Below are 61,397 nucleotides of genomic sequence, written 5' to 3' on the forward strand. Positions count from 1 at the left end.
GGTGGGAAGAAACCCAAAGTCATTGATAGGAGGACAGGTAACTAAATTGTGTCATAAGTCTGAATACTCAATCCTGAACCAGTCTGCATACACCAATATGGACAAAGCCCCAATATAAAGTGCTGAGTAGAAATATAAGTCGATGAATGCATTATACCATATGCCATTTTTATACATTTTAAAAGCCTGCATAAATGCCATTTATTGTCTGCAAACACCATGGAGGAAGAGAGTAAAACTAGGTTGGGAATTGTCTTAAGAGCCCACGGAGGCCAAAGAAAGAGGCTAAGAAATCCAGTTTCTCAGAAAGAAATATTTCATAGGGACTTACAACCAGAAGTGATGTCTCAGGTGCTTGAGGGATGGTAGATCCCCACTTTTGCCTTCCAGAAAGTATCCTTTATACATATATATATAGCAAGATTTTAGGGTAAAAGCAGCTGGTCGTGTCTTAGACATTCTTTTGCAACTTGTGACCACCGAAGAGCTTAGACAAGCATCTGTCTGAGGGGTTATCTGGGCTGCAGGCATCGCCTCAGGGCTTTGCTGCAGGAGCTAAAACCTTGGTCATCTTGGTGGTTTTGCTTCAAGATGGCACCACTCTTGCTATGCGACAGGCTGTTCTGCAGAAATTGTCCTCTCCAGGTCAGAATGATGATAAATTGTGGAGACACACGGGATGGAAAGAAAAGGAGCCTTAATTGCTTCTGTAATTGTATTTCTTATTTTGATTGTTATTCTTATTTGCTCTAAAATCTACCACTGTAACTATTTCTTGTTTTTATAAAAAAATTTTGGACACACTTTTGGATAATATATTATTTCTATAGCATTCTCTATGTTTGAAAAGTTACAAACATTTATAAAAGTCTGGGATGCCATGACATGCGTAGGGGTACCATGGTCATTTTTAATAAGGAAGTCAAGCCAACGAGACACAGATTTGATATTTTAAGGCTGTAGGATGAAATAATAGGTTTTCTGCTATGATCCCCTGCCCCCTGCCCCGCCATCCCGCTCAGGCACATGTACAGGGACAGGAGGACAAATATCAGTATCCATATGAGATCCAGGATTTTTTTGGACATTATTCCCAAGGGAACAACTCTTTAGGAAGGTCTGCCATCTTCTCCCGGAATAGTTTATCAAAGGCTTCAGCTTGGGCCACCGTGAAGTAATTTTTCCAGTCTCCAGTTTTGCCTGGAAAACATGAAACAGAGACTGAGGTCAGATGGAGGGGTGAGTCTTAGGACCCCAATACATCTCCTCCTTGGTCTGTTCCTACCGTCCACCCGTCATGGACATTGTAGCTAATACAGCAGAATGACCAACGGTTCCTGGGTGAGCCCTGATACTGCCTGGCAACGTGCCATTTACACTTGTATCTGCCTGGAAATGATTTCCTACCTTCTCTCTCCCAGCCCATTTCTTTCTTTTTTTTTTGAGACAGAGTCTCGCTTTGTCACCCCGGCTAGGGTGTCGTGGCATCATGATAGCTCACAGCAACCTCAAACTCCTGGGCTCAAGTGATCCTCCTGCCTCAGCCTCCCGAGTAGCTGGGACTACAGGGGTGTACCACCACGCCTGGTTAAATTTTTCTATTTTTAGTAGAGACAGGGTCTCGCTCTTGCTCAGGCTGGTCTCCAACTTTTGAGCTCAAGTGATCCTCCCGCCTTGGCCTCCCAAAGTGCTAGGGGTGAGCCACCGTGCCTGGCCCAAATTTCCTTTTCTTTTAAGGTTTCCAGTCATATTGGGGTAGGGCCCAACCTATAAGCCTCATTTTAACTTAATTACTTCTATTCAGAGACATTACACCCAAATGTGATTACATGCAGAGGCTCTGAAGGTTAGGACTTCAACATATGAATTTTGGGGGAACATCATTCAGCCCATAACACTCTGCCTTCTGTGCCCCCACTTCCATGTCCTTCTCACATGCAAACTACATGCACCCCATCCCAACAGCCCAAAACTTTTAACCCATTCCAGCATCAACTCTAAGTTCAAAATCTCATCTAAGTATCACCTAACTCTCACCAAGGCATGAATGAGACTTGAGGTCTGATTCATTCTGAGCCCAAAGTCCCCTCCAGCTGCTGACCTATGAAACCAGACATGTTACCTGCTTTCAAAATACAATGGTGGGACATGCGTAGGACAGATATTCTCATTCCAAAAGAGAGAAATTTGAAAGAAGAAAGAGGTCATGGGTCCCCAGCAACCCAAAACCTAGCAGGGCAAATTCCATTAGATTTTAAGGCTCAAGACTAATCTTCCTGGTCTCTGTCCTCCTGGCTAACTGAGGCGACAGTGGCCCTGTCCTACTCAGGGTGTTTTTTTTTCTTGCATGGATCACCATCCCAGATATATTTGAACTGTAGGATTTTGGAAAAATGGATTCTTTAACTTCATGCAATAGACATTTTCATTCATCTTGAGCCCAAGGGTAGGCATGTGATTAAGCTTTTATCACAAGGGGCCTTATGATATCTGATAGCAAAGTCTCTCTTCTCCCCTTTTTCCAGCTGAGTCGTTTCTGCACACGTGTCTTTGTTAAGGACAGTTCTCTATGCTCTCTCACCGGTGGGGTACCCTCCACATGACCACCCCCAATTCCATCCTCCTTCCCCAGGCCAATCCCAGCTTGCAAGCTTGCTGAGAGTAGCTCATTAACCTGGTCACTGCTTGTGGAAGGGATGGGTACCCTCCCATGTCAAATTCGCAGGAGAGAGAATCTAAATGATTTCACGACAGTCAGATCCCAGCACGGATCAACTGTTTCCAAGTGCGTGAGACATTCTCCGGGTCGTGAGCAATTAAAGTCAACACATTTCAACACTTCTTCATCTCAACTGTTTAGCGCCCTGTTTTAAGCACAAGAATGCCCTCCATGTATTCTGATACTTGTTGAAACCAGAGCATTTTCTTTTACCTTTTCTCATAAGTGGTGCTTTGTGAACTAGATAAGTATCATCCAGCATGGAAAAATTGGACATCTTGTTTTCTTTCATGACCTGAAAGGAGCTATACTTGACGATTAAGTTCAGTTCTTCTGGCTCCATCTTCTTACCGAGGAATTGACAGATCTTCTCTATGGTTCTTTCCGTGTCCTGAAAGAAGAAAAAACAAGGGAGAGGACATGAAAGAGAAAAGACAACAGAGAAAATAAGAGAAGTAGGAAACTGCAGAATGAGGAGGGGAAGGGGGAAGAAGAAGAGAGGAACAAGATACGGAAGTGAGAAGTGATTGAGTTGGATGCACCTAAGAGAAAGAAAGAGAAAAAGGTAAAGAAGAGAGAGCACAAAGTATGTAAAAAGTGCAAGGTTCATCATGGATTTCCCGGTGTGGCTGAGTTTCGGGTAACCTAACAGTAAGAGCCAGGGTCTAGAGTTTTTAAAGAGACGTTGAGAAAGGCTTCTAGACAATGATTAGCCTTAAGCAAGGAGAGGTTCAGGGAGAACTGGACAAAGATTTAAGGAATTGATTTCAAATCTTGTCTATGCCGTCAAACAATACACTGTTTCTCTTAACTAACATTTGAATAATACGTAGAGTTTTACACTATCTTTTTGTATATGATCTCAATAATTATAATAGTACTTGGTATGGGATCCTGGAAGATTATGATAAGAAAATAGATTTTTATACTGGAAAGCCTTTGCTTTGAATCATAGACCTTTCTTTTAGAACTATAATGCTTTCAAATTTATTTCATGAGCCTCAGTTGTTATCTAACAAGAGGACACACAACTGTGGAAAGAGCTAACATGAGAGTCGAGTGCGTGAGTTGAAGGGAAGCTTACAGGAAGGTACGGGATCGTGTACCTGAGGTAGCTTCTTGATTACGATGGCATTCATGCTGAGGCCATCGAAGATTGGACAGAGGTAGCCAGAGGAAGGTGATGGGAAGTAATGTTTCTCAGATGGAAGCAAAATCCAGTGTTTGTGTTATTTTCTCTTTTCTCCATGATACCATTAATATAGGTCAAGTTCTTTTTATTAATACAATGGTTCTAATCATCCCTACTGGTTCTAAGCATCACTTGACAGCTTTTCCTGTCCACCAGTAGCCCCTCTAGTACTTGGCATTTCAGAATATATACATAGATTGATTTCATGCCTTCATTCTTCTTCTTGTCCATCAAGCTGAGATGTCAGACAGTTGGACACATTTCTGGAACCGAACTGTTTCTACCCAGTTCTGTCTCTCTCCCCAGCACCTTCTCAACACTAGGTTGGCAGCAGCCCTGCCCACATAAACTTTTACAACCACCAGGGCCTGTGTAAGCCATAGTACTCTGCCTGAGTGCATGGAAAAAGCCCTTTTAGATGTTTTAAGAAGATAAAATAAGGAAGAACATGTGAAGAAAGAACATGAAGCTTGAGAAGGGTCAACCAGAAGTAGGGCAGTGAAGACCAGGGAGCTAGTCTCACTCTTAGTGACGCTTCATGAGGCTAAATTTTGACGAGAAGGTGGAACGGAGACACAGAAATGGAGGGAAGCTAGAGGAAGTGATGGTGAGAGGCTGGGTACCCGCTGTTACAATGATGGTTACCCATTTCAGCTCTTCGTAACTCAGCAGCAGGAAGTTTCTCCTCTCTCTCATGGACACCCAGCCGTGAACGTGGTCAAACCACGACCCATATATCACTGCATGGGGAGAGGGCAGACAGGGAGATGGGTTAATCCGATCTGTTATGTTCACTCCCGTACCAGCTTGATCAAGATATAATTGACACATTAAACTCGTATATATTTACAGTGTACAACATGATGTTTTGATAAATGTATACATCGTGAAATGATAAAATCGAGCTAATTAACATAGTCGTCACCTCAATACTTACATTTTTTGAGCGGTGAGAACATTGAAGATCTACTCGCTTAGCAATTTTCAAGTATATCTGTTATTATTAACTGCAGTCAACCTGCTGTACAGTAGATCTGGGGAGTGTAATCGTCTTGTCTAACTGAAACTGTGTACCCTTTGACCGACGTCTCGCTAATCCCACCCTCCTCCCCACCCCCGTTGACCTCCACTGGAGAGGCTGGGGACGCAGGAAACAGCGTGGCCGGTTTCCCAGGGGCGGGCAGGAGAGTAGGGGACTGGGCAGATTTGGGTTCCAGCGGTGACGGAGCCTTATACCCATAGGTTGGCGAGATGTGGAGATGCGAGGCTGGGTGTCAAGTGAGGTCTGATCGCGGTGGTCCCCAGCCTTGGTGGCACATGGACGGTTTCATGGAAGACAGTTTTCCCACGGGAAGCGGGGGGAGGGGGTGGGGGGCGGCGCAGCTCCTTGGCCCGGTCCCTAACAGGCCCCGCGCCGGAATGGGGTGGCGACTCCCAGCGCCCCCTAGCGGCCGTATTTTATTACTACAACACACTCACCATTTCCTTCCATGAACCATTCGAGATACTGTTCCATTGACTTTGGTTTCTTAGCGAGGTGCACTGAATTCCAGAAAAAATAAGCAGATACAATAATATCTTTGGGATTTCTGATGAGATAAATCACCTTAAATGGAGAAATGGGAGAATGAAAAGTCAATACATTTATTTCCCACTCCTTTTGCTCTTCATAAAAATGGAGAAAAGGCCATTTCTCAGAAGGTGCCCATTAAATGTCAACAGATTCTTTTAATAAATTACTGACTTCATTCATTCATCAAATATAAAGTGTCACTGTGCTAGGAGGATGACAATAGGAAGAGGAAGGCATGGTCCCTTCCCTCTGGGATATTATGGTCTCACACTGGGAAGCAACTGGAAGGTTTTAAAATGTGAGTGGCATTATATTTGCGTACTATAGCTTACAGATCACTAACAGAAGAATGGATTAATTATGCCACGTTCATAGATATATAGCAATATATATCCATATGGACACCCAAGGCCATGGATGAATCTCACCGACATCTAACAGTTCATATGGCATGACTCCATTTATACGAAGTTCAAGAACAGGCAAAACTAATCTATAGTTATAAGTCAGGGGAGTGTTTACCTCTGTGGGTGGGCACTGGTTGAGAAGGGGCCTGAGGGAGTGGAAATGTTCTAAATTTGGATCTAGATGGGGGTTACCCAACGTGTACATATGTAAATATTCATCAAGCTGATACTTAAGATTACTACACACACACACACACACACACACACACTCACACATACACAAGCAAGATTACTTGGCATTTGAACATCTAAATTTTACTTTGGATCCAGTACCAACTTTCTTTGTGACATTATTCTAGTTCTCGTCCCTCTCTAGGCCTCAGTTTCCCCCACACAGGGATTTACCAAACACTGATAAGACGCATGTAAATAGGTATGTTGTAACAAATTTATTGTGCTATTGCACAATGTACACTTTCTAAGAGAGGAGAATAGCATGCTTAAGTTTCTCAATTTAGTTTAAGCAAAAAACATTTAAGAAATTCACAAACCAATAAACACTTTCTAGGAAAGTTTTTTTTTTTTTTTTTTTTTTTCCCCCCAGGAAAGCATGTTTCTAAAAATGGTCTGACATATGTTAGATCCTGAATAATGATTGTCCCGTCTGGTGATCATCGGTCAGCCGCATGGGAGATCCGTGTGGCTGCTAATCTCAATAGACAGCGACACACAGGAAGACACAGTGGCTGGAAAAACCAGCCATGACACCAGAGCAGGCACCCTGGATTTAGGCATTGATCTACAAATGTCCTGCTTCCCGTGTGAACAACTCTGTTTCTCTTCAGTGGCAAGAGGCACTAATTGAATTAAGATTGGCTCACTATTTTTTTTTTTTAACGTAGAACAACAAAAAGGGGCTTATTTAGTACAAAATGCAGTTCTAAATTCTAGTTGGGCTTGAAATGTTGTTTTCTGATTCTGGCATTATCACGTCACTTTACTCTGGTTTAAATCCGGCTGGGGTAATCTGCAGAATGGTCTATACCTTCGTACTCAAGTATGGTCTGTGGAGCAGCCACACTGACATCACCTAACGCAGAATCTTGGGTCCCATTCAGACCTACTGAGTGAGAACGCATTTCAACAGGATCTCCAGGTGATTTATAGGCACATTAAAATTTGAAAAGCATTGGTCAAACATGTCTTGACCATTATGCACTGACCTTGGCCTTGGAACTGAAGATAGACTTGGGGAAGAGATGGATGGGGAGGTGGGAGTTGAGGAAGCGTGGGCCCTCCTTCTTGTTTAGTAATGTAAACCCATGCTTATTTTCTAACCAGGGTGAGCGGTCCCAGATGGGCTCGGATTGGATCCACTTGGTATCCCCATTGGATCGAATCAGGCAGAGAATCTCTGTCAACCAGTGTGTTCCTGGACAAAGAAGGAAAAATCATGGTCACTCATTTCAATCTGACTTTAAACAAATTTACAGTAAAATACACATAAAGTAAAATGTAACATTGTTGAACGTACAGTTTTGGAGTGTTAAGTATGTTCCCAGTGTTGCATAACTTTTTCATCTTGCAAAACTGACACTCTATACTTATTAAGCAACTCCTCATCCTCCCTCCCTCCACCCGCTAGCAACCACCGTTGTATTAATACGTTTTGTTTCTGTGAACTTGACTACTCTAGACACCTCACATAAGTAGAATCACTCAGTGTTCACATTTTGGTGACTGGCTTATTGCATTTAGTGTAATGACCTCAAGGTTTGTCCAGGCTATAACATGCATCACAATTGTCTTCCTTTTAAAGGATGAATAATGTTCCATTGTATCTATATGCCACATTTTGTTTACCTACTCATCCGTCAATGGGTATTTGGGTTGCTTCCACTTTTTGGCTATTTGCTGAAGTTTTTAAATAAGTTCCCATTGCTCTTGGCTTTTCAAGGCCATGCCACTCCCAGTGTCTCTGGCCTCAATCTTTGTCCAATTTACAATACTCCGACCCCCCAGCCCCACTCCCATAGAAATACGATCTACATCTTCCAGTCTTTTCCAATTCTTGACCATTGTCCATGATGATTCCTCTACGTGAAAATGTCCCCTTTCACCAAGTAATTTCACTTTTATTCTTTTCATTTCAATTTCGATTCTGTTTCTTCTATTAGGACTTCAGTGGTCATCCTTCTCCCCGCCAATACAGACACCCAAATCTGCCTTAGGATTCACTCCTATGGGTTCTCCTAATACCTTAGATGATCCCCTCGGAACACTCATCTTACTGTGTAATTTCCTGACTGAATCCTTTTCTCTGCATGTAAATGCTCTCAGGCATTGCTCCAGCCCCCACAACATTGCACATTGCCTGGCATGTGGAAAGCACTCCAATCAGGCCACAGGCGGTGGCCCATGCCTGTCATCCCAGCACTTCGGGAGGCTGGTGTGGGAGGATCACCTGGATTTGAGGCCAGGGGCTTGAGACCAGCCTGAGCAACATAGCAAGACCCCATCTCTATAAAAAATTAAAAAAATATATTAGCTTGGCTTGGTGGTGCACACCTGTAGTTCCAGCTACTTGGGAGGATCACTTAAGCCCAGGAGGTGGAGACTACAGTGAGCTATGATTGGGTCGCTGTGCTCCAGCATGGGCGACAGAGTGACAGCCTGTCCCAAAGAGGCTAAAACCCCCCCACAAAACTCCAACCCAATTGTCTACTGAATGAACGAAGAACACAGCCACAGCTTTTCTGAGTTCATGATTCCGTTTCCTTACCTGATTTGGGGAAAGTCACTGTCACTACATCTTCGTCCTTTAGCACAAACTCATCACGTGCTTTTCTTAGGATTTCAGTGTTGTAACCAACGACAGGGAAAGCTATCCCTTCAAACCATAAGTAGTCGTCTGACATGATGATTGGCTCTTTTTGCTTGGGGTTAGGGAGTCAGCCACAGCCACTGTTGGAGGCTGTGGCAGCTGGTGGCACATTGGGTTTTATGGTAAAGATAAAACAATCATTAACCTCCACCCAGTTTGTTGCGAAGTTTGCTGGCTGACACAGAGAAGTAGGTATTACGACTGATAGTCAAAAGGTTAATGACATTGAGCAACTGTGAACTCAGACAACACTTTCAAGATAATCCGAGTTTGAGTTCATAGGAGTGAACTGGAAATTCACTAACAAACACAAGGACCTAGAAATGTGTACAGATTTAAAAATATTTTTAATAAACTTTATTTTTATAAGTGTTTCAGATTTATAGAAAAATTGCAAAGAGAGTACAGAGAATTCCCATAGTCCAGACTTTATTCCGATTTCCTTCATTTTTACCTGATGTCCTTTTTCTGCTCCAAAATCCCATCCAGGACACCACAATTACATATAGTCGTTGAGTCTCCTCAGGCTTCTCTTGGCTGTGACAATTTCCAAGACCTTCTTTGTTTTTGATGACCCTGACAATTTTGAGGAGTACCGGTCAGGTATTTTGTAGAATATCCCTCCAGGGGGGTTTGTTGGATGTTTTTTCTCATAATTGGACTGGGTTCATGGGTTTTGGAGAGCAAGGTCATAGTAACAAATACCATTATCATCGCATCATACCAAGGGTACGTACTATCACCATGGCCTAGCACTCGTGATGTTGACCCTGGTCATCAGAGGTCATGTTTTTCAGGCCACTGTCACTTCCCTTTTCCCCTCCTCCCTTTCTATGTGAGCATATCTTAAACATAAATTCTAGGCTTGAGTATATTCATAAGGTCACATTATATCAACCCCGATCAAGAAAACTTCTACAAAATTATAAGCCTGTACTCTTTAGACTGTCACATTATTATGAAAACCAAAGAAAAGCTGAGTACATGCTTCAGATTGAAGGAACATGTCAACTAAGTATGACGTGAATCCTGGGCCACACATACACACACATGCTATAATTATACCATTGGGACCACTGGCCAAATTTGAATATGCAACGTGGATTTAGATAACATCATATCTCTGTTAGAGTTCCTGATTTCTATAATTTTACTGTGGATGTATAGGATATACCCTTGTTCTTGGAAAATATTTGCTGAAGTTTTGAGGGATAAAAGAATGATAGGCTGGGTGCTGTGGCTCAGGCTTGTAATCTTAGCACTCTGGGAGGCCGAGGTGGGAGGGTTGCTTGAGGCCAGGAGTTCGAGACCAGCCTGAGCAAGAGTGAGACCCTCATCCCTACTAAAAAATAGAAAAATCAGCTGGGCGTAGTGGTGCGCGCCTCTAGTCCCAGCTACTGGAGAGGCTGAGGCCAGAGGATCACCTGAGCCCATGAGTTTGGGGTTGCAGTGAGCTATGATGACACCATTGCACTCTACCCAGGGTGACAGAGCAAGGCTCTGTCTCAAAAAACAAACAAACCAAACCAAACCAAAAAAAGCTAGAAGGAAATTGAGAAACCATAAACTACAATCTCTTGAGCAAAGAACTTGCTTTCATTACACAGATATGGGGGTGGATTTATATTCAACTCTTACTGGGCTACAAGATCCAGTTTTTATTTGTCATTTAATCATTAACATACTGGGAATTTATTAAGTGCTTTCAGATTTTAGGCACCAAGTTGAGAAAATTCTTATATCTACCACATTGAAAATTCAAGCAACTACTGTTATTTCCTTGGTCCAGCACGTTTAGCTCCCAGTGGAGGACCCTGAGGGCCGATAGCTTCACATCTGCATGCAAAAAGCCAAACGGGGATGCCACCAGATGCAGGGTACACTGATTCTAGGAGTACTTGAAGAAACATCTAGAAATGGTTTCTGCCATTTCCACATGGGCTTCTTTCCATGAGCTGAAATGAAAATCACTTAATGAATGATCTAAATCCCAAATTTGAAGGGGACGGTGCTCAAATTCGAATATTTTATGATCAAGGAAACAATTACCATCTTTTTTTCCCTATTAATTCCTGGGCAGGCTCAATGGATTGAGTAGTTGTGTGTCAAACTATGTACTGATAAAACAAATGTAAATCTCAGCCTTCTCTTGGCCTTTTTGTAGTGCTGGGGGTGGGGAGAAAGACAAGAAAACAGGCCACATCTAATAGTATTAATATATCTCAAAGATGAGTGGAATTTAGTCAGGCTAAGAGCTGGAAATATACATGTGTTCTATCTAGGCAGATAGAGGAATCTATATATCAATAGCCCAGCCTGGGCAACATAGTGTGAGACCTTCTCTCTACAAAAAATAAAAAAATTAGCTGGGCATGGTGACACATGCTTGTGGTCCCAGCTACTTGGAGGCTGAGCGAGGAGGATCCCTCGAGCCCGGAAATTTGAGGTTGCCTTGAATTGTGATCACTCCACTGCAGTCCAGCCTGGGTGACAGAGTGAGACCCTATCTCTTAAAAAAAAAAAAATCAAATAGTTAAATCTTACCAAACAGTTAAGTTACTTTTGTTTCATATCTTAATATTTAGAAACAACTCTAGATAGTGATGATAATAATTATAAGGACACCGAATGGCCAATAATTAATGAGAGCTAACATGTCTTTAATATTCTGAACCCTTTACATATACTATACCATTAAATGGTTGCACTGATTATATGGATTGATTTAGAAAGATATGTACCTCACCTACTCCACACCCTGCGAAGAATAAGACACTGGATACAACTGTTAACTTTCTTGGAATGACTTTGCTAATCAGTGGTTGAGTGAGATTTACACCCAGTCCCTGTGACACTGCACTCTATGCTCTGTACGGGACTATGGTTATCCCAGGTGACATCCGAGCCCATGCTCTCTGTGCTAGACTAGTGTTGTCCCAGGTGACACCTGAACCCATGCTCTGTATGAGATTGCCGTTGTGCCACGTGTTCTGTACTGACTACAGTTATTCCTTATTGAAGGTCAAGTTTACGCTGTGTATGGGATTTTATTCATAGCTATCCTTGCTCTCCACAGGGGAAACTACTTTGGTGCCTGCATAAAGTTATACAACTAGTATTTTACTGAGTTGTGCTTGGTAATATAGTCTTTTTTTTTTTTAAAGCAGATGTATAAAAAATAAAATTTATTATAGAGAAAAGAGTAATTTTGATTTTTCTAGTTATTATGTATATTGTTTCTATTGCCAGTTCATTCTAGTGTGCTAGTGTGAAGGCTATTGTTCCTAATAATCAGTAAGGATAAAATAATTGTCATTGCATTAGAACAGAATATATATTTTTTAATTTATTATTTTTATTTCAGAATATTATGGGGGTACAAATGTTTTGGTTACATGAATTGCTTTTGTACAGTTTGAGTCAAAGTTATAAGTGTGTCCATCACCCACATACTGTGCATTGTACCCATTAGGTGTGAATTTACCCATCCCTTCGTCTCCTCTCCCACCTGCTTGATTTCTGAGTTTTATTTCCAAATGTGTTGATTGATTAGTTCCAGTTTAATGGTGAGTACATGTGGTGTTTGTTTTTCCATTCTTGTGATACTTCACTTAGAAGAATGGTCTCCAGTTCCCTCCAGGTTAATACAAGAGGTATTAGTTCACCATTTTTTATGGCTGAGTAGTACTCCATGGTATACATATACCACATTTTATTAATCCACTCATTATTGATGGGCACTTGGGTTGTTTCCACATCTTTGCAATTGTGAATTGTGCTGCTAGAAACATTTGAGCACAGGTGTCTTTTTAATAAAATGTTTTTTTTTTTCCTTTGGGTAAATACCCAGTAGTGGGATTGCTGGATCAAATGGTAGGTCTACTTTTAGGTCTTTGAGGTAGCTCCATACTACTTTCCATAGAGGTTGTACTAGTTTGCAGTCCCACCAGCAGTGTGAGAGTGTTCCTATCTCTCCACAACCATGCCAGTATTTGTTGTTTTGGGACTTTTTGATAAAAGCCATTCTCACTGGAGTTAAGTGATATCTCATTGTGTTTTTGATTTGCATTTCCCTGATGATTGGAGATGTTGAGCATTTTTTAATGTTTATTGGTCATTAGCCTGTATTCTTTTGAAATGCTTCTGTTCATGTCTTTTGCCCACTTTTTAATGGGGTTGTTTGAGGTTTTGTTGCTGATTCGCTTGAGTTCTTTGTAGATTCTGGTTATTAGCCCTTTATTGGATGTGTAGCATGCAAATATCTTCTCCCATTCTTCAGGTTGTCTATTCGCTCTATTGATTGCTTCCTTGGCTGTGCAGAGCTTTTTAAGTTAATCAGGTCCCATTTATTTTTGTTGTTGCTCTGATTACCTTTGGGGTCTTCTTCATAAATTTTTGGCATGGCATGAACCAATATAATCAAAAGGTAAGTAAGTTGTGAAAATGTTCATTATGCATATCATAACCAAAGTGCTAATTTCTCATATTTATAAAAAGTTTCTGTACAATGATAATTCAAAATATAAAAAGCTAATAAGAACATGAGTATAGGTCATAATTCATAGTTTCTAAAAAAATAAGAATGGCTCTTAAACATATGGAAAGATGAGAAAAAACTCATAATAAAAGACATGCAAATTAAATGACATGGAATTAAATGTTACTTACCAACATATAAAAATCCAAAAGGTTTGATAGCATGATTTATGGAGATGGTGTGGACCAGGCATTTTCTTTCATTTCTGGTGGAGGTGAAGATGGATACAGCCTTCAGGGTAGGCAATTTTCAACAAATATAAAGTATGATACTTTTCTCCTTGTAATTCCTCATATAAGAATTTATCCTAGAGATATACTTGTGTATGTACAAGAGACATATATACAAAGTTAATAAATGCAGCATTATTTGCAATAAAGGGTTGGAAACAGCCAAAATGGCCATTATTACTGTATAAATTATGGTCCATCTATGCACTGGAATACCCTGTAGGTGTATAAAAAGAGCAACACACCCGATGAGAAAGGGCCTCCAAGATAAATTTAAAAATGAATGTAAAAGAATCTGTATTTTGCATGACTCAAACTATACATATGATCACTTCAGCATTAAATATCTCTGGAAAGATTAAAAATAATAACTATAAAAAAAGACTTATCTAAATACTGTGGAGAAAGACATTAGGTTAGAATGGTGTCTTTGTCACCCTGCAAGTGTTTGTTTTATGGTATGTCACTCACCATGATGGACAACTTATTTTCTTCCCTGATGGGAGATGTACTCTACCCCCAAGAGCTAAATAGCATGACCACATGGGACAGGGGAAGGCCAGCAAAGTGGGCAGGCAGTACTTACAGACAGAAAAAGGAAGTGACCTTCAGGAATAGCCTGATTGGTAACATCCGGGTTTTGTCCTGTTTGGACATATCTGAGTGGTTGGCCTGGGCTTGGCGCAGAGCCCAGTTGCTATGATTGGCTGAGACTCAGATACTTTCCACAAGAATATCCTGTCAAGTGAGGTTGCAGTTTGTTGACATATTAAGTTAGGTTATTATTTGCTACATACGGAAGCAGCTTTAGGCAAAATTTAATTTAACAGATGATTTGCTCGAATTTTCAGGAAGGTGAGTGCAGAAAGGCCTCAGCAGTTGAGGTGTCAGGAGCAAAATGTCTTCGTTCAAGTAGAATAACCTGAAATTTCAGTGGATCATGTCTGAGAAATGGAGCTAAACTCACATATATAAAGTTAAGTAAGAGTGAAAAAAATGCTGGTTCTTGCTGTTTTACTTACACATGCTTTCATACATACTAAGGAACTATTATTGTATTATCTCTAGAGTTGGAAAATGGAGTTGAGTGTGGTTAAGGTTTTACTAAGTCATGCGGCTACAAAGTGGCAGAGTTGGGATTCACACCCAGGCAGTGTCATGGCGGAGTCTGTGCTTGTAGTGGCTTGGATTGTGGCCTCCGGAAAGATATGTCCATGTTGTAACCTCTGGAACCTACGAACATGAGCTTATTTGGAAAAAGGGTTTCTGCAGATAGTATGGAGTTAAGAGTCTGGAGATGGAATCATTCGTAATTACATTGTGGGCCATAAATTCAGTGACACCTGTCCTTAGGAGGGACCGAAGAGGAGAAGACAGGGACACACAGAGGAACAGGCCACATGGAGATGGAGGCAGAGAATGGAGTGTTGCAGCCACAAGCCAAAGAATGTCCACCACCGCGGGGAGCTGGAAGAGGCGGGCAGAATCCTCCCCCAGAGCCTCCAGGGAGAGCCCAGCCCCGCTGACACCTTGATTTTGGACTTCTGGCCTTCAGAACTGAGAGAATAAATTGCCTTTGTTATAAGTACGTTTTAAGTATGTGGCGATTTGTTATGGCAGCCATGGGACACTAATACAGGGCTCTTTAGCCCCACATGTCAGCGCTTCCTCCAGAACTACGTGAATCTTCCCTGTGAGTTGACATCCATCAGTTCCATGGTGCAAAGCTGAAGTTGTCTCACGCCATCTGAATCTCACACATCCCTAGGGGATATTTAGGCTGTCGAAGGTGCCAGGAGGAGAGAACAGAGAGCAGAGACAGCGAGTTCTCGATGTGAAACTCCAAACTTCTCTTCTGCATGATCTTCTAACTGCACATACGAAATTAACCCACAACATTGTTGCATCTGAAAGAAATCTGGAGACGTTTGTGCCATTTTCACACACCTCGCCCAGAAGTCTGTAGACTCTGCACATGTTCCCGCTGAAGCAGCAGTGGTGAGTTTGAACATTTCAGCAGTGGGTGGGAAGAAGGACAAGGAGGCCTGGGGCCACTCTTTGCTCCAGGTGCTCAGCGATGCGCCTTTTAATGTCCCTTGCAGATCGAGTTCCATCTCTGCTTTGGGCAGAACGTTCAGACACCCGGGAGACAGAACAAAGCGCCCATCTGTACTCCTCACCTCATTAACCTTGGCAACACTCACGCAACTCCCATCAATGCACAGAATGCTATCGACTTTTGAGATACTGGTGGATATTTTATTATTGTCTTGCCACCTTTGTAGGGACCACGTTTGCCGAACTGAGTAGGAGCTATGTGACTCCTCCAGGAGTGAAGGACCCTGCTTTCCTATAAGGAATTTCCCACAATCCCTTGCTGGCTGCTACAACCCCATCATGTGTCTCCACCCACTCCCTGGTCACTGAGGCTGAGAAATCTCATGACAGGCCGTGTGCAAACTGGAGAACCGGGGAGGCCAGTAGCGTGGCTCAGTCCGAGTCCGAAGGCCTCAGAACCAGGCAAGCTGATGGTGTAACTCTCACCTGGAGGTCAAAGGTCTGAAACTCTGGGAGCCACTGAAGCAAGTCCCAGAGTCCAAAGGCCAGAGAACATGGCATTCTGATGTCCGAGCCACTGAGAAGAAGGGTGTCCCAGCTGCAGAATACAGACCACCTTTCCCCTGCCTCTTTGCTCCATCCGGACCCTCAGCCGACTGTACTGTGCTCACCCACACTGAGTGGGGATCTTCCTCTCTCAGGCCCCTGAATCGAACGCCGGTCTCTTCTGGAATCACCCTCGCAGGTGTACCTAGAAACAATTCATGCTTCACCAGCTACCTGTGTATCCCTTTACGTAGCGTAGTTGACACTAAACCAACTGAGGGACATCAATACATTCTAGGGGTGTAAAGCCATTCTGAGGTCAAATGTTTGAGAACTGTCGTGCTAAATTTTTGCTAATTTAGCCCTCTAAAAGAAGGGCTTCTGGTGTGAGCAAATTATGAAGTGCATTTTCTTACCAGTGCAGAATACAAAGAAACTTGTTATAAAACAAAACAAAACAAAACAAAACAATTCATGGAAGGGGAATTTTTTGGTGTGTGTGTGACAGACACTAAAGATATAGAAGTCACAACCAAAGCTTGGTGAGTAACCAAAGAAGATCTGTATTTCACCCTAGTTTTCCACTTACAGTTTGGGTGGCCGTGGGAAGCCACCCTGACTTCAGTTTCCTCACTGTCATGGTCTGTTTGGCAGCTACAACAATATACCACAGACAGTGTGGCTCATAAACAACAGAAATTTATTTCTCACTGTTCCAGAGGCTGGGAAGTCCAAGGTCCAGGCAGATTTGGTTTCTAGTGTGGGCTTCTTGGCTCATAAATGGCGCCTTATAGCTGTGTCATCACCTGGTATAAGGGGTGCAGGGTGTCTCTGGGGCCTCTGTAATGAGGGCACTAATCCCATTAGTGAGAGTTCTACCCTCTTGACTTAATCACTTCCCACCTAGGCTGAGGTGGGAGGGTGTCTTGAAGTCAGGAGTTCAAGACCAGCCTGATCAGCTTAGTGAGACACTATCTCTACAACAAATAGAAAAATTAGCTGGTCACAGTGGCACGCACGTGTAGTCCCAGCTACTTGGGAGGCTGAGGCAGGAGGTCACTTGAGCCCAGGAGTTTGAGTTTGCAGTGAGCTATGATGATGCCACTGCACTCTAGCCCAGGGAATAGAGCAAGACTGTGTCTTAAGGGAAAAAAAAAAAAAAAGAAAAAATATTTGGGAACTAGACAAAGGTGACGGTAGCACAATATTGTGAATGTACTAAATTCCACTGAACTGTTCACTTTAAAATGGTCAATTGTATGCCATGTGGATTTCACCCAAAATGATTTAAAAATGTATTTTCTTTCTTTTTTTTTCTTTTTTGAGACAGAGTCTCACTCTGTTGCCCAGGCTAGAATGAGTGCCGTGGCATCAGCCTAGCTCACAGCAACCTCAAACTCCTGAGCTCGAGCGATCCTCCTGTCTCAGCCTCCCAAGTAGCTGGGACTACAGGCATGCACCACCATGCCCGGCTAGTTTTTTCTATATATATTTTTAGCTGTCCATATAATTTCTTTCTATTTTTAGTAGAGATGGGGTCTCGCTCTTGCTCAGGCTGGTCTCGAACTCCTGAGCTCAAACGATCCGCCCACCTCGGCCTCCCAGAGTGCTAGGATTACAGGCATGAGCCACCGCGCCCGGCCCTAAAAATGTATTTTCTACTTGAATCCAAAAAATTTTAAATTGTAATATCAGGGAAAGCTTGACATTCTCTGAGACTTTCTTTAACTTGCCGAGGGTTATACTGTTAGCAATTCATTAGGATCTTTTACAAAAAATGAAAACTATATGAGGTGACAGTTTTGTTAATTATACTGATTTCATCATTCCATGTTGTAAACATGTATCAAAACATCCCATTGTGCCCCATAAACATATACGATTATCGTTTGCGCAAGTTCTTCCCCGCACATGCCCTGCTGGGTCCTACTCCAACAGGGTCAGCACTGTGCTGGTCACCACCGGGTGCTGGCCGTGCCCTCTGTTCAAGGAAAGGAGTCACATGGCAAGGAGACCAAATCTTTATTGATCAGAATGTTCAGGATTGGAAAGGATAGAATTCTGTTTTGACAGGCAGACGATGAATCTGTAACTTCTATCTCTTTGGGAACACCAAGACTTATCTAAGTACTGAGGAGGAAAAAGAGAGGTTAGAATTAGTGTCATCATCTGCCACCCTGCAAGGGTCCCTGTCACAGTCTGTCAATCACCCTGATGGATAATTTATTTTCCTTTCTTTTTTTTTTTTTGAGACAGAATCTCACTCTGTTGCCCGGGCTAGAGTGAGTGCTATGGTGTCAGCCTAGCTCACAGCAACCTCAAACTCCTGGGCTCAAGCGATCCTCCTGCCTCAGCCTCCCGAGTAGCTGGGACTACAGGCATGTGCCACCATGCCTGGGTAATTTTTTTCTATATATATTTCTAGTTGGCCAAATAATTTCTTTCTATTTTTAGTAGAGATGGGGTTTTGCTCTTGCTCAGGCTGGTCTTGAACTCCTGACCTCAAGCAATCCTCCCTCCTCGGCCTCCCAGAGTGCTAAGATTACAGCTGTGAGCCACTGAGCCCAGCCAGTACCCATTTTTGTTTTGCCTGTGGCTGCTTTTGTGCCACCACAAGGACAGAATTGTGTATTTGTGGCAGAGACATATGGCTCCCTAAGCCTAAAATATTTACTAATATCAGGTCCTTCACGGGAAATGTTGGCTGACCCCTTCTCTAAGCCATTGCCAGATAATCTCGATCCCAAGCTTTCCCTTTCATTAATCCAGAGGGTTCCCACGTTAAGAGATCCATAAGAGCCCCCTTCCATCCTTCCCCAATCATCTTACTTGAGAGGAGAGCACTGCTTCCATTTCCTGTCTTTGTTGTAATCGATGGTCAATGAACACCAACTCCGGTCCAAAATATAGCCTTCCTTGGTGCATTCGAAAACGAGTTTGTCTCTGAATATGAAGGGAAAGAGACACTGGGGTGGATCTGCAGATAATGGGGTGCAGAAGGAGAAGGATGAACATGGTCTTAAGAGTAATCGTTGCTGAACCAACACAGAACATCATGCTTTTTGTAGCACACTCCATTGTTTTCACAGAAGTTCAAATTATGTAGAAAAGTCAGGATTTGAACTCAGGCCTATCTGCCACCATAAACCATGCAGCCAGCTGCTATCATCTGCTTCCCTGTCCTGAGCATCCCAGACAGCCTGCCATAGGATACTCACCGTTCGCTGTGCAGTAGCGCCACTTGCCTCGGAATGCTTCGTCAAGAGAACACCAATCAAAGTCACTGTGGATGGAGATGCAACTGTAGTAGACTACATCGTCATAGGTAAACGGAAAGACACAGGGTTGTCTAGAAATAACTGGAAAAGAGAATACGTGCCAAATGTAGGGCAAGCTGACGAAGGGAATTTGCGGGGAGTTAGCTACGCTCCCTGCAAAGAGGTTTTTTCCTCCGATCTGGTCTCTCAGGCAGGGGTCATCGCAAAGGATGAAAAATATAGTAGGAAACAGAAATAAAAATATAAAGTAATGGCAATAATAATACACAGAGCCAAAGATATAGTTTATAAAGTAAAAGTTTATGAAAATAGATAAAGGAGGGTATCCGGATGGAAATATTTTACCCGCATAAAATATCTCCCTGACTGAAACTCCACACAGGTATTATATAGGGTACATACAGGCTCCGGTTGCCAAGGGCAACGGGATTTTGATACTAACAGGCAGTTTGCTTTAGGGTCAAAGTCTCCTAAAAGGCCACTACAGATCCTTTAACTAACTCTAACTAGGGGAACAATGGGTTATAAAATCGTCTTGGGGCAAACTTCTAAGTTTTATGATAAGGCTATTACTTTAGCAACAAACAGAGACATCTTGGCTCTGGTGATTGCGTTCTTGGAGACAGAGATGATCCCAGAAGTCAACATGGGCTGTGCTTTGTGTTAATTACTTTAACCGCAGGGTTCCATCTGGGCCCGGCTTGGGCAATAGCATATCTATCTGATTAGCTCTCATCTCCGGGGGTCCACCTGTCAGCAGCACCGGCAACCTTTGGTCCTAAGGGAGGCCTGCCTTGTCTTTCAAAACAGGTGAGAACCAAAGGCCCAGTTTACAGCTGTCTCCTTGAGATGCAGCTTCTACTGACCAGCAAGACGCCCTCCTGAGATGAGGCAGCTCTTGAACTAACACATTTATCTTTTCCTTAAGGCAAAGCCTTATTTGACTTCTGAAATCAAATCTTGTCTCCAGAAATACAGCGGGCATTTCTATAATTCAGTATTCTTAGGCTTAACAGGAATTGACTTTCAAATGCCCATCCCAATGATCTGCACCCTACTCAACCTTAACCCCTACATCCATATGTAGCTGGTCCCATCAACTGCCTTTCCTGTGTGTGGCAGAAACATAAGGAGATATCGAAGGAAGCCTTATTTCAGCCCGGAGCTGGAAGCAGGCTGGAATTGCTGGCTTCCTTTTTATGGAAGTCCGCTAGCAATGGTACACCTGATTTTCCTAAGCCAAAACTCTGGAGTCTTTCTAGAGTCTTTTCTCCATCTCCTAGAAAGATACATCTCTTAGTCAGCCAAAGTTAGATCCTACATATCTCTAAAAGTTCTCTGCTTCCCTCCCACACTCAATCACCACCCATCCTCTTGCCTTGCCTTGACTATAGCAATAACTTATTTCTGCATGTTCCCAACCTATTTGTTCCACCTGCTCTTCATGCTGCAGGGAGAATCCTTCTTCCTTCTTTTTTTTTTTTTTTTTTTTTTTGAGAAAGGGTCTTGCTCTGTCATCTGGGCTGGAGTATAGTGGTGTGATCATAGGTCACTGTAGCCTTGAATTCCTGGGCTTAAATGATCCTCCTGCCTCAGCCTCCTGAGTAGCTAGGACTACAAGCATGTGCCATCACACTTGGCTAATTTTTTTTTTTTACTTTGTATAGAGACTGGTCTTGCTCTATCACTCACGTTGCAGTGCAGTGGCATAATCATAGCTCACTGCAACCTTGAACTCCTGGGTCCAACCAATCCTCCTTCCTCAGGCTCCTGAGTAGTTGGGAATACAGGTGCATACCACCACTTCTTGCTAATTAAATTTTTTTTTGTAGAGATGGGATCTCACTATATTGCCTAGACTGATCTCAAACTCTTACCTCAAGTGATTCTCCTGCCTCGGCCTCCCAAAGCACTGAGATGACAGGTAGGAGTCACAATGCCTAGCCATCTTTTTGCTTAGGATTGCTTTGACTATTTGGGCTTCTTTTTGGTTTCATGTGAATTTTAGTATTGCTTTTTCTAACTGTGAAAAATGATGTTGGTGTTTTGATGGGGATTGCATTGAATCTGTAGATTGCTTTGAACAGTATGGTCATTTTAATGATATTAATTCTTCTGATCCATGAGCATGGGATGTTTTTCCATTTGTTTATGTCATCTACAGTTGCTTTCATCAATGTTTTGCAGTTTTCCTTGTAGAGATCTTTACCTCCTTGATTAAATATATTCCTAGATATTTTATTTTATGTTTTTGTAGCTATTGTAAATGAGATTCTCTTCTTGATTTTGTTCTCAGCTTGATTGTTCCTGGTGTGTAGAAATGCCACTGATTTTTGTGTGTTGATTTTGTATCCTGAACATTTACTAAATTCATTTTTCAAATATGAGAGTTTTTTGAGGAGCCTTTAGGGTTTTCTAGGTATAAGATTATATCATAAGCGAATAGAGATAATTTGACTTCCTCTTTTCCAATTTGGATGCCTTTTATTTCTTTCTCTTGCCTGACTGCTCTGGCTAGGATGTCCAGTACTATGTTCAATAGGAGTGGTGACAGTGGGCATCCTTGTCTTGTTCCAGTTCTTAGGGGGAATGCTTTCAATTTTTCCCCATTCAGAATGATGTTGGTTATGGATTTGTCATATATGGCATTTATTATTTTGAGGTATGTTCCTTCTATGTTAGTTGATTGAGGGGCATTATAATGAAGGGAAGTTGAATTTTATCAAATGTTTTCTCACATCTATTGACATAATCATATGGTTTTGGTTTTAATTCTGTTTATGTAGTATATCACATTTATTGATTTGCATATATTGAACCATCCTTGCATCCCTGGCATAAAACCAGTGGTATATTGTGGTATTGTGGTATATTATCTTTTTGATGTGCTGATTTGGTTTGGTAATATTTTCTTGAGAATTTCTACATCTATGTTCATTAAGGATATTGGTCTATAGTTTTTTTTGTTGTTTCCCTGACATTGGTATCAGGCTAATACTGGATTTGTATGAGTTAGGGAGGATTCCCTGCTATTAAATTTTTTGAGACAATTTCAGAAGTATTAGTACCAGTTCTTTGTATGTTTGGTAGAATTTGGCTGTGAATCCATCTGATCCTGGGCTTTTTTTTTTTTTTTTTTTTTTTTTGGTTGGGAGATTTTTAAATTACAAATTCAATCTCACTACTCATTATTGGTCTGTTCAGTATTTCCCTTTCTTCTTGATTCAACCTTTGGAGGTTGTAGGTTTCCAGGAATTTGTCCATTTTTTCAAGATTTTCTTATTTGTGAGTGTATAGTTGTTCATAGTCTCTGATGAACTTCGTATTTCTGTGATATCAGTTTTATTGTATCCTTTTTATTTTCTGATTATGTTTATTTGTATTTTTTTCTCTTGGTTAGTCTAGCTAGCAATTTATCAATTTTGTTTATTTTTTCAAAGAATCTACTTTTTGTGTTATTGATTCTTTGTATTTTTTTGGTCTCAATTTCATTTAGTTGTGTTCTGATCTTTGTCATTTCTTTTCTTCTGCTAGCATTGGGTTTGTTCTTGTTTTTCTAGTTTTCTGAGGTACAACATTAGGCTGTTAATTTGTGATTTTTCTATTTTTTTTGATGTAGGCATTTAACACCATAAACTTCCCTCTTCACACTGCTTTTGTTATAATCCAGAGGTTTTCATATGTTGTGTCTCTATTTTTATTCATGTCAATAAATTTTTCAATTCCCATTTTCACTTCATTATTGACTCAACTATCATTCAGGAGCAAGTTGTTTAATTTCCATGTTTTTGTATAGTTTCAAGACTTCTTCATATTGATTTCTAGCTTTATTGTCCTGTGATCTGAGAAGATACTTCATAGATTTTGATTTTTAAAAACTTATTGAGGCTAGTTTTGTGGCTTAACATATGATCTATCTTGAAGAATGTTCTGTGTGCTGAAGAGAAGAATGTATATTCTGTGGTTGTTGGATAGAGTGTTCTGTATATGTCTGTTAGTGCTAATGTCCAATTTACATCCAGTGCTTCATTGTTGATTTTCTGTCTTGATGATTAGTCTAGTGCTGTGAGTGGGGTGTTGAAGTCCCCCACTATTACTGTATTGGTCTCTATCTCTTTCTTTAAATCTGATAATACTTGTTTTATGAATCTGGGTGCTCTGGTGTTGGGTGCATATATATTTATAATTGCTATATCCTCTTGTTGAATTGATACCTTTATTATTACATAATGACCTTCTTTTTTTTTTTTTACTGTTTTTGATTTAAAGTCTGTTTTATCTGACATAAATGTATAGCTACTCCTTCTTGCTTTTTGTTTCCTTTTTCAACCCCTTTACCTTCAGTCTGTAAGTGTTTTTATCAGTACGGCGAGTTTCTTGTAAGCAGCATATGGTTGGTTCACTTTTTTAATCCATTCCACAAATCTATATTTTTTACATGAAGCATTTAATCCATTTACATTCAAGGTCAATATTGAAACATGAGGTTTTGTTCCTGTCATAATGTTAATTGTTATCTAATTGTTTTTTTTTTGGATTCTTTCTTTATTTTCTCTGTCTTTTTGTCTTTGGGGTTTGTGGTGGTTCTATGATGTTGCTATTTAATTTCTTTCTCTTCCCCCTTTGTGTAATTGTTTTATAAGACATATGAATTTTATTCTTTCATGTGTTTTTATGATGATGAGTATTGACCTTTCATTTCCATGTTTAGAGCTCCTTTGAGCATGTCTTATGGGACCAATCTAGTGGTGATGAATTCCCTCAGCATTTGCTTGCCTGGGAAAGACTGTATTTCTCCTTCATTTATGAAGCTTATTCTGGCAGGATATAAAATTCATGGCTGACAATTTTTTTTCATTAAGCACCCAGAAGATAAGATTCTAATCTCTCCTGGCTTGTAAGGTTTCTTCTGAGAAGTTTGCTGTTAGTCTGATGAGGATTCCTTTACAGGTGACCAGATGATTTTCTCTTGCTGATTTTAGGATTTTTTTCCTTTACATTGACTTTCAACAGTCTGATGACTACAGATCATGGTGAAGTCCATCTTACAATGTATTTTTCCTATTGTTCACTGGGCTTTTTTTTTTTTTTTTTTTTTTGAGACAGAGTCTCACTCTGTTGCCCAGGCTAGAGTGAGTGCCGTGGCATCAGCCTAGCTCACAGTAACCTCAAACTCCTGAGCTCAAGCAATCCTCCTGCCTCAGCCTCCCGAGTAACTGGGACTACAGGCATGCACCACCATGCCCGGCTAATTTTTTCTATATATATTTTTAGCTGTCTATATAATTTCTTTCTATTTTTAGTAGAGATGGGGTCTTGCTCTTGCTCAGGCTGGTCTCGAACTCCTGAGCTCAAACGATCCGCCCACCTCGGCCTCCCAGAGTGCTAGGATTACAGGCGTGAGCCACCGCGCCCGGCCTCACTGGGCTTTTTGTATCTGGTTATCTAAATCTCTTGCTAGACTAGGGAAGTTTTCATCATTTACTTCCTTAAATAAGTTTTCTAAACTTTTTGCTTTTTCTTTTCCCTCAGGAATGCCAGTGATTTGTAGTTCAGTAACTTTATGTGTTCCCATACTTCTTAAAGTCTTGTTCACTCTTTTCTATTATTTTTTGCTTTATTTTTGTCTGACTGGATTAATTCAAAAGGCCTGCCTTTAAGTTCTGAGATTCGCTCTTCTCCTTGGTCTAGTCTATTGTTGAGGCTTTCAACTGTATTTTGTAATTCCTTCAATGAATTTTTCATTTCCAGCAGTGTTTTTTTTTTTTTTTAAGAAGATATCTATCTCCTTGATAAATTTCTCACACATATTCTGAATTGATTTTCTGATTTCTTTGTATTGGTTTTTTCCCAGATTTCTCTTGGATTTCATTGGGTTGCTTTAAAATCAATATTTTGAATTCTTTACCTGGCATTTCAAAAATGCCAGATGAGTGGGTGTGGGACCCACCTTCCTTTCACTCTTCTAAACCAGCAAGGTTCTCTCTCATGTCTTGATGAAGGGATCAAATTGGGGCCCTCAGTAAAGCCACACAGAATTTGGCTTTAGACTGCAAAGCCATCCTGGCTGCAAAACTGGCAAAACCATGGCTCTCCAGCCAATCTCTTTCCACTCTGGGGTCCCATGGAGGGGGAGAGCTCAATTCCAGTGCCCATGGCTGGAGGGCACTCCATACTTGCCTCTCAGTTCTGCTTATGGGGGCCTCTGCCCCACTCCAGGCCTGTTACTCCAACCCATGGCCAAGACTCATTAATACCTGTGGCAGCCACCACTGCTAGGCTGCTGAATACCCCCAAGTTTGGCATGAGCCAAGACTGAGAATCACATCCCCCTATAGTATTCTGGGTCCAGAAAAATGCCTAGTATACTCCCCAGTTTCCGCCCTTCTTAGTCTCCAGGTTGGACTAGGTGCACTCCTGTTGCCTGGGTTGTACATTTCCCCAGTGGAAAGGTTGATTGCAGTGGGACACTCTCTCCTTCTTTTATATTGCAGCTTCACTCACAGTTCTCAGCCACACTCTTCTACATATGCTACCTGCCCACCTTCTCTTCCCTGGGATCTAAAGTCTCCTGCCCTCTCCTATTGAATTCCCATGCTCCTTCTTGAGTAAAAGTTCACAGTGTAAATCTCTACACACTATTTTTCTTCTTCCAAGTGGGTGAGGCTATCTATAGAGACTGAGAGTAGATTAGTGGTTGCTTAGGGATGGGGTGCAAATGGGGAGTGAATGCAAATGGGTATGAAGGATCCTTTTGGGGTGATGGAAATGTCCTAAAATCGGATTGTGGTGATATTTGCACTTCTCTGTAAATTTACTAAAAAATCACCGAATGGTACACTTAAAATGGGGGTGGATTTCTTCGAATGTAGATAGCACCTTGATAAGGATGTTACAATTGACAAACAAACAATCAACAACAAAAAAGCAATGCATTTTTTAGAAGTTGAACTCATAGTAGAGAGTAGGATGTTGGTTACCAGAGGGTGGTGTGGGGTGGGGTGGGCTGGGGAATGGGGAGATGTTGTCCAAAGGGTACAAAGTTTCAGTTAGACAGGAGTAATAAGTTTTAGAAGTCTATTGCACAGTACAATGATTAGAATTAATAATAATGTATTACATATTTCAAAATTGTTAAAAGATTAGATTTTAAATGTTTTCATCACGAAAAAGTATGGGAGGTAATGGATAGGTTAATTAGCTTGATTTAATCATTCCACCATGTAAAAATAGATCAAAACATCACATTGTACCCTGTAAATATGTGCAATTATTATTTGTCAATTAAAAGTAAAAAACAGATATATAACCCCTCCACACGCAAATGCTGATGTTAATTCCAATGGAGAAGAAAGTCTTTTCTGGAGGGGCAGGAGAGGAAGTCTCAGATAGTTTACTGAACTGGATCTTGAAATATATAATTTGGCTGCCATGACCAGGGAGAGCCTTTCATGTCAAAAGGATAGCAAAGGAAAGGGTCAAATGGCAAGAAAGTGCAAAGGACTTTCAGGAATATAACATTGTTTAAGGGGTCGGGGCTAACATTTGAGATACTAACAAATAGATGGTCTCCCTACCTTGATGTGGAGGGTGTAAATGAGAAATCAATTCTGAAAGAGAAAAAAATATGGGTAAAAATTAAACCCTCTCCTAAAATACCCCATTCGCAGAATCATGACTCTTAAAAGTACCTTGAAGTTCATGTAGCCAACTGTTCTGTTGTGGAAACGTCCACAATACCACATCTCGGATGACTTATGAACACTTCCGATTGGGAGATTGTGCATCTACCCACAGAAGCTCATTTATTCAGACGTGAACTGTGCCTGCGCCGCAGGCTTTTCTTTGAGTAAGCTAGAGTAAATCCACCTGTCAATGCCACCCAACTTTCACCCGTTCACTGAAATGCCACAATTCTGAGGTTCAGAGAGAATCTTCTAGCTTTAATCCATATGCCAGCATTTCAGGAAAACAACCTGTTTGTTCATTGCCTGACGCTGAATGTTTCCAGCAGCCTCATGATTTTTTTTCTGCCTAAAAAATTGTGCTCTGTTCATCCTTGACCCTGTTTTGGAGAGTGTCTCTGTTATAGCAACACCACACACAGAAACTGCTGTCTATTAACATTAGCTAATGTTTACTTGGCAATTGCTACATTCCAGTCGCTGTCTTCATTGTTCTTCACAACAGCCTTAGGAGGGAAAGATTAGGATGTATAACCCTCTTCTCCCTCCCAATCCTAAACCCCCAAGTTTTACAGATACAAAAACTTAACGCACCAAGGGGCAACTCGCCAGGAGGCACGCAACTAATAACTGGTGGGAATTGGTTTGAAACTCAAGCAGAACGACTGCACAGACTGTTCTGAACCATCAGGCTATGTTTTTTCAAGGACATATTGCAGGTACTCAATTGTGTTTATACTTTGAATATAAACACAATATATATATTTTTATTTTTTTTATTTCAGCTTATTATGGGGGTACAAAAGTTCAGGTTATATATATTGCCCATGTCCTTCCCATCCCCCCGAGTCAGAGCTTCAAGCATGTCCATTCCCCAGACAGTGCGCATTGCACTCATCATGTAGGTATACACCCATCCCCTCTCCCCACCCCCCACTTCAGTTCAATACCCAATTAGTGTTATTCCCAAATAAAACACAATATTAATATTACCTTGGAAGTGCCACTTATCTGTGCAAGGGAGTTAATCCCTTTGCGCTTGACTTTCTTTACCTTTGACATAAAGATGCTAATTCATAGGCTGTTGGTATTATTATATATTACATATATGTTATAATGATATATATTATATTTATATATATTATCATGATCTCCATTTTGTAGATACAGAAAGGAAGGGTTAGAGAAGGAAATCGCTTGCTCAAAGCCACAGAACTAAGAAGTAGTTGAGGTACCCTGGCTCCAGAAACTGAGTCTCTACAGCAGTCTTGCCTCATGGGGATACTGCCACAAAGCTGGACCTCCTCTAAGTGCAGCTGGTGACAGTCATTTTAGGTTAAAGCCACGGGTGCCAATATTTTGTAGTAAATGCCAGGAGCATAGATGCTTTGGGCGAGTTTTCTACTTTGTCCAGTCATAGAGCTCTTGGCTTTGCCAATGCAATGGCTACTCTGTACAATTTTTCATCTTTATTATCTTTAATCTCTATAATCTTCTCCTGGTTTTACAGTTGAAAGAGCAGAGAGATACTTGTGTGTGTGTGTTGTCCACACAGCCCAAAGCAGGTGCAGCCTAGACTCAAGTTCAGTTCTGCCCGATTCCAGGGACTGGGCTGTTTCTTTCAGACCGCGGTGTCCCGGAATTGGCCCTTTGCCATTTCATCTACTGATATTGCTGAACGCAGTCAAATCCTTACAGATCCTCTGTCATTGTGCTTTATATGTCTTTATCCATCACATCTCTGGCCAAACATCACCATTTTACCATTTGGCCTTCCTCTTCCTCCACCAACATATCAAACAATGATGAAGACGTCACACCTTCACCATCACCACCGCCAACATTGACTGAGGTCGTAACAGCGCCTGCTGTGTTCTGGGAAAGAAAATAAAAGGCAGCCGCTGACATCTGAAAGTTGACCCAGACTCGGAGCTGGCCGTGTTTTCTCCTAGTGGACATAACAAATCTTACGGAATAATAACCTCACACAAGGTTGCTCCGAGATCACAATACAATGAGATAAAGTCAGATTGCTTCAGAATTTTGTGTAAACACAGGCAAATACAAGGTCCCTGGGCAACCCACGAATTACCCAACACCTTTCCTATCTTGGCTAAAATGAGCCATTGCTGCTTCTTCACTGATTAAACTTTCTTCTGGTTTTAGTCTTTCTTCCCTACAGATAAGATTTAGATACCCAGTCGTGGAATTGCCCTCCTCTTTCTGAGAGCATCCAATTTTGAGTGAATCCTTGCTTCCTTAAGTCTCCCACTCCAAATCACCCATTTAAAGCCCAAGTCATGGAACAGGTTCTTTATAACAGCCTCTTACTTAGCCCCCAGAGTGTCTTCTCCCTGGCTGCAATGAGTGATAACTCCCGCGTGTTCCTCTGGAGGCAGGCTGGAAAGCATTGGCAGTTCTGAGGGTTTTTGCCTACCTTTTTCTACTTTAATCCTCACAACAGCTATAACAGACAAAGATCACATGTTCGCTATTGAATTGATTTGTTTTCTGGGGAGGAATTCACATTTCAAGTGAGTGCAAGGGAAAACATAAAAGTCCTCCCAGCCATCTCTGACCCATCACACTCACCCTCCTAACAAGTTACTGCCGTCATTCTTGTGAAACCTGTAGAGATTTTTATGAATACCCAAGCAAGCAGATATTCATAACCTTTTACTCCCTTTTTTTAATGCAAAGGATAGCTTAGTCTATATACTAATTACTTTGTACCTTGCTTCCTTAACGACAGACCTTGGAGAACTTTCCAAAACAAAATAGAGTAAGCTCCTTCTTTCTTAAAGATTGTTATTACTGTTTTATAGGTGAGAGGGCTGAAGCTCAGAGAGACAAAGTTACTTGCCCGATGTTCACCCAGCCAACGAGAGGAAGAACCAGGAGTCGAACCCAGGACTCTCCAAGTCCTCTATTCTGTACCAACCACCATGCTCTATTTAAAAGATATCACGGACCATTAATAGAATCTGTTTCCTGCCTGTCTCAACCCCTTCTTGCTCTGTCCTCTCCTCCTCCCATCCCTCACCCCCTTGGCTGCCTCACCTGCATTCAGCCTATGCATACAGACAGCCAGCGACACCCAGCCCGCCAGATTTCTCATCACCTCCAATTGCCTGCAGGTGGCCTGCACCTTAGCCAACGTTGCCTCTGATTTTATACTCTCCCCTTTCTGCCCCTCCTACTCTGGCTGCGCTCACAGACTTACTTTGTAGCATTTTTTCTCCCCTGCCATAAATCTCAGGATGCTTAGAAAAATTAGGAACGTCCGTCTTAGAATGTTCTACAGCAGCATTCTGAAAGTGTGCTCCCTGGCCCAGCACCACCACCCTTCAGGGAACTGGTCAGAAATGTAGGCCGGGCGTGGTGGCTCACGCCTGTAATCCTAGCACTCTGGGAGGCCGAGGCGGGTGGATCGCTCAAGGTCAGGAGTTCGAGACCAGCCTGAGCGAGACCCCGTCTCTACTAAAAATAGAAAGACATTATATGGACAACTAAAAATCTATATAGAAAAAATTAGCCGGGCATGGTGGCACATGCCTGTAGTCCCAGCTACTCGGGAGGCTGAGGCAGTAGGATCGCTTAAGCCGAGGAGTCTGAGGTTGCTGTGAGCTAAGCTGACGCCACGGCACTCACTCTAGCCTGGGCAACAAAGTGAGACTCTGTCTCAACAAAAAAAAAAAAAAAAAAAAAAAAAAAAAAAAAGAAATGTAAACCCTTGGGCCCCACCCCAAGACCTGCTGAAGCGTGGGGGGTGGGGCCAGCCACCTGTGATGTAGCAAGCCCTCCCGAGGAGTCCTGTGCTCACTGCAGTTTGAGAACCACTGCTCTCTGTGAGATTTTCATATCTACTTCATATCATTTGCTCCCTTGATCATTATTATTATTTTTTTAAATGAAAGTCCAGAGAGAAAGACAAAGCCAGTTTAGCCCCCTGGATAGGGAAGGCCCAGAGAGGTCAAGCATCCTGCCTGCAGACAGCCAGCAAATGGAAAGAACAGGTCTTAATCCCAGTTCCTATGTGTGTGCCTTGTGGTTGACTTTAGAATTGTTTTTTTCCCATGTCACCCTTTCTAGAGGGACCTGGGAGGGCAGAAGAGGCAAGAACACCGAGAGAGACAGAGAAAGACAGAGAGAAAGAGAGAGAGAGAAAGAGAGAGAAGAAAGTTGGAAGAATGCGCACCCATACAGCTGGGGGTGTCCCCAGATGCGCTGGCCTAACGGACCTCAGGGCCATCCAAGGCGAAGAACAGACGGTCTTGGAGACTTTGCCTCGCGGCAGAGTGAAGGGAGGGCGCTGACCCTCCTCGCGCATCTGTCTGTGCTGAGATCTTGTCATGTTATTTTAGTTGTGCCCTGCATGCAACCGTATGGGAACCCGATACTGGTTAGAAATTTGCTTTTTCCAAACTGAGATAAGAAAACGGAGCACGAGCGAAGTGCAGAAACTTGGATCCAGGCGCGGGGCCTGGAGAAGCTGAGCTGCTCCTTCGGACGCGGAGGCTTTCGCTGCTTTGCAGAACTGAGGGTCTCAGCTAAGCCTCCGGCGCCCCCGGGCGGATCCAGGTGCCCATCGACCCAGAGCCGGCAATGGGGCGGGCATCGGCTCTTGGCGCGCACGCGCTCACAGAAGGCTCAGGACACCTTCGCGACAAGGGGGATCGCAGGCCGGGCCAGCTTCTGGGGAAACAGATGCAAAGGGGCAGCGTTCTTTGTCAGGGCCACGTGTGGCGCGGGAGTGCAAGAGCGCAGAGGCCGCCCAGCAGTCAGCTGCAAGCCTTGGCGTTCGCCCCCTCGGTTGCTCAGAGTCTCCTAGGAAGTTTGGATACTCAGAGCCACAGGTTCGACTCTTACTCCGGGAACACACCTCGGCTCATCCGACAGACGTTGACTTAGTGCCCATTAGCACCAAATCAGTCTTCACGTGTCGAAGACAAACGAAACACGGACCGCAAAGTCACAGCTGTCTCCATTTCTGACACTTGCTAGCTAGTGACTTTGGGAGAGTTGCTTTTGTTCTCTGAGCCTCCACGCCTGGCATCTGTAATATTAATATTTGGGCTAGATGCATCCAGTTTGAGAGCCCAGTGAATGCTCTTTCTGAGTTAATCCCAGTTAATTATTTTCCATCACACTGTAGTGCCCAACGCATAACTATCACTGTCCGGATACACGCAAACAACATCCGTGGGAATGAGAGACCCATTTGCCGTATCTCTTATTTAATAGGCTTATCATATTTGTGGCAAATATTTGAACTCTTGCTGTTTGTTAGGAGAGATAGTGCATCTTTGACTTTGATTTCTTTCTTTCTTTTTTTGTTGTTGAATGCTCTTTCAATGTTCTTAGTTCTAGTTGTAACCTCTCCCAAAGATAATGGATAGTTTTACCCCTGAATATTCATGAGGTTACAGAGGGCGTGATCAATGCCCACAGAGTTGGTGGGGAACATTCCAGAGATTCACCCCACAGCGCACATTAAAGGCATGTCCAGGACACGGAGGGGAGCCAGGACACCCCACCCTCTGGAAGGGCTGAAATGGACGCCAGCGAGAACCCATTATTCCTTTCTTGCTCAACTGAATCGTCATTAAGCCCCAAGGTACTCGACCAACTGTGATAAAATATTTTTCAGAACCAAAGTTGGTATCTGGCCAACAGTACTGGGTAAATAGGGATGGGAATGAAAGAAAAATCTTCCCAAGGTCATATCCACTTACCAAGTGGCAGAGCTGGACTTAGAGTCTAGAGCTTGGATATGAATACCACCAACCACAGGGAAATGGAAACCACCAGTGATTTTAATAGAGAGAGGTGTCACCGCTTCATTTTTGCAGAAGATATAAAAGAAGGATGACTTAATGCCTTTTGCAACCATATGGGTGGAACTGGAGACCATTATCCTAAGTGAAGTATCTAAAAGACGGAAAAACAAACACCAGATGTACTCACTATTAAATTGGAACTAGCCAATGAGTACAATGTGCATAGAGGGAAGTATAACTCAATGGAAATCAGTCGGGGGGAGGGGGGAACAGGGGATGGAGGGGAACCTACCTAACGGGTACTATGAACACTATCTGGGTGATGGGCACACTTAAAACCCTGACTCAGGCATTACAAAAGAGATCCTTGTAACCAAAAACATTTGTACTCCTGTAATATTTTGAAATTAAAAAAAAAAGAAATGAAGTGGTATGGCATTGGATTTGGATTCAGAATACCTCTTTGCGGTGCTGGCTCTAGAACCAGTGCAAAGTATGTGAGCATTAACATCAGAAAGACTTAACATTCCTGCATTTTCCACTCCTTAGTTGGGGATATCAGCTAAATCACTTAACCTCTCTCTGTGATAGGGGTTGTTGGTTATCTGTTTCTCTGATGCACAGCACAAGACGAACCGCAGGCATTCAAGCTTCACGAGTACTTGTTGCTTGTGAGAGTTGAATAATTACAGATAAGACACACAAATCTTCCTGAAACCCCGTGTCTCAGTCTGCTAGGACTGCCATTACAAAATACCACAGACTGGGTGGCTTAGACTGCAAATATTTATATTCTCACAGTTCTGGAGGCTAGAAGTCCATGATCAAGGTGCTGGCAAATTTGGTTTCTGGTGAGGACTCTCTTCCTGGCTTGCAGACGGCTGCCCTCCCATTGTGTCCTCATAGGGCCTTTTCTCTGAGTGCACAGATTGTGGGGGCAGAGAAATCTCTGATGTCTCTGTCTCTTCGTATAAGGACACCAGCCCTATCAGATTAAAGCTGCACCTTTATGGGCTCACTTAACCGTTATTGCTTCCTTATATACCCTATCTCCAAATACAGTCCCAGTGGGGGCTAGAGCTTCCACATATGAATTCTGGGAAGACACAATTCAGTCTGTGTCTGATTTACCTCTGCAAAATGAGATTGTTGGCCTCAGCCTTGTTTACACCACTGGAAAATCTCCAATCATGGGCATGAGAGTTAACATAACAAGCCAAAATAAAAATGCATAAAATATACATATTTTTTAATAGAATCTGTTTAGTTTGATGGGGAGTACTGGGACTCCTCAAGTCCAATAAATCTGAATTTTATTCTCACTTCTGCCAGTGCACAAAATCATCGTTGTAAGTAATTTTTAATGTTAAGGATGCTGTCCCTGTTGCCAGACCGCCTGGATTCAACTCCTGGATCTTCCACTTAACTATGTGATCTAGACTGCTTTGTGCCTCACTTTCCTGATATGGAAAATGAACATAACAATAGCACCTAATTCATAAAATTGTTATATTCTGTGGGTTAGTATGTGCAAAGCAATTAAAACAATCCCTAGCACATGGTAAGTGCTATATAAGCATTTTTAAAATCATTGCTGCTACTACTGATACAACTAATAATAATAACAATCATTATTTTAAAAAGATTATTCTGTTTTATAATTGAAAACAAAAACCTCTACAAGGTAAGCAATAGTATGAACCCAATTTGTGGATGGAGAAACTATGGCCGAAGAGAGTTAAGCAAATTGTCCAAGGTCTCATAGTTGGTAAAATGTGGGGTGGAGAATTCAAATCCCATGTTAACCGATTCCAGGGTCTACTAAGTTCACAAACTCATGCTCTATTCCAAGCACGTGGGTCATAATGTCCAGGGAGGTAGACCTTTATTTAATTTAATTTAATTTTTTACTATTATTATTTTAAAAAATTTTATGAGTGCATAATAGTTGTATATCTTTATAGGGTACATATGATGTTTTGATACAGGCATACAATGTGAGTTAATCATATCAAGATAAGGGGGGCACTTCTGGCATTTATCATTTCTTTTTGTTAGGAACATTCCAATTCTACTTTCAGTAATTTTAAAGTATACTCTAACTTATTGTTGATTACAGTCACTTTGTTGTGCTATCAAATATTGTACATCCTATCTAATTATAGAACTATATCTTTGCACCCATAAACCATCCTCACTTTATTTACTCCTCCCCGATATCCTTCCCACTCTCTGGTAACCATCATTCTACTCTCTATTACCATGAGATCAATTGTTTTTAATATTCAGCTCCCACAAATGAGTGAGAACATTCAAGACTTGTCTTTCTATGCTGGGCTTATTTCACTTAACATAATGTTCTCCAGTCCCACCCGTGTTGTTGCAAATGGCAGGATTTCAATCCCATTTCTTTCTTTCTCTTCTCTGATTGCTCTAGCTAGACCTTCCAGTATGATACTGAATAACGGTGGTGAAAGTGGGTACCCTTGTTCCAGATCTTAGAGGACAGGCTTTCAGTTTTTCCCCCATTCAGTATGATACTAACTGTGGGTCTGTCACATACACCTTTTATTGTGTCGAGGTAAGTTTTTTTCTATACCCAGTTTTTATTATGAAGGGATGTTGAATTTTATTGAATGCTTTTCCAGCATCAATTGAGATGATCGTATGTTTTTAGTTCTTCATTCTGTTGATACGATGTATCACATTGATTGATTTGCACATGTTGAACCATCCTTGCATCCCTGAGGTGAATCTCACTTGACTGTGATGAATAATCTTTTTAATGTGTTGTTGAATTCAGTTTGCTAGTATTTTATTGAGGATTTTTGCATCTATGTTCCTCAGAGATATTGGCCTGTTGTTTTCTTTTTATTGTTGTTGTTTCTTTGGTTTTGATATCAGGGTGATATAGGCCTCATAGAATGAGGTTGGGAGTATTCCCTCCTCCTGGAGTTTTAGGAATAGTTTAAGTAGGATTGGTACTAGTTCTTCTTTGGTTGCTCAGTAGAATTCAGCAGTGAAGCCATCGGGTCCTGGGCTTTTCCTTGATGGGAGACTTTTTATTACTGCCTCTATCTTGTTACTTGTTATTGGTTTATTCAGGTTTTGGGTTTCTTCCTGGTTCAATATTGGTAGGTTTTAGTGTGTCTAGGAATTTGTTCATTTCTTCTAGGTTTTCCAATTTATTGCCATACAGTTGCTCATAGTAGTCTATAATGATGATTTTTATCTTATGCATGGAAAGTGACCATACAAATGGTTGGATTTGGTTGGATGGTTCTAGCAGCTTTACTTATATTAATAGTTGCCAAAAAGTAGAGGCAATCAAGCTGTCCTTCAGTAGGTGAATGGCTCAAAAAATTGTAGTACCTCCAGACGATGGAATATTATTCAGCACCAAAAAGAAATGAGCTACCAAGCCTTAAGAAGACATGGAAGAAACTTAAATGCATACCCCTAAGTGAAAGATGCCAATCTGAAAAGGCTACATACTGTATGATTCCAACTATATGACATTCTGGAGAAAGCAAAACTATGGAGATAGTGAAAAGGTCAGTGGCTGCCAGGGGTTAGAGAGGAGGGAGGGATGAACAGGTGGGAGCACGGGGGACTTTGGGGGACAATGAAAATACTCCGTATGATACTGTAATGGTGATGCATGTCATCATATGTTTGTCCAAACCCATAGAATGCACAACACAGAGTGCACAGAGCCCTAATGTAAATTATAATCTTTAATAATAATGTATCAATATTGGCTTATCAATTGTAAGAAATGTACCACACTAATGCAAAGTGTTAATAAAGGGGAAACTGTGTGGCGGGTGGGGAGGAAGGACAGGGCAGGGGTATGTGGGACCTCTGTACTTTCCATTCAATTTTTCTGTAAACCTAAAACTGCTCTAAAAGAAAATAAAATCTATTAATTAAAAAAATTAACACTAGAATTTGAATTTAAAAAAAAACTGCAAACACCTTTTCCTACAAACTAAATCTAATCAATGGTGTAGGTGTGTACCCAAGTCTACCACAATATCTCTTCCCAAACGCCACATGCCCAAACACATACACGTATATGCTTAAAAACACAAAAGCAATTCTCAAATTCTGGAGCCTTGGAGAATAAAGGAACGGGAGCAGGGCTGCAGAACTCCTACTGCATTGTATAAAGAATGATCCTCTGGGAAAGTGGGAGCCAGTCAGTGGGCTTTGTGTTAATGCTTCAGATAAATGCAGCAGGGCTTTATTTATAACCTATTCTAACATCCTAGAATCACCATTAAAGTATTTGAGCAATTGTAACATTATTCTCTCAAGCTTAGAAAAGTTACAAGTGTGACACCCCCCCCCCCACCACCACCTCTCTTCCTGGGCATAGTTATCAGTTTCCAAGGATCTTGGAGGCTGAAACGGTGCTTCTCCATTTTCTTTTAAATTTATTTTTTAAATTTACAATTGACACATAATAATTATATGTATTTACAGGGCTCAGTGTGATGTTTCTTTGTATGTACCCACAGTATAATGATCAAGTCAGGGTAATTACCATATCCATGACTTTAGACATTGATCTTTTCTTTGTGGTGACAACATTCAAAAACCCTCTCTTCTGGCTGTCTTGACATCTACAATACCATAGCTCAGTCCGTATCGTTTTGGCCAGGTAATTAGAGCCATTTTTAGGAATAATGTTTATCGGTTCTCTAGAACCCGAGGCTCTAAGGCTCAAATTATTCAGGTAGGGGAAAGTAAAGCTAAGTTAAGGGGGGAGAGAGAGAGAGAGAGAGAGAGAGAGAGAGAATGATAATACATGAAGCCACAGGCAGCCCAAACCATTGCACTACCCATGTCCCTGAGCAAAACATCTTTCTGTTTCTTGATTTAAGTTTAATGTAAATGCCATGGGAGACACTATTTAAAAATTGTATAAAATAAGATGTTCTGCCTGGTGCCAGCTCTTCTCAATATTGGGGTCCTGGATGTAGCAAGGGCGTAAGTGGAGACTGAAATTACATCAAACACCGCAACGAGAACCCCTGAACTCATCCTCGGTGACACAAATACAAGACAAACAAAGAGAACCACACAAACCTCATGTCTTCAGCACAACTAAAGGCTATGAACATTAGAAAATTCTTGTAAAAGTTAACACCAATTTCCAGCAGAGATACTTTGCAAGGGAGAGGAAATTTACATGAAAGAGAAAAAGTTCTAAGACTGTGCAACAATCACCCATGGAGGACAAATTTCACCCCAAACATGAAAATACAGAAAAAGAAATCTCGGTAATTCAGAGCATGAAGGTCAGGAAGGGTACTTAGAAGTGCATGAACTTGAGGTGGTGATTTGAAAAGCTTCACTTCTAGAGGAAAGGGTAAAACAGAAGGGAGAGATGTCCTTTGGAGACTGGTGGATGATGAGAAAAAGAAAGAATGTGACATTTGAGGATGCTACAAAATAAAATAGAACCCAAAAAGTGGAAGAAACAAATCTGGCGCACACCTCTCCTTGCCAACAAAAAGCCAGGCATGAAAGAAACTGCCCTTCACTATGTAGACAGCAGAGAGCGCCCTTGAGCTGTGAATCTCAGAAACCACCCACCCCCCCAACCCAGTCTGAGAAAAGTGGAGAAAGTAGCAGTCCTCGTCTAAACAAGGTATGGTAAGAAGAAAATGGAAAATGAGATTCCAGTGCACATACGCACACAAACAAACCAGAAGAAAATAAACCAAGGAACCAAGAGAGAATGAAAAACACTCAAACAAGCATTTGGAGAGAGGAAAAACACATTGAATCAGAAATTCAAAAACTAAGTATGGAAATGGATTTTTTTTTTTTTTTTTTTAAAAAGCAAACCAACCAAACAAAAAAGGAACAATAATGAACTTGGCAGGAAATGAATAAAAATAAAAAGTCATATGAGAAGTGAAGACTAAATAAAAGTGTGGCCAAGGGAGAAGAGATCTAAGTGCAAACTTAAGAAGGGCATTTAGAATTTATGACCAAGACCCCAAAGGCAAATACGGCAATGACAAAATTAAATAAATGGGACTTAATTAAATCAAAAACTTTCTGCATAGCAAAGGAAATAATCAATAGAGTGAATAGACAACCTTCAGAGTGGAAGAAAATATTTGCAAGCTATACATCCCACAAAGGACTGATACCCAGGACCTACAAAGAACTCAAACAAATCAGCAAGAAAAAACAAACAAACAAACAAACAAAAAAACAACCCAACCCATCAAACAGTGGACCAAAGACATGAACAGAAGTTTTTCTAAATAAGATAGACAAATGGCCAAAAAACATGAAAAAATGCTCAGCATCACTAATCATCAGGGAAATGCAAATTAAAACTACAATGAGATGTCACCTTAGCCCTATCAGAATGGCCATTGTAAAAAAGTCCAAAACCAATAGATGCTGGTGTGGATGCAGAGAGAAAGGAACACTTATACCCTGTTGGTGGGACTGCATGTTAGTACAATCTCTATGGAAAACAGTATGGAGATTCCTCAAAGAAATAAACGTAGACCTACCATTTGATCCAGCAATCCCACTGCTGGGTATCTATGCAGAGGAAATGAAGCCATTTTATCAAAAAGACACCTGTACTTGAATGTTCATCATAGCACAATTCACAATTGCAAAAATGTGGAATCAACCTAAGTGCCCTTCAAATCATGAGTGGGTAAAGAAAATGTGGTATACGTATAGCATGGAATTCTACTCAGGCATAAAAAAGAATGAAATAATGTCATTTGCAGCCACACAGATGGAACTGGAGACCATTATCCTAAGTGAACCATCTCAGGTATGGAAGAGCAAACACCATATGCTCTCACTACTCAGTGGGAGCTAATAGCTGGGTACACATGGGCATAAAGTGATATAAAGGACACGAGAAACCAAGAAGGGGGAGGGCAGAAGGGTGGGTGTGGGATAAAAACTTACCTGCTTGGTACAATGAGCACTATTGTGGTGACAGGCACATCAAAAGCCCTGACCGAAGCATTATTCAAGATATCCACGTAACAAAAATACTTGTACTCCCTTAATTAATATTTTGAAATAAAAAATTAATTTCAAAAAAAGAAAAAGAAAGAAAGAAAGGCACCAAACAACCAAAAAAGGAAATAAGATAAAGATGGCAGGGAGTCATAGATACCGTGTTTGCTATACAAGGCAGGCATCGAATTTGTGCACTGCATAGATGATCTCTGTCCCTGGACAAGAAAAACAAAACAAAGGAAGAAAAATCATATTCACAACTATTAACATAATCAAAACTTTCCCCAAATAAAAGAAAACCTGAATCTACATATTAAAAGGACCCACCAGTTACCTGGGAAGTTGTACCTGGAAATTGCAACTTCTAGACATATAACTGGTATGATTATTAAACTTATTAAAGGTGAAGAAAAAGTCTTCAGGGTCTCACAGTGATGCAGCATTTTGAAGAGGCTCAAGCAAACTGTAAACAAATAATCAATTTAGCCTTTTTACAATGTATACGCATATCAAAAATAATATGGTACTCCATAAATGCAATTTTAATTTTCAGTTACAAAGAAGACTAAGCAGAAGTGTAGTAGGTAAATGGAAACAAATATAACAGGGGTTGCAATCTTGGCATCAGTCGCAGTTGAATTCCAGCCAAAAAGCATTAGACATAGCAAAGATGGTCAATTTTTAATGCCAAAAGTCACAATTCACAATGACAGTAGGAGCTTTGTGCATCTCTGCATCAAATTGCAGAGTGACCATTTCTGTAAAGCAAAAACTACAGAGGATTCAAGGAGACACAGAAACATTCCAGCAACCAAAGACTTTAATACAACACTCTCAGTGCAAGACATATTGAATTGGACTCCAAATAGGTAAGAATTAGGATTCCTAATGAACATAAGGTAGGATTTATGGATATATATCAAACACTACTCTCTGATCATAGAGTATTCACCGTCTTTTCAAGAGCAGTTGGAACATCCTCTCTCTCTCTCTCTCTCTCTCTCTCACACACACACACACACACACACACACAGTCACCTATTTGGCAACCAAAAAAAGCATCAGTAAATTCTATAAAGTAGAACTATTGCAAATAAATCTTTCTAATTATAATGCAATAAAGCTAGAAATTAATAACAAAAGAAAAAGGGCCTTTACCCAGACATTTAGAGATATTCTATTAGATGATTCTTGGGTGAAATGAGAAATACAAACTGACATTACACAATTTCTAAAAACTAATGATTTTTCTTTTTTTTTTTTTTTTTTTTTTAGACAGAGTCTCGCTCTGTTGCCCGGGCTAGAGTGAGTGCCGTGGCGTCAGTCTAGCTCACAGCAACCTCAAACTCCTGGGCTTAAGCGATCCTACTGCCTCAGCCTCCCGAGTAGCTGGGACTACAGGCATGCGCCACCATGCCCGGCTAATTTTTTGTATATATATATTTTAGTTGTCCATATAATTTCTTTCTATTTTTGGTAGAGACGGGGTCTCGCTCTTGCTCAGGCTGGTCTCGAACTCCTGACCTCGAGCGATCCACCTGCCTCGGCCTCCCAGAGTGCTAGGATTACAGGCGTGAGCCACCGCGCCCGGCCAAAACTAATGATTTTAATTGTTACAGTAGGAATCAGAATATATGGACAAATTTAAAGCTGAGATCAGAGGAAAGTATATTGTGTTAAATATTTATATCAATAAAGATGAAAGAATGAAAAGAACTAGAGTAAATTCCCTCATACTGGCAGAGAGAGAATAACAAAATAAGGATAGACAAGGCCATATCACTACACTCTGTAAGTAGGTGCTTATTTAGGACCAGGGTCTCCAGTAATGAGATCAATTTAGAAGAACAGCTATCAAAGGAGTCATCACTTGGCTGACGTGATAATAAACCATGGTAATTCTTTAAGCCTCAGTAGGCTTTTTTGCTGTCCCATTTAGAGAAGTGAACAGGGTTGTGACAACGATCTCTCAAGTCTTTTTTGGTGCCGCTGAGCTCTGAGATTCCCAAGGGATAGAATATTTCTTTGCACGAACCATTCTCATCGGAGGCCAGCTACAGTGACATCCAATGTGGTTTTTCCCTCCTACCCTAGTAGCTGATAGTCTATGGGTCAGGGAACCAATGTGAGTCATACACCTTTCTGAAAGTTTTTTTTGCAAACTGTAGTACTCCTGGAACCTGGGGATATAATTGCAAACGGTGTTTTGTATTACAGTGAGCAAAGAGGGAAAAGTGAACTTCATCAGAGCTCTGCCTCAATCTCGTCTTTCCCTCTAGTTACTGGGTCTTGGTGGTATTCTGAGTCCTGGGGGAAAACTAACCTTCCCTCACAAGCAGTATTCAGTAGCCCCTGGCACGTTGATGTGTTTCTCTTTCTCCTATACACTGGGCACTGTTGCCCCTTTGGGGACATCCACCAAGAAGGCTTACTTGGTGTGAGAGCAGTGTCTGACTTCATATTTATCCATCCTCATCTTCACTCAAGGTGCGCTGAGTCTGTAAAGCGACTCATGCCTGGAAATTGGACAAAAGCCATGCCTTTAGCATGGCGGCTCCAGTCTGGTCATGTACTTTGGATCTTCCAGGTAATGGGCATCTTTAGGGAGCGGCCAGTTGAATTTACTTCTGAAGAACTTAAGATTAATTTATCACTACCAGATGTCTCTCTGCCAACCGTTCCCTATGATCTGATCTGTAAACATGCCCTGTTGCCTGGTAGTGTAACCATTATCATTTTGCTTCTTAAGGATTAATTGCCACCACCTGGGCTCAATCATGCCCGGCTCTGCCAGTCTCCACGGAGACATTTAAGCCCACTTCAAAAGCATTGCTTTCTGCTAGCATGCCTAGACTGGAAAACCAAGTCAGCATTACTCTTTGTAGAGTATTTCCTATTCCTTGTGAAAGATTAATATGAGCCTTGTGGGTGTTTCCAAATTTTATTTTACTATGATCTACAGAAAGAATACATTTTAAAATATGGTCTGGCATATAGCTATCTATTTTGGCGTCAATATCTATCTATAAAATTTCTATAACTGTTTTGGAAAGCTTCCCATCTCCGGGGAGGGCATATTCTACAATGCCGTCTTCAGAATTAGACAAAGCAGATGATACGAAAATAAGGACCTCCCCAAGGGCAGAATCAAGAACCGCTTGCAACAAGCAGAGCAGAGCCTAATTAAAGAAAATCTCCTGACTCCAAGGCAGAGGAATATGGGAACATTTCTTCTAGAATGATTTCAGAATTTATAAGACCAATGTCTATGTGCCTCTCATTCTTCTCTTTTGCAAACATGTGGGTTGACTGTGGTTCTCTTGTTCCTGTCCCAACACTGCATCATGGTATGTTGGGAAAGGGGCAGAGAATTTGTCCTTCTAGTACACAAGTCTCCAAATAAGGATAACTCAGATGTGAACTTAATGTGGATCACAAGATCCTAGATATTAAACCTAACGCTCCAATAGGGTGAGATTTGGGCACTCTTGGGGTGTTGGTTAGATTAACTTGCAGGTGGAAGGAATATGAATAATTGTGACTAACAGGTGGGCTGTAATAGTTTTGGTTATTGTTTACCAAATACTCTTCTCTTCCTACTATGAGCAGAATTGACTTCCCTGTCCCATGAATACGGGGACTGACCATGTTGCCTTGATTTGGCTGGTGGGATATTAGCAAAATTAATGAAAATATTAGTTTTATTATTTTTTTGAGACAGGGTCTCGTTCTGTTGCCTGGGCTAGAGTGCAGTGGTGTCATCATAGCTCACTGCAGCCTTCAGCTCCTGGGCTCAAACGATCCTCCTGCCTCAGCCTCCCGAGTAACCGGGACTACAGGTGCATGCCACGACGCTCAGCTAATTTTTCTATTTTTTGTAGAGATGGAGTCTCACTATGTTGCTCAGGCTGATCTTGAGCTCCTGGCCTCAAGTGATCCTTCCACCTCGGCTTTCCAAAGTGCCGGGATTACAGATGTATCCCACCATGCCTGGCTGCAAACAGTAGTTTTAAATGTGTTTGTTCACCTGGGCTTGTCTGTAAAGGGCTTCTGCCTTTACTGAGGAGAAAAGCATGGCTTGGGGAGTTGCTCCTCACAGGAGGATGTGAGATGTATGGAGCAGGCTGGATCCCATCTGCATCATGGAGCCAAGCTACGCTTAAGTCAGACAAATCCCAGGGTGCGTGATTACACAAACAATGCTTACTATTTTGAGGGTGGCTTGTTATGCAGCATAACTATGGCAACAGGTAACTCATACAGTGACCAATCCATGGATGTAAGACAAATGTGGTGGTGGCATCTTCCTGATTTCTGAATCACAGCTATGACATTGTGTGTGATCTTTGAAGCATATTCCAGTGGGAACCTCCTCACTGTGGCTCTTCCTACCCTTCCAGTGATTTTGTAAGGTACAAATGATCTCTATTCTATCCTTTCAAATACCCGGAGGGATTCTATTTTTTGCACAGACTCATCAAAGTTTTTCTTTGCCCTGATCTCTGACCGACCCTTCATCACTCTCTGCCTCACTTTCTATAGTATAGCCACATTTCTATTCCTTGTCCTCAAATATGCCACACCTGTTCCTGCACTAGGGACCTTCACTTGATGTTCTCACTGCCCCAAATAACTTTCCCCTGGATCTTCGCATAGCTGGCCTACCCCTCGGAAACAGACTGTGTGTCACGTAATATTGCATCACCTTGTTTTTTAGCATAGCGTTGGTTCAGACCCAATAGCTCCTTCCTTGTTAATTGAGAAACTCCTAGGAACATCGATCTCGCTTAACTATGTAATAGAGAGACTTGTGATCACATTCATATCTATTACCAACTTGTTTTGTTCCTTGTGAAAGCCTTGGAAATATAATTTGAACAAAGACGTTTTAGAATACTGAAGTCTTAAGAAATTTTTGCTCTGTCCTGTGGGAAAAAGCTCTCATTCTGACTGTTTTTCATTAATCTGCTTCACTGGTTGTAATCGACACCTCTGCATTCCTACACAGGATGACTGTCTGGGGTTTGCTCTATTAAATCAGAAGATAATCGGCGCTCTCCTCTTCCCCAACACCTGAAAAAGGTGAGAGGGATCTAAGACCCGCTAGATCTCACAATTGAAGAGGAGTTGTATGTATTCAAAGTCTTTTCTCATTTTCATAGACAGATTGAATCCTTGATTCTAGTTGTCCCAAACTAATCTTGATATTCTTATGTGAACCCAAAATCTTACTGTTTTCTTCTTTTTCTGTTTTTTTAATTTTCTTACTTGTTCTCAGAGTAGTCTCCATAACAATTATTGTTTCTTTAAGCTAGTTATTTGGGTCAGGATTTTATTAGTAGCTAGAAACTGGAAATGGAAAACTCTTCACTGTGGTTACCTCAGATGTGTGGAATTAGGATAGTGGAACTGAGACAGTGTTCAATTAATTAATTAAGAGACAGGGTCTCGCTCTGTCGCCCAGGCTGGAGTGCAGTGGCACGATCAGAGCTCACTGCAACCTCGAAGTCCTGGGTTCAAGCAATTTTCCCACCTCAGCCTCCCGAGTAGCTGGGAACACAGGTGTGCGTCACCATGCCTAATTGTTAAATTTTTTTGTAGATACAGGATGTTGCCTCGTTGCCCAGACGGGTCTCAAACTCGTGGCCTCAAGCGATCCTTCTGTCTTGGCCTCCCAAAGTACTGGGATTTGCAGTCATGAACCACACTGCGCCTGGCCTCAGTGTTTATTTTCATACGTTAAAATGACAGAGTATCTCTTTTTAATTTCAAATAAATTTTGAAATAGGGAACGTTTTACTCACTTCTGGGGAACACAGCCTCCTGTCGCTGTGTGGGTACATCTCATCAATTACCAGCACACCCAATTTATTTTAAGACAACTCATCCATCACTACAGTCCTCCCACCTCCGTTCGGGCCCACGTTTGCGCAAACACGGACGCTTTTGCATTCATCACCTTTGCCTCGCATCGGTTTCCCAGAGACAAGAAATTGCAGCTCCATTTCATTCTGCAAATATTTTGGGAGTAGGAGAAAGGACAATCTGGCTAAAAATCTGGGTCAACATTTTGGGGGCTGCTAGGGATTGAGGGATCGGACCCTTCGATTCAGCCAAAACAGAAAGACAGTGTCTGCCTGGAGACTCTTTATTGGGTACGACACGGAAATCAGCGGGCAGGGACGTGCACTCTGGCAGGCTGTCATCTCGTCCTTGTTCCCTCCGCCACACCAGAGCAGCTGGAAGTCAGAATCAGCTGGGGCTTCCAATCTGTTCAGCTTGTACTTTCTTCTTCTTTTATTCACTCTCATCTTTACTTTCCTCTCTATACGCTTTAGACTCCATGTTTATCACGATAATCTTTCTTTTGGACATACTCCGTCCTCAGCCGTCTGTTCTACCTCACCCACCGAAACACCCACCTGGAAATAAACCCGAACATCTCCTTTCTCAGTGCGATCCCTTGAGCAGCTGTATGCTGTGGTGGAAACCTCACGATTTAGTCTGTGACGATTATTAACTCATGATCCCCAACTGTGCTGAGTGCCATCTGCATGCACCTTGTGACTCACCTTCCACTTCCTCTTGTTCTGCTCTGAGCTTCCTTCCCTCTGGCCGGTGGGCAGAACTGGGCGGATTAGAGGGAAGGAGGTTGACGTGTTAATTTCCTTGGCCCCCCACGCCATGGACTGGTCACTTCCACAGCCCACAGCTTCTGCCAAGCAGCTCTTTCCCACCTTTCTCTCTCTCCGCTCCCTCCCCTCCCTCTCCCCCTCATCCCTCTCTCCCTCTCTCTCTCTCCTATTCTCTCTCACTTTCTCTCTTTCTCTCCCCACTTTGCCTCCCCCCCCAATTCTAGAAATTTCTCTTTCCCCTCATCCTTCAGGTCTTGCTGTCACTGTCTCTGGGCACTGCACCATAATTTGTAGTTTCCAATGTCCCGTGATTACCCAATTTGAGTGCATCATGAGCTTCCTGCTGGAACCCTGGAGAATATACAATAAAAACTCTCTCAATTTTTGGCCGGGCATGGTGGCTCACTCCTGTAATCCTAGCACTCTGGGAGGCCGAGGTGGGCGGATCGTTTGAGCTCAGGAGTTCGAGACCAGCCTGAGCAAGAGCGAGACCCCATCTCTACTAAAAATAGAAAGAAATTATATGGACAGCTAAAAATATATAGAAAAAATTAGCCGGGCATGGTGGTGCATGCCTGTAGTCCCAGCTACTCGGGAGGCTGAGACAGGAGCATCCCTTGAGCTCAGGAGATTGAGGTTGCTGTGAGCTAGGCTGACGCCATGGCACTCACTCTAGCCTGGGCAACAGAGCGAGACTCTGTCTCAAAAAAAAAAAAAAAAAAAAAAAAAAAAAACACCTCTCAATTTTTAATCCCCCCAAATCTACAAATTTGCTTCTATCTGTACTCACCCACTTTTGCTCACATTTTATAACAACAGAATACCTATTCCTGCCAAAGACGGCCCCACTCCCTCGGCCAGGGATCCTCCCATCTCGTCCCACTTTCTCAGAGTCTTCCCTCCGACGGTCACATCCTCGCCACTGGTTCTTTTCCCAAACGGTCCAACATGGTGCTGTCTTCCTCATTAGGCATATGCACAAACACATACGTCTAGTCTGTACACATGTACTTACATGTGAACATATACATGTGTGTTTATATCTATATCTGTACATCTGTGTATCTATCTGTTGATCGTCTGTCTATATCTTATGTATAAGGTCATTCTCCTGTAGAACCTATAGTCTTCCTCAACAGCCACCTTTTTTCTTTAGTTTTCTTTTTCTTTCTTTCTTTTCTTTTTTAAGACAGGGTGTCACTTTGTTGCCTAGGCTACAGTGCAGTGGCATCATCATAGCTCACAGCAACCTCAAACTCCTGGGCTCAAGCAATCCTCTTGCCTCAGCTTCCTGAGTAGCTGGGACTACAAGTGCACACCACCAAGCCTGGCTAATTTTTTTAAAACTATTTTTTGTAGAAATGGGGTCTCACTATGTTGCCCAGGCTGGTCTCGAACTCCTGGCCTCAAGCAATCGTCCCGCCTCGGCCTCTCAAATTCCTGGGATTACAGTATTGACCCACTGCACCTGGCCTCTACTTTCTTAAGTACTGGCCTTGTACTTTCATTTCTTTCAGACCCAAACTTCAGAAAACAGTAGGCTGCATACTTTACATGCAATTCTTTACTGCCCGTTAGCCCTGAAAATAACTCCATTCTGGCTTTTATCCCCACAACCCTATGGAAATTGATCTACTTAATACATTTAATGTGTTCAAACACAATGGACATCTTGCAACTATTATATATGATATAAACTTACAACCAATATATTACATATATATTACACACTATGGATATTTACAGATGTTACTTGATCTTTCACATCACTTATAGACCATTGATCACTCCTCTTTTTACGGAAGACACCTCTTTCCTTGAAAAACATGATATTGTCTGCTTTATACTGTCTTCTTTTCTCCCTGGTTTCCCCTTCTTACTTTGGAACTCCTTCTCCTCTATAAACTATAAATTTCAGAGTAACTCAAGGCTGTTTTCTAAAACCTCTTCTCTCCTGACGCTGTACTTTCCTGGAGAAATTGCATTCATACTTTCGTATCAAATACCATTTGAAGTATCGATTGGTGAAATCACCTTTTAGACTTCCTTTAAAATACTCCAGCAGGAAGAAAAAAACGGAAAGGTATAGCTGAAGCAAAAATGTCAAATGTGGATGATTAAACTTGGGTAATTAGTGCATGGGAATCCATCATGCGGTTATACCATCCTCTCCGTGTTTGGGTATATTTGGAAAATTTTTGTAGTTAAAGAGTGAAAACAAGACGATAAAATTAAAATATCATTCCTGTCCCGAGTATGCCCATAATTGTGTCCCTGACCAATACATCTCCGCCGAGCTCCACGACCGATCATAAAGCTGTCTCCCTGGCATCACTCTGTGGGTGCCCCTCAAATGCCTCAAACTTGGAAAGGCAGAAATGGAACCACAATCTCCCCCTCACCGGTGCCGCCCCGAGCTTGCAGGCTGTCCAGAATGTAGCTTCTCAGAATGGGGTCACAAAAGCCACGCCGTGGCTCACTCCACAGCTGGGAATTCATCCTTAAAACTCCTTCCTCCCCACTCCCAATTATATTTAGTCACTGTATTCTGTCCACCTTTCCTCCTTTGCCTTCAGACTTGGACCCTTGTCCATCTCCCCAGTCACCGCCAATGCCGGGTCACTACCATGGCCCATGTGGGCTCTTGGGAAACCTAACCAAATTCAGCACATGGCCGTCCCTCTTCCCATTTACTCTCCACCCAGAGCCAAAGCAACATGCCTTGTAATTAAATCTGATTGTATCTAGATCCTGTCTCCTTAATACTTCTCTCTGACTTCTTTTTGGACGTAATAGCCAACTCCTAAGTTGCTAGCATGCCCGGCCTCTGGCTCCCAGTGACATCCCATGGACCAGCCCCCGTGTCCTTCCCGTGACTTGTACGATGCACGCAGCTCCTTCCAGCCTGTGACCCGTTCTCATGTGGCTCATATCTCAGCCCCTTTGAGCTTCACTCTAATACGTTACCTCATCGGCACCTGTGTTCCCAGCTCAGGTACCCCAGCACTTATCACTTTTTACCTATTTTCAAAACATGTGAATGCATTTTTAACAAACTTTATTTTTTAGAGCAATTTTAAAAGTGCATAGAGGGTACAGAGATTTCCCAACACCCCCGTCACCACACAGGCAAGCCTCCCCCATTATCAACATCCCCCACCAGAGCCATACATTTGTTATAACTGACACATCACCCGAAGTCCATACACAAATTTTTTTTTTTTTTTTTTGAGACAGAGTCTCACTCTGTTGCCCGGGCTAGAGTGCCGTGGCATCAGCCTAGCTCACAGCAACCTCAAACTCCTGGGCTCAAGCGATCCTCCTGTCTCAGCCTCCCGAGTAGCTGGGACTACAGGCACACGCCACCATGCCCGGCTAATTTTTTCTATTTTTAATTGTTTGGCTAATTTCTTTCTATTTTTAGTAGAGAGGGGTCTTGCTCTTGCTCAGGCTGGTCTTGAACTCCTGAGCTCAAGCAATCCTCCCGCCTCAGCCTCCCAGAGTGCTGGGATTACAGGCGTGAGCCACCGTGTCCAGCCTCATACACATTTTTTTAAGGACCCAATTTTACACAGACAGCAAGAAAAAGTAGGCTAGAAGATAGGTCTCCATGTTAAAATCCCATACTCCCTAATCAAAACCCCAAGTTATTGATGTCAAATCACCTTCAATTCACATCTCAGAATAAAACCCTTTTAATGAGGATCTTACCTCCTCCTCTGCCAAAAAAAGCTATAGGTTCTTTCCAATGAGGATGATTACGCTTCTTCACCCTGTCCCCCAGCCAATCTCACCATCAATCACAATATTTCCAAATTCTGTCCCTGTTAAAATTCTTGGTCAGTGAACACCATTTCTGCCCAAATGCATTCCCATCTTCCGTACACGCCCAGTAGATCATGCGTCTGTACCAAAAGGGAAACGCACATTTTGCAAAGTCTGCAGAGAAGAAAGATGCAGTCAGAATAAGGAACCTTTCCGTTTTGCACCTCCCCTCCGCCTCACCACACACACACACACACACACACACACACACGTGCACTTCCGCTTCCCACCCAGGCCGTCCGCTCTGCCCTGTCCTACCAAAGGCATATGAGAACAATACTGGTGGGGGGCCAGGTGCGGTGGCTCGCGCCTGTAATCCTAGCACTCTGGGAGGCCAACGCAGGTGAATTGTTTGAGTTTAGGAGTTCGAGACCAGCCTGAGCAAGAGCGAGACCCCATCTCTACTAAAAATAGAAAGAAATTATATGGACAGCTAAAAATATATATAGAAAAAATTAGCCAGACATGGTGGCACATGCCTGTAGTCCCAGCTACTCGGGAGGCTGAGGCAGGAGGATCGCTTGAGCCCAGGAGTTTGAGGTTGCTGTGAGCTAGGCTGATGCCATGGCACTCTAGCCCGGGCAACAGAGTGACACTGTGTCTCAAAAAAAAAAAAAATACTGGTGGGGGACTGAGATCCCATATCGCTTTAATGTCCTACTAGAAGATTTCCTTTCAAGATCATAAAATTGAAGTGCTCATAATATATCTTTGGTGGCACGTGATTTTCTTACTGTCAGAAATTGCACATCCTGTGTTTTCACAACTTAATTGGCTTTAGATTCCATTTGCAGAACCCTCTTGTGTGCTCACCAAATCTCAGAGGCCCAGGTTACCACCTTGGGGTATTCAGAGGCAAGACCCTCACCTTCTGCGGTGCAATACTTCCAGTATCCTTCGTAAGTCTCGTTTAACGAGCACCACTTGTGTCTTGCCTTGAGCCTGATGCAGTCGTAGAATGTTTGGTTTTTATACTGGAATGGAAAGACGCACTCCCCATCTAGAGAAAACAAAAATTCTTCATCTGTTTCTGGGAGTCTTTATGGAGAGGTGATAAACTGACTTTCCTCCTAGGGGTTGGTGCACTCGGAAATCAGAGCCACTACCTTTGGCTCTATTGAACACACACACATACGTGGATTTTTGCTGTCCCCCCAAATAAACCATACTTGGTACCCATAACTTGAGTTTCTAACTTAACACATCATAGAAAACCTTTTCAAGTAACTTTCGTAGCTCGAACGCCTCCCTTCTAATGCTGGCTCATGTTCTGTGATATGGATTCATCACAATTTGTTCAATACTTTCCACATTCAGATTTTTTCCCACTGTAAACACTCCATGCATTTAAACCCTTATATACTGAAGCACTTGTTTCCATAGACAATTATCCCCAAAGCGTGGTTACTCGGACAAAGCATCTGCGAAGTTTTAACATTGATGGGAATTGCTTTCTTAAAGGGCTAGAGCAATTCATCTTCCCTATCAACTGTGCTGTCTTACTTGAGTTTTCATCAGTATGAAGCATTTACACACTTTAAAAGTGTTTACCTGTACAACAGATGATTCCTGCCTTGCTTTAAAAGATCTCCTGGTCCTTACACTATCCACATATTTTCCTATATTTTCTTCTTAAATTAAATGATTTTGTTTCTTTTACATATAAATTTTTATTAAGCAAGAATTTAGTTTTGTATATGATGCAAGAAGGGAGTGCAACTTTATTTTGTCCAAACAGGTATTCAATAATGACAGATTGATCATAAAACACACCACTTGCACATTTAAACCTCTATACATTTAAAACCATATATTAAATTCTAATATATCCTGGGATCCTTTCATATTAAGATTCCATCCATAGAGTTTCTTAAAATTATTAGAGAGGTAGGATGGCGTGGTGGTAACACGAGCAGGCTCTGGGGCCAGCAAGCATCGTAAAATACTTTTTCTTCTTCTTATTATGTGACTCTCTCTAAGCTGATACCATGCTGTTTATATTACAATATTTTATTAATAGCATATTTAAAGAGCTGATGAAACAAATTATTTCTCTACCCCAACACTATTTTTGTTCATAATGTTACTAATTATTATTGGATATATTTTCCATACGAATTTTAAAATCTGCTATTCCCTATTAGATTGGCAGAAATTAAAGAGTAGAAACAATCAGCACTGGTGAAAGGTCAGGGTGACTTCTATTTCTCTGTTTTTTTTTTTAAACAGTCTTGCTCTGTCACCTGAGCTAGAGTGCAGTGGCATCATCATAGCTCACTGCAACATCAAACTTCTGGCTCAAGCCATTCTTCTGCCTCAGCCTTCTGAGTAGCTGAAACTACAGGCATGCACCACTACATCTGGCTAATGTTTCTAGTTTGAGTAGAGATGGGGTCTTGCTCTTGCTCAGCCTGGTGTGGAACTCCTGGCCTCAAGCAATCCTCCTGCCTTGGCATCCCAGAGTGCTAGAATTATAGGCATGAGCCACAATGCCTGGCCCTATTTCTCTGTGGTTTTTTTTTTTTTTTTTAAAAACCTATTTACAAGGCACTTACATTACATTTTATTAAAGGGGAAAAAGAATTTTATCAGAAAAAAATCACCAATTCCCCAATTTTTACAAAAAAAAAAACAAAATTAAAAGAAAATATACTTTAATAGGAAAAGTTTTTTGATCAACTTACCTTTGACCTCTGCAAAATGAGTTATAGTGTCTGAAAAACAAAATTTGGAGCTAACATTTAGTTTACTATTTTTAGACTTTAAAAGGGGCTCTTGTATAAAATGGAATTAAGTAAAAATGTTAGTTTGAGGAAAAGTGACATTGTTATTGCATTACGTCTTCCATGCAAGAACATGGCACAATCTTCACATTTTCAGAACCTGTTTTATACTCTTCAATGTGATTTTCTTATTTACTTTATATAAATCCTATGCTTTTCTTGCTGATTTAATTCCAAAGTGTTATTTTTTTGGTCATTGATCTTAAATAGAATGTTTTCTTTGTCCATCAATGTCTAGTTGGTTCTGACCAGTACAGAGAAAAACTACTGACTGTTGTGTGTTTATCTTGTATTCAGCCACATAGCCATATTCTCTTATTAAAACTAGTAATTTTTACTAGTGTTCCTAAGGACTTTAAAGCACACAATCATAAAATAATTTTTCCTATTTTTTATAGGCTTATAGATTTTTTTCCTTTTATAGCATCACATATGTTAGAAGCCCACCAAATAATGATAAGTAGCATTGATGGCAATAGATAGCTCTGTGCTTTCCTGGTTTTAGTTGAAATGACATTCAGATTAAGAATATTCATTCCAGCATGATTAGTATTAGTTAAAAAATATGAATCAACTAAAAATATCAATTACTAAAGGAATTTAAAATTAAAATACAGTTTTATGATATCATATACACATTAATAAAGGTGACCATATAAATAGAGATGGAAAAATTTGCACTTCATTTTTAAGTGGCAAAAAGCACTATTTCATTGTGTTCCATAATATTTGATTTTTACAAAAGCAGGATTACATTATGAAGTTGTATATAATTAACTATTTAATCACTCACAAATATTAACAGTAAAATTGACAGTAAAATCATGATTTCTCTTGGTCTTTCTTTACCTACTTTTAACATGAAGCTTACTTATTTTATACATAAATACATAAAATGGTTTTTAATGAAAAATATGATTTCTTACCAGAAAAAGAAGTATTCAATGATTTCACATTTTATTGCAAAATTTAAAAAGAAACTCTAATAAAAGTTTTTTGATCAACTCACCTATAGTTGGTGGAAAATCATCTGAAAGACACAATTTTGAACAAACATTTGTCATTAGATTTAGCCTTTAAAATGAAAAAATGAAAAAAATGTAATTATTTCCCTAGATTCTATTCCAGTAATAATAATATTTTGAAGGTTACACATCGAAATTCAATAGTGCCTATTTGTAGTAGTGTGATTGTGGGTGACTTCTAATTTTCCTTTTGTTTTAACTGTACTTATCAAATATTATTAATGAATAGGAACAATTAAAATTATTTTTAAAAAATTCTGGAGGCAAAATAAATGATTATTTTTCCCACATTTTTCTACAAAATGAACCATATTATAATAGGAAAACGTTTTACCATTTCACCATTTTCTGTTTTGTTTTGCTTTATTCTATTTCTTTTTAGTACTTTATGGAAGGTACAGTTTGAAGCAAACATTTACTTGACTGTCCTTAGCTTTTACAATGAGATTAAGTTCGTTTTAGCATCTGTTAAAGAACGGTTTTTGCAGCTGGACTTCATAGATTTGTTGTGAGGATTAAATGAAAACATATGTCAAGGACCCTACACAATACATGGCACATAGCAAGCAGTTAGCATATGGTAACAATTTTATTGCAATGATAATGATTTCTGTTCTTACAATAATCATTATTGTTTGCTCTGCTACCAGGTAGAAGACAGATCCAAGTTGGCAAAAGATTTTCACAAACCACAGAAAACTACATCCATTAAAAATTGCTCCAGAATTTAAAGGTGACTTTGGTATTCAACAAATATTGAAGTTACAGGAAATCTGAAAGAAAGTGCTAAGGCACTTCATAATAAATATTTAATAGATTGTTTATTATTCACAGGTTTTCAACTGCTCTTTTTTAAGATCAGAATACAGGCAAGATCTTAATGGGTATGCATTTGCCTATACATTTTGAGTAGCTTGCCAATGATGTGAAATATATTTTTAGGAGATGGGAAATAGTTTTAGGGTTGACAAGAGGGGAAGGGTAGGGAACTTTTAACAACATGAATTACAGTGTAGGGAAATGAACTAACAGGAACCACTGGTGTATAGAGAACTATGGGAAAGTGCCAAGTATGAAGGATTCTAGTAGGAGGACACATTTGTAACACAAATTGACAGTGTAGATAAAGAAATATACTTTCTTAGGATCTTTAATTCGAATCTCAGTTGTCACTTGCTAGCTATGTGACCTTGGGCACATGATCCAGCCCCTCTGTGCCTCAGATTTTCTTCAGCAAAATGAGGGCAATTATTATATCTACTTCCTGGGATTGTTATGAGGAACAAACGGATTATGCATATAAAATACTTAGAATAATGCCTATGACAAAGAAAGCACTTGATAGCTTACAGCTGCTATTGTTATCAACAATGTTGTAACAACTGAAATATTGTCATCAACCTCTTCATCATTAGTACCATGAGATTCAGGCTGGTCTTCGGGAAGGCTCACTGGTGTTTCTGATATGGAACATTACAGGCTTTTTATTTTTAGCACCTCTTCTCGTTCATACCTGAATTCAACTATTAGAGATTCATGCCTTTGGTATTGCCACTTTCCAAATGAAATCCCTTCCCCAGGAGGGAAAAATAAGGACCATACATCTGGGGCCCTGCACATCTTCTATGTACTGGGCACTCTGTTTTATTTAACTTAACAGAACAATTTTGTGAGTCAAGCATTATTTCCATCATGTTACAGACAGAGTTCAGAAAAGCTAACTAAGCTCTGTGGGATTACCAATTTGAGTCCCCCTTAGAGGGGATGGGTCAGTGGAACGTAAGGAGCCAGATCTTAGCACAGGCTCAACCACTTACCAACCATCTACCCTCAGTTTGCTCAGCTGTAAAACAGAGAGAGACCATTAGCACATCAAGTCCTTCCCAGGTTGAATATTCTAATATTCTTGGAACGGGAGAAACTGGCTGATAGCTTTACTTTTTTCCTTAAACCATTACTTTTCAACCATTGTTCCTTTATAAGCCACTAAACCTATAATATTTACCTCCTCCTCCTTAGAACTTGAACTTCTTGTTTTGCCATTTTGCATAATTCCCAATGAGTGATTTTATGTAAAGGCAATTTAATTTAAAATCAGCATGTACTTAATTAAATACTAAATCTTTGTTATAAAGTTCATTGAATTGAGTCTTTATGAATAGTCATAATTTTAGAATGAAATATAATATAGAATGAATTATGGAATAAACACAGAATGAAAAATTGTGTCGCTCTGAAATAGCAGCTGATGCTTAATACCCATTAAAATTATGTACCATACAAAAGCATAATTTAGTGACAAATAAATTTATGAATGTCTTATTTGGTTAAGAAAACACATACATAATGCAAATTGCAGCTGTATCTCATATTAAAACATTAAAACTCAATAAAATCTGTGTTCATAACGAGTTCATTAATTTTGTGTATTATACCTAGAAGAGCAATGACTTTAATCTTCTATTTACTGTGTATATTTTGTTTATTAATGACTGTCTTGCTATTCGCTCATGTTTATTCATTTCACAAGTTTATCTTTCAGCTGAATGCTCGAGGCTGCCATGGTGGCCTGAAATGAAAACTTTTACCTTAGTCACATGTTACTCAAGGAATACCCATAATGTACCAGTGCGGTGGTTCACAAACTTTGCTGCATGTTAGAATCACAAGCTGAAATTTAAAAAATCCTGATGCCTTCTACTTCTGGGTATATACACAAAATTGAAAGCAGAGACCCAAACAAGTATTTGTACACTGATGTTCATAGTAGCATTATTCACAATAACCAAAAGGCAGAAACAACCCAAATGTACGTGGTGACATGAATGGGTGAACAAAATGTGGTACACCCATACAATGAGGTATTATTTAGCCTTAAAAAGGAATGAAATTCTGGTACATGCCACAGCATGGATGAACCTTGAAGGCAATAGACTAAGTAAAATAAGCTAGACACAAAAGGACAACTTTTGCATGATTTCATTTATTTGAGGTAACTAGAATAGTCAAATTCATAGAGACAAAAAAGTGAAACGGTGATTTCTAGGGGCTGGAGGGAGGGAGGAATGGGAGTTATTGTTTAATGGGTATGGAGTTTCAGTCTGTAGATGGTTGTACGACAATGTGAATGCACTTAATGCCACTGAGCTATACACTTAAAAACAGTTACAATGGTAAGTTTTATGATATACATAACTTACCATTATTAATAAAAACAGAAAAAATTCTGATGTCCAACTTGTACCCCAAATCAATTAAATCAGAATATCTGTGGGTGAACAATTTTTAAAAGAGCTCCAGTAATTCCAATAAGCTGCAAAGTTTGGCAATCACTGGACTAATGGCCAAGAACAGAAAGCGTAGGCAATTATAATGTGGACATGTGACAAGTCAAAGGAAAGCACAGCAAGGTAATAATCCTACCTATTTACCTCAAAATTACTTTCACTCATTTTCTAAGTTATTTAATCCAATCCTTATGTACGTGTCATGATATCTCTGGTAATTCAAGAGCCAAGGTTAGAGAAAATATGGTGTGCTTACACCCATTTCGACCTTTTTATTTACTAGGGGGAAAGAGTCAACCCATACCCCCATGGTGTTTGTGTGTGTGTGTGTGGAGGAGGGATGCTGAAATTGGCACACTTTTGGGTCAGAGTTGGAGAAATACACGGTGATGCCGTGGTATTGAAGGAAGGAATAAAATAGAACCAAACTACAGGGCATGAGCAAAGACCTCCGCGGCCAGGGACCTCCAAAAGCGCTCAGGTGGATGACAAACATGTGTTGAGTGCCTGCTATGTCCCCAGTATAGTGCTAGGTTCTGGGGTACCAACCAGAGGAGTGGGTGAAAAGGTGGGCTCTGGACTACATAAACCAAAGTGGAATTCCAAGATCCACGGGCTCATCAGGAGTTAAGCTTGTGTTTCTTCTTCTGAAATATGGGGATTTTAATTGTATCTACTTCCCAGATTTGTTGAGTTCATTCAGCCTAAATTTTATAGTGAAACTATTAGGAAATTGATTTTTTTTTTTTTTTTTTTTTTTTTTGAGACAAGAGTCTCACTTTGTTGCCCAGGCTAGAGTGAGTGCCGTGGCGTCAGCCTAGCTCACAGCAACCTCAAACTCCTGGGCTTAAGTGATCCTCCTGCCTCAGCTTCCTGAGTAGCTGGGACTACAGGCATGCACCACCATGCCCAGCTAATTTTTCTACATATATTTTTAGTTGGCCAGATAATTTCTTTCTATTTTTTAGTAGAGACAGGGTCTCGCTCTTGCTCAGGCTGGTCTCAAACTCCTGACCTCGAGCGATCCAACCCCCTCGGCCTCCCAGAGTGCTAGGATTACAGGCATGAGCCACCACGCCCAGCCTTGATTTGTTTTTAAATATTATCCTAGTCCCGATCTCATGGATGGAGAGATACAAACAAGTACAATAGAGCCTTCTGCTATGATTGTAGAACAGGTGCCACCAGGTAAGTGTCAAATGCAACATCATCATAACACAAACACAGCGTGTGATTATCCATGCTATAAAATTATAATGTGAGTTCCCACTCAAACGTCCCTCTCTGACACTAGAAGTTCTTTCTGTCTTCCACGTGAGGATCACTTGTTTGCCAATGGTGGGATGTTGCAAGTACGATGCAAATGCAACCCCAACGGACTGCAAAGTCAAGTTGCTCATCTTGTGAAAGATGCAAGATTTTATGAGTTTAATAAAAGCAATATTGGGCAAATGAGGATCTGGCTCATCATGATCAGCTAAAAAATGATAAAAGATAAAATAGCTCATAGAGTGACTCCATAAATGCTCCAAAAAGAAATTTTTTTGGATTTCAAAGGATGAAGGCCAGACCCTAAAAATTAATGCAGTCCTAGACTACTTATACATAGGTGGCTTTCTTCATGACCCTTTAGTGAATGTCTAGAACAGAAAAGAAAGATACAACCTGGGAAATCATATGATTTTGTCAAAAAAGTTCTGCCTCCCAATTCTTTTCATTCTCAAGAATTGACCTTTGGTAATAATTTAAACTAAATTTGGTTAAAATATAAGCTTTTAAAAATACCCTTATTTGAAAAAATTGAGTCTCATTTGTTCAGGTAAACCTTAATTAAAATTGTTTTAAATTTACCATGAGATTTTGATCTTTGGATTTCTCCAGGACCAGTTACCTTCATGTACTAAAAGAAATCTTAATTTTTTTCTATATATATAATTTTAGCTGTCCAGATCATTTCTTTCTATTTTTAGTAGAGACGGGGTCTCGCTCTTGCTCAGGCTGGTCTCGAACTCCTGACCTCAAGTGATCCTCCCGTCTCGGCCTCCCAGAGTGCAGGCGTGAGCCACCACACCTGGCCAATATTCTTTTTTTGTATGTATGTACAAAAGTGATGTATGATTTAAAAAAAAACAAACCTATGGCCAAGTCAAAAAGTGTTATTTTCCGATAAGTGTAAAGTCAAAATCCTAGCTGATGAGAAAGCAGTGGTCATAGTTACATTGAGAGCATCTTTTTTTCCTTTCTTTACTTTTTGAAAAAACATTTGTCAGCATTGTGTTTTATTTATTTTTTAATGCAAAGATGTCCTGAAAAATGTTTAAAAGAAATACAGGCAAAGTCATTGTTCTTGGCTCTTCCATAAAAAATTGTTTTCACGACCATGCAGAGTCCTCATCAAACAGGAAATCTCTTTTTATAGTACCACTTTATTATTGTTAAAGGCAATATGACTTTGGTAGAGGAATAAAACAGACTTTACAAAAATTAGTTTTGTTTTCAAAACCTCTACAGAAGGCGTTTAAAATATCTTAAAGGACAACACCTGGTTATCAAGTAACACGACTCCTGTGAACAGAATTTTCCAATTTACATTCTCATTCTTTCGTTGTTATAGCTGAACTTTCTTATTTTTTTAAAGCTTACTGATGGATCATGGTTTTTTTTTTGTTTTGTGTTTTTACATAAAGATACCTGAAAGACAGAGCATCTTTTTCTTTCTTAGGGTACCCGAAGGAAGGGTGACGCTTACCCACCCAGACGTCTCAGGTTTGATTACATATAGCAGACATGCTGCAAATGTCCAACCCCAGGCATGGCCACGTTGTTCCTCACCTTCGTATGGAAGACTGAGTACACCGCAAAGCAGGCAGAACCAAGTCAGCAGAGGGTCCCCGAGCTGGGCCATTCTGCTCCCTTCCGGGACTGGTGGTTGACAAGCTCAGCTCCAAGATTTTATAGCCATGGGAACCAGCCAATGTCTCCTCCCTACTCCCCATTCCCTTTCCCCTCTTCTCCTCTTCCCCTTCTCTCCCTCTCCTCCTCCTCCATCCTTCCAGCCTCTCTCTCCCTCCGCTCCAAAGCTAAGCCTTGCATAGGAAGAAATACAGAAGAAGCAACACTTAAAGCAACTGAAGTTAACTACAGACAAGGGCGAGTCGGCGTGAGAACTTTCAAGCTGTTGGCATGAGGACATTCATCAGTGATCACAGCAGCAGTCACTGATTTATCTACCTCTTGGATCTTACCGGGCTTTGTCAGCCAGCGCTGCGGAGTCCCCTGGAGAGGCCCAAGTGTCCCTGTGTATGTTCCAGAAACTTCCCTGTGGGCTGCTGTTCTCAAGGAAGTTCTAGGTGATTTACTTAATGGGCTGCAGGTGGCTTTGAGGGTCTAAGAAATAATTTACCTAATGGGCTGCAGGTGGCTTTGAAGGTCTACGAAATAAGCAACGCAGCGTTTATGGTTTATGGCCACCTACATTTCTAACTCTGAAAACTGAGAGCAATTATAAATTCTGAAACACATTCTATTATGTTCTTAATTACTGTTTCTAAAAGTTGAAAATGGGCTGCCATTTTGTCTCTATTATTTTTATCAGGAAGATGGAATTTCCTTTGGAAAAAAATGGCAAAAGAAAGCCCTACCCCTAAGACTGTCAAAAATGTCAACAGCTATCAAATGAGAAGCGCTTAAGAAATAAAATCCTACACAGGGCTTTAAAAAAGCCAAGCTACCTTTGGAGAAACCAAAGTATTTTATGGTTGCCTGCACTTATTTCTGACATTTCTGCAGGTATGCGTTGCTTCTTACAATCACTTGAGAAAGTTTGTCCCTAAATCTTGGATCTACAAACATGTCAAGCCAGCAAGGCAATTGGCTTTTGAGATAACGGTCATTTGGGAATTCCCATCAGTATCTAATTCATTTCACATGCAGCCA

General features: G+C 41.0%; 2 protein-coding genes across 2 annotated transcripts; both read right to left on the minus strand.

Annotated features, from left to right (window-relative positions):
- Window positions 1-889: 889 nt before the first annotated feature.
- SULT2A1 (sulfotransferase family 2A member 1) lies at window positions 890-8,867 on the minus strand. The gene is made up of 6 exons (XM_069457210.1): window positions 8,674-8,867; window positions 7,115-7,323; window positions 5,391-5,517; window positions 4,557-4,651; window positions 2,933-3,110; window positions 890-1,200 (listed from the first exon to the last, which is right to left on the minus strand). Exons 1-6 carry the CDS (start codon window positions 8,807-8,809, stop codon window positions 1,088-1,090), a joined length of 858 nt encoding a protein of 285 aa, XP_069313311.1. The 5' UTR covers window positions 8,810-8,867; the 3' UTR covers window positions 890-1,087.
- A 41,470-nt stretch (window positions 8,868-50,337) lies between these two features.
- BSPH1 (binder of sperm protein homolog 1) lies at window positions 50,338-60,366 on the minus strand. The gene is made up of 4 exons (XM_069456911.1): window positions 60,294-60,366; window positions 53,051-53,080; window positions 51,235-51,366; window positions 50,338-50,480 (listed from the first exon to the last, which is right to left on the minus strand). The coding sequence occupies exons 1-4, from the start codon at window positions 60,364-60,366 to the stop codon at window positions 50,338-50,340; spliced, it is 378 nt and encodes a 125-aa protein (XP_069313012.1).
- Window positions 60,367-61,397: the final 1,031 nt, after the last annotated feature.

The sequence above is a fragment of the Eulemur rufifrons genome, chromosome 24, assembly GCF_041146395.1.
Source record: "Eulemur rufifrons isolate Redbay chromosome 24, OSU_ERuf_1, whole genome shotgun sequence".
NCBI classification, from domain to species: Eukaryota; Metazoa; Chordata; class Mammalia; order Primates; family Lemuridae; genus Eulemur; species Eulemur rufifrons.

Bases quoted from the DNA above. Each gene is read 5' to 3' on its own strand.
- BSPH1 (XM_069456911.1), bottom strand. From the start codon at position 60,366: ATGGCCCAGCTCGGGGACCCTCTGCTGACTTGGTTCTGCCTGCTTTGC. The intron at 51,367-53,050 runs GTAAGTTGATCA...TGTTTTCTCTAG, and splicing joins TCATTTTGCAGAGGTCAAAG to ATGGGGAGTGCGTCTTTCCA. The intron at 50,481-51,234 runs GTGAGGGTCTTG...TCTTCTCTGCAG, and splicing joins GAAGTATTGCACCGCAGAAG to ACTTTGCAAAATGTGCGTTT.
- SULT2A1 (XM_069457210.1), bottom strand. From the start codon at position 8,809: ATGTCAGACGACTACTTATGGTTTGAAGGGATAGCTTTCCCTGTCGTT. The intron at 7,324-8,673 runs GTAAGGAAACGG...TTCTTTGTCCAG, and splicing joins AGTGACTTTCCCCAAATCAG to GAACACACTGGTTGACAGAG. The intron at 4,652-5,390 runs GTGAGTGTGTTG...CTCCCCATGCAG, and splicing joins ATGGTTCATGGAAGGAAATG to TGATATATGGGTCGTGGTTT.